The sequence below is a fragment of the Prunus dulcis genome, chromosome 1 (assembly GCF_902201215.1).
Source record: "Prunus dulcis chromosome 1, ALMONDv2, whole genome shotgun sequence".
NCBI lineage: Eukaryota > Viridiplantae > Streptophyta > Magnoliopsida > Rosales > Rosaceae > Prunus > Prunus dulcis.
The window spans coordinates 3502100-3567245 of NC_047650.1; the positions used below are offsets into that span (position 1 = coordinate 3502100).

At 37.0% G+C, this 65146-nt stretch overlaps 9 protein-coding genes and 1 pseudogene across 10 annotated transcripts; 6 read left to right on the forward strand and 4 right to left on the reverse strand.

The window, feature by feature from the left end:
* Window positions 1-1914: 1914 nt before the first annotated feature.
* Window positions 1915-4596, reverse strand: LOC117615793 (annotated as a pseudogene).
* Window positions 4597-5737: 1141 nt separating this feature from the next.
* Window positions 5738-6628, forward strand: LOC117614916 (MADS-box protein FLOWERING LOCUS C-like). The gene is given in 2 exon segments (XM_034343846.1): window positions 5738-6092; window positions 6094-6628. Coding segments are annotated over 2 exon segments (555 nt in total). The 5' UTR covers window positions 5738-5961; the 3' UTR covers window positions 6518-6628.
* A 324-nt stretch (window positions 6629-6952) lies between these two features.
* Window positions 6953-9129, reverse strand: LOC117615251 (pentatricopeptide repeat-containing protein At4g02750-like). Its single transcript, XM_034344304.1, has one exon. The coding sequence runs from the start codon at window positions 9101-9103 to the stop codon at window positions 7073-7075; it is 2031 nt and encodes a 676-aa protein (XP_034200195.1). The 5' UTR covers window positions 9104-9129; the 3' UTR covers window positions 6953-7072.
* Window positions 9130-9872: 743 nt separating this feature from the next.
* On the forward strand, window positions 9873-12589 carry LOC117616633 (28 kDa ribonucleoprotein, chloroplastic-like). Its single transcript, XM_034346011.1, has 4 exons — window positions 9873-10599; window positions 11365-11466; window positions 11728-12000; window positions 12295-12589. The coding sequence occupies exons 1-4, from the start codon at window positions 10087-10089 to the stop codon at window positions 12346-12348; spliced, it is 942 nt and encodes a 313-aa protein (XP_034201902.1). The 5' UTR covers window positions 9873-10086; the 3' UTR covers window positions 12349-12589.
* Window positions 12590-14209: 1620 nt separating this feature from the next.
* Window positions 14210-19823, forward strand: LOC117615196 (nuclear transport factor 2-like). Its single transcript, XM_034344237.1, has 10 exons — window positions 14210-14420; window positions 14583-14689; window positions 14784-14918; window positions 16768-17074; window positions 17562-17824; window positions 17942-18131; window positions 18301-18425; window positions 18533-18598; window positions 18722-18803; window positions 19403-19823. Exons 2-10 carry the CDS (start codon window positions 14651-14653, stop codon window positions 19618-19620), a joined length of 1425 nt encoding a protein of 474 aa, XP_034200128.1. The 5' UTR covers window positions 14210-14420; window positions 14583-14650; the 3' UTR covers window positions 19621-19823.
* A 643-nt stretch (window positions 19824-20466) lies between these two features.
* On the reverse strand, window positions 20467-24538 carry LOC117614160. Its single transcript, XM_034342874.1, has 6 exons — window positions 24326-24538; window positions 22998-23778; window positions 22085-22257; window positions 21579-21867; window positions 21269-21441; window positions 20467-20980 (listed from the first exon to the last, which is right to left on the reverse strand). The coding sequence occupies exons 2-6, from the start codon at window positions 23736-23738 to the stop codon at window positions 20857-20859; spliced, it is 1500 nt and encodes a 499-aa protein (XP_034198765.1). The 5' UTR covers window positions 23739-23778; window positions 24326-24538; the 3' UTR covers window positions 20467-20856.
* Window positions 24539-26051: 1513 nt separating this feature from the next.
* On the forward strand, window positions 26052-28275 carry LOC117616604. The gene has a single exon (XM_034345974.1). It carries the CDS (start codon window positions 26305-26307, stop codon window positions 27922-27924), a length of 1620 nt encoding a protein of 539 aa, XP_034201865.1. The 5' UTR covers window positions 26052-26304; the 3' UTR covers window positions 27925-28275.
* A 7668-nt stretch (window positions 28276-35943) lies between these two features.
* On the forward strand, window positions 35944-38691 carry LOC117637609 (auxin-responsive protein IAA13-like). Of its 2 annotated transcripts, none has more exons than XM_034372541.1 (5): window positions 35944-36664; window positions 37280-37581; window positions 37759-37876; window positions 38054-38115; window positions 38235-38691. In XM_034372541.1, the coding sequence occupies exons 1-5, from the start codon at window positions 36261-36263 to the stop codon at window positions 38282-38284; spliced, it is 936 nt and encodes a 311-aa protein (XP_034228432.1). In that variant the 5' UTR covers window positions 35944-36260; the 3' UTR covers window positions 38285-38691. The 2 variants fall into 2 exon arrangements, with proteins under 2 accessions (XP_034228432.1, XP_034228440.1); XM_034372549.1 differs by having other exon boundaries at window positions 37283-37581.
* Window positions 38692-41809: 3118 nt separating this feature from the next.
* On the reverse strand, window positions 41810-48675 carry LOC117637316 (3-isopropylmalate dehydratase large subunit, chloroplastic). Its single transcript, XM_034372182.1, has 15 exons — window positions 48466-48675; window positions 48213-48344; window positions 47939-48109; window positions 46545-46697; window positions 46395-46463; window positions 46194-46310; window positions 44837-44911; window positions 44586-44663; window positions 44392-44487; window positions 44014-44063; window positions 43416-43470; window positions 43176-43307; window positions 42712-42759; window positions 42439-42597; window positions 41810-42196 (listed from the first exon to the last, which is right to left on the reverse strand). The coding sequence occupies exons 1-15, from the start codon at window positions 48517-48519 to the stop codon at window positions 42056-42058; spliced, it is 1530 nt and encodes a 509-aa protein (XP_034228073.1). The 5' UTR covers window positions 48520-48675; the 3' UTR covers window positions 41810-42055.
* Window positions 48676-53698: 5023 nt separating this feature from the next.
* On the forward strand, window positions 53699-58424 carry LOC117614989 (mediator of RNA polymerase II transcription subunit 8). The gene is made up of 10 exons (XM_034343949.1): window positions 53699-54272; window positions 54359-54542; window positions 54825-54932; window positions 55036-55100; window positions 56013-56294; window positions 56466-56516; window positions 57078-57284; window positions 57527-57580; window positions 57800-57860; window positions 57968-58424. The coding sequence occupies exons 1-10, from the start codon at window positions 53733-53735 to the stop codon at window positions 58177-58179; spliced, it is 1764 nt and encodes a 587-aa protein (XP_034199840.1). The 5' UTR covers window positions 53699-53732; the 3' UTR covers window positions 58180-58424.
* Window positions 58425-65146: the final 6722 nt, after the last annotated feature.

A 65146-nucleotide genomic window follows, 5' to 3' on the forward strand; every position in this document is an offset into this window, starting at 1 on the left:
GTCTCACAAAGATAAAATCGTATCATATGGCACATGGGACCAAGTTGGGAATGCTAACAGTGAAATAAACAAAGGCATCGTGCCATGCCCACAAGCTCAAATATTCAAAATTGAAAGCAGACACGAAAGAGGAATACAAATACAATAATTTCAGTTGTGTAATATAAATGTACTGTTGGACAACCACTAGACCCAAAAGCTTGTAATGAACTTTAAACTACTTGACCACATCTTTGCTCCTCTTGATTTCACAGAGCATTTCTTTCTTCTCCAGGTAAGTTTAGCTTCGCACAGGCTCCCTCTGCTGCAGAGCTTCAACATATACTTTCTCCATATCAGTTCCTACATGTAGCTAGCTACCATAACACAAATTCAGCAGTTTACTTGTCAAAACTTGCATTCCAAAATGAATATAGTAGTAATATCATCGTACTACATTTTAAAAATAAAAACCCTCATTTCAATCTAGTACTCTTCTACGTAATAGTTTATCCAGTATGCCAAAAATGAGAGTATATATTTGACATGCCTTGATATATTATTATAAGATTTTGGAATGTGATAGAATTATCATATTGTGCTCTCGGTGTCGGTGCTTCATTTTATAAGTAATAAAATAAGGAAATTTAACCTGTTGGCTTTTAGATTAAAGTTTCTCACAAGCACAAGCAAAAAAGCAATCAAAATGGACAAAGAAACATATAAGTAATAAAATATTTGGAAACTGGAAAATGACAAGGCTTAGGAGACAGGACTCACAAGCAAAAATGGGCGAAGAAAACAAATCAAATATTCTTATAAGATATATGGTCTGAAAATAAGGAAATTTAACCTGTTGGCTTTTAAGCTTCTCACTCACAACACAAGTCACAAGCACAAGCAAAAAGCAATAAAAATGGAGAAAGAAAACGTAGCTAAGCCCATATTCTGTTGGCTTTTCTACTTTAATATTCTCTCGCTGCTTCATTTTTTAACTAATAAACACAAACCAAACCACCCATTTCGCTTTAATTAAAAAAAAAGAAAGAAATTACCTTGCCATCATTGCATCGGTGGTTTAAAGTGTGGTCTCCAATTACAAGGGAAGGTACATGTTGAATTTTATAGAAATCCTCTCCATCTTCCTCAATCCGACGGTGGAGTTCTCTACACATCCCTAATGGTTAATTCCCTGAGATTAGTAAGATATCTCAGCCCATCTGGAAGTGTAGTCAATCCCGAAGCAAAATTGGACACAATCGACAGAGACGAGGCATGGCTCCTTCCTCTACCCTCAGCTCTGTTATTTGGACCATACCAGAAACATGAAGAAATTGAAGAGAAGGAAAGCCTTCTTTGGAGAAAACCAGTATCTTTGTATTCTCCTCGAAAGCTTTTTCAAAAAGCTTCAAATTTGTTAGGTTTGGCAGCTTCTCTAGTATTCCCATTTGGTCCTCCTTGAGACCACAACTCCAAATACTAACTTGGTGAGGTTTGGATAGTTGTGGAGCTCTTTCGGTAATTCTGCGATTGGCCCTCCAACGCAATTTGTATATACCCCGACAGCTTGATACTATTTGCATAGCTTGCTCTTCACAGCTATTGTGTCTTTTCCACAATTAGAGACCGGATACGGTTAAGCGTGCTGCCGGTAGATTTTAAGATTTCCTCCAGATTTTGCAAAGACTTAACACTCTTATTCTCAGTTTTCTAAGATTGGTTAATCTACCAACATCTTTCAAATCACAATACTCACTTGAAAGGTTATTAAGGTCTGTAGATGGCCAAGAGTAGACAGCTCCAGCTTACCCTTTGCTCTGTAATTCCAAGGGTAAATATAAATGTCTTAATTGTTTCATCTTCTTTATCACATTTGGGATGACCATGTCAATATAACTTGAAACACGAAAATCAAGAGTTTGCAAGCATACTAAATTACCTAGGGATGGCGGAAACGTTTTTATTTGCTCCCCTCACACTTAGAAACCTTAAGTGTACCATATTTCCAATTTCACTTGGCAACTCTACTCTTCTTGCCCAAAGACCTTCAACCTTCAAAACTCTAAGCACTTTGAAATCCTTCAACGGAGATAGTAATCCTTTTTCACTTTTTGGCCTCCATTCTCTTGGCCAAAGAATAATAGAGACCTTACGTGACCATTTGTTTCATCTCTTGAAGAAACCAACCTATCTGCGTTCTCATCCAAGTAAATTGCAAGTCTTCGAATTTTCCCCAATTGTGTTGCCTTGGCTGCCATAGAAGAAGTTAATGGATTAGCTACCTCATTTCTTGCAAAGAATTGTTAATCTGGAGAAAGCTTTCCTCTTTTGCCTTTAACAAACACATGTCTCGTACAAGATCATGGATTCGACAACCTTTAATTGTTCCAGTTGAACCACTTGTTCCCACTTGAACCAAACACCTTTCTACCAACTCACTTAACCAATCACGTGCTATATCCTCCATTGTTTCCCTCGAACCATGTCTTTGTTGTCTCAAGGAGATAAGACCTTCTGCCACCCATAACTTAGTCAATTTGCTCACCAAAAACTCTGAGTCTTCAGGATAATGACCTAAATATAAAAAACATGGTTTTAAGTAGTAAGGTAGGTCATCATAACTCAACGCCAACACTCGTGATACACCTCCATATTCTTCTTCATGACCTATGCCTCTGCTTATGTATTCATGAACATTCTCATACACTCTCTCCCATTCTCTAATGGAGTTTTTTCTGGCTAGAATTCCGGCAAGCACAATAATAGCTAATGGCAAACCTTTACAATATTGAAGCATCTTCCTTCCTAAGTCTCTATACATTCCCAAGTCTGAAAAATAGGAAAGGAAAAAAAAATTAAATACGGACTTGTAGTATGAGCAATTGTAGTGGATATTCCTTGCTCGAATGATTTAAAATTAAAATTGTGAAATCCTGAAATTTACTGATATTCTTTATCTTATTATAAGTTTGGATTTTATAATACATGCCAAATGGAAAACATATAAAAATTAAATCTGCACCAACACATAAAACGTATGGGATATTGTTGGATTGAAGAGGAGGCTGCGAGAAAATTATGAATTAGCTAAAATTATCCCGATTATTATTTGCAATTGCATAAGATAAACTACCTAACAAATGTGTGACCAAGCTATGAAATTGCTACGTGTTAATTTTTTTTTCCTCCCAAAAATTGCCTACATGTTGGACAATATTCAAAAATTGTAAAGGGTAATCCCAACAATGACTGAAAAAACACTACATAAGTTGTGTCATATGCAATATAATGGTTTCTGTGTGGCTCGCTATTTAACTAAGTGACTGGAAAAGAAAAGATGAAGGGTGAGAAAATACCGATTTCAGCCTTCGCAGGTATTGCTTTCTTCACTAGTAGTTCCCAACTCTCATTCTCATTGAGTGGCTGAAGTTCGTGGAGAAAAACATTTCTATATGGGAGCAAAGCTACTGCGTGATTCCGTGTAGTAAGTAGTATTGTGCTCTCTGTTTTCACATTTGGAAATGCAACCTTCAAAAGATTCCATGTCCCGATGCTCCAAATGTCATCAAGAATCACCAAACATCTCATTTCTTCCATGACACGAAAAAGCTTCTTTGCTATTTCATCATAAGTCATTTCCTTAATTTCTTGTTTTTGTTCCTTGGTAGCAGAAATCAGTTTAAACAGAATTCCTTCCCAAACATTTCTTACTTGACACCGTTGAGATACACAGACCCAAGCAAAACCACGAAAGTGGTGCCTTACTTTTTTGTGATGATAAAGCTGTCTTGCAAGGGTGGTCTTCCCTAAACCGCCCATCCCCCAAATAGATACAACTTGATGAAGATTTTCATCTTTCACTAAATTCATTACCAAGCCTTCTACGTTGTTCTCTAACCCAACAACATCACGTTCAACAACATGAGAATAACTTCGCCTGAGTAGTCCTTGCCTCTCATGCAATTGCAAGGAAGATTCACCACCACTGCTGTCCCTATCCCTTATTTCCTTTATGTTATAACTCTGCAAACTCGATCTCAACGCCGAAATTTTGGTGGTGATATTCTCAATTTCTGCCCCAATCTGGTGAAGATGAACCCCTTCCTTGAAGATGCAGGCAAATCTTTTGAGAACATTCCTGAGGCCTCTTTTCTTCTTCTTGGAAACCACTTTCAAGCCATAAGTTTGGATGACATCCTCCAAATCATAAGCAGCATCTCTAATCTTGGCAACCCAAATACGAACTGTTTCATCTTGTCCTTGTCTTGCATCTGCATCTTTTAGGAAGCCCTGCATCAATTGCAGTTCATTTTGTGCAACCTCAACTTGACGGCTGACTCCAGACAAGAACTTGGCTTGCTGATTGGTGAAGTCTCTGACACTTTCGAGCACAAAGGAAACAACTGCCTCAGCCATTCTCTCTACTACTTACTCTCTCTTGGCCAAAACGAAAACAAGTAAACCAGATCTAGTTTTTAGATCGATTGATGAGAAAATCTCTTTATCAGTAGAGCAATTTCTTTCTTTCTATGTATGAAGTCCAATTCCACCCAACAAAAAGTAGTAAACTTTGGCGTTTTCGTTCTAACTTTTTTGACAGCACACAGCACACGCTACCACAACATCCAATGCAAGTTGTATAATTGAAGAAAAAGAAAAAGAAAACCTTATCTTAAGCTGATGTGACGACCTGGATCATTGTAGCTGGATGCCCCATTTTTTATATTTTTTATTTTAAAGATAACCTCCACAGTACCCAAAAAAAAAAAATCCTCCAACAAACGCAGGGCCACCTCCGTGTAGATCATAATTGTGATACTCTACGAGCAGCCCTATCTGCATATCTAAAAGTAGCATGAACTGATAAACGTTTTGAGTCCGATAAGTAGTACTTGAAACAGCAGCATGTTCCTAATCCTAGGTTGCATGGAAGTTTCAGCAGCATTTGTTTATCTAGTTGAAAATATGATCAGCACCTTGTACAGTCTATTTGCTTACCTTTGTGTTTGGTCATTTTGTGTCATAAAATGATATGGTGATTGGAAATAAATACAGGATCAAAGCAGAAAGACCATCAGCTCTGAAGAATTATAACTTGGTTAAGAACAAACACACACACACACACAATGTGTCCCATGCCATATTACTGAAATTTCTACAAGACCAGAAAGTCCAAGGATGAGAACTCTCTTCAGGAAAGGAGAAGATCAGAGATAACACTATTAAGCCAGAGACGACCCCCTAGAACTCGAACACCAACCTAGAATGCAAATGACACTTATATTTGGCACGCTGAAATGGCAATTTGGGACAACACTGCTAACTGAAGTGTGTTGCTCATCTCTGCGTTCCATCATTACGACGAAGCTTCCCTTCCCAGCAGAGAGGAAGACAATGATGAAATGGATCTCTATTCTCAGAATTTGAAAGTCAGCTATGAATCTATGCTCAACACATGAATGTCAAATTTGCACCCACGAGCGTTCCACGTGCAAATTTCAATTTGATAACCGGTAACCGAAAAATGCCATTAACCATTTACTTTTTATTATTGTACTATTCATTGAAATTTGCCCATACAGTGTATGCTCAACACTTGTATGCACAGAGACCGTTACTCGTGGGTAGTTGCAGCAGTCCCACATCGACTCCAAACAAAAGCTTCAAATTTTTTTAGTTTATAAAAATATCTTCACCCAACTATTTTCCCAGGTCCAGTTGAATTACTTGCTAAAGTCCTAGCTGGGCCACTTGTTAAAGTCTAGTTGGGCTTTAAGTTGCTTTAAGTCGTGATTTTGTTTTTTAAATGCTTAATTCGGCATATAAGTTTCTAAATAGTTAGGCTTCTTAAGAAATTGGGATTCTGATGAAACCCTAGGAAAGAATTCAAAACTCCGAATTCGAAACTTCAATATGATTTGCACCGTATATTCAAAGGCCATTTGCTAAGTCCTGTACCGTATAGTTTTTTAGAGGAACGAGATGGGAAAGAAGAAGATTGCCATTGAGAAGATTGAAAATAAGCAGTCTCGCGCTGTGACTTTTTCAAGGAGAAGGAATGGGCTCTTCAAGAAAGCCAAGGAATGGGCTCTTCAAGAAAGCCAAGGAATGGGCTCTTGTAATCTCTCCAGCGGGCCGCCGTTACACTTATGCCTCTCCTTCCTTTGACTCAGTGGTCGACCAATTCCTCTCCGAAACCATTGATGGCTCTTCCACTGTGACTGCCGGTTCTTCTTCATTTGACTATGTGGATGACCAATTTCTCCCAACCACCAGTGCTGGATCAACTTCCGTTGATTCTATGGTGGATCAATTCATCTCCACCACGGCTGCCTCTCCTTCGGTTGACTCCACTGCCGATCAAATCGTGCCCATTGCAACTGTGGGCTCTTCCACCGCCACTACTTCTGGCTCTTTCCAAGACACATTGAAGGCTTTGTCGGACATCAACATTGAAGCTTGTAATGATTTGGAAGAGTTGATGACTTTGAAAAATAACTTGGAGCAAATCATCAGAGAGACGACGAGGCTGATATAATAATTTCCACGGCAGTCTTTTATCTTGTTAATCTCCACTTAACTTGTTTATACATCTGGTGAGAGTTAGCTTTATTGTTAGGTCAAATAGTATATATGTGGAGTGAAACACACTGATTTGTTGTAGACCAAGCTCTGAGATAATCTGTACATTTTTTGTACTAGCCTCTAGGTCAGTGCTTGTACTTCTAATGCAACAGAACATGATGTGCTTTGTTTGTAATTGTATCTAACATAATGAAGAAAATTTTGCATATGTCTATCCTCTATTAATGCACCTTCTTTTCTTTTACAAATGTTATCTGAAAAATCTGCCTCAACATCCTTATATGCCTTGGGAAATTTTTCAGAACCTTGAACACATTTGACCATCGACAATCGCATCTGGTACTTAACATTCATCCCATGATTATATGGACAATGATGACCATCCAACTTTCCCAAGTCCTCATTATCCGATTAGAAAATTACACTGAGATCTTCTTTTGCTTTTGTTCAACCCCTAAATACGTATATAAAAGCATGTGCAACAAAACCTCAGCCATAATACCCTAACCTATGCAACTTTTACATGCTGAAATGATGCAGCATTTGATTCTGCAATTTCAGTCTCGATCTCTGTATGCAGTATCTCTAATACAGAATAGATCCCACAAAATTTGGGGTGGGATTTGTCCCCTGAAAGAAATACATGCCCAATGTTGTTAACCTCAATCCAACTGCACCCAGGTTGCTTCTTGACTCCTTTCTCTTTCATTCTTGTCCAAATCCTCCCCGCATCTTCTTTTCTTCCAATACTTAAATACATTTCTGCCAAAATCAAATATATACCAGAATTACCGGGCTCTATGTCCAAAACCTTCTCCCCTGCAATCTCACCCACCTCAACATTCTTGTGGATTCTACAGGCTCCAAGTAATGCCCCCCATACACTTGCAGGAATTTCAAATCCATCTGCTCTCATTTGATCTAAAAAACTCATTGCCTCATCTATAAGTCCAAATCTCCCCAACAAATCAACAACACATGTATAATGCTCAGTTGTAGGTTCAATGAAATACTTGCATCTCATCATATGAAAGTAGTATCTGCCTTGGTCCACCAACCCCGCATGGCTACAAGCAGACAGAACACCAACAAAAGTTATGTGATTGGGTTGAACATCTGTTGATCTCATTTGTTCGAACATCTCCAAAGCTACTTCACCATTCCCATGGTGAGCGAATCCGCAGATTATAGAATTCCAAGAAATGACATCATGACTTTTCATGCAAGAGAATTCCAACAAAGCAAAATCCATATTCCCACATCTTGAGTACATGGTAACCATAGCATTGGACACTGCAACGCAGTGATCAAATCCCGCTTTTACTGTGAGTGCATGAGTTTGCCTACCAAGGTGTAAGGTTGGTAAGTCTGAACAGATTGTCAAAACACTAGTAAACGTATTTTTGTCTGGGGATGGCCCTGATTCTTTCATTCTAATGAAAAGCTTCAAACCTTCTTCACCAAGATCATTTTCACTTAATCCAAATATTGTGGCGTTCCATGCCGCTGTATCTCGAGTTAGCATTGATTCAAAGAGTTCAATTGCACTGCCAACCTCTCCAATTCCCAAATACCCAACAATCATATTTGTCCATGATACAACATCTTTGTAAGGGTTTTTCTCAAGAAAAGCATGAGCTTCTCTAGTGAGCCCATTTCTTACTAATTTAAAAATAATCGAGTTCCAGGTTTTTGGACATTTCTCTGGCATCTCCATGAAAAGCTCCAAGGCATCATTAATTCTTTGAACCTTGACCAACCCATTCACCATTAGAGTCCAAGATTCCAAATCCCGCTTGGGCATTTTCTGGAACAACCCCTCAGCAATTGCAACATCCCCGTTTTCTATATACCCAAGGATCATAGCATTCCAAGCCTGAACATCTCTCACAAGCATGCCATCAAAGAGTTCTCGGGCTTCAACAACACGTCCTGCACTAGAAAACCCCGAAATCATTATAGTCCAAGAGGCCAAATCTCGAATATTCATTCGCTTAAAATACTTTTCAGCCAAATCAAACTCTCCAGAATTCACAAGACCCCCAACCACTAAGTTCCATGAAATCACATCCTTCAATGGCATCCCATCAAACACGTGTACCGCTTCACCAATCATCCCATTACGAATATACCCGGAAACCATTGAATTCCAAGTGACAACATCTCTATAAATCATCCTGTCAAAGACTTGCCTTGCACCATCCACATCCCCACATTGCATCAACCCGGTAATCATGGTGTTATACGAGAAAACATCACGCTCAGTCATCCGACTAAATAAATTAATCGCATCTTGGAACTGCCCATTTAGAAAGTAGCCGCGAATCATGGCATTCCACGTGACGGTGTTTCTACGAGGCATTTTGTCGAACAGCTTCTGGGCTTCTTCCACAAAGCCATCCCTCATTAAAGTTGAGATTTTCGAGTTGAGGGGCTTTAGATTGGTGTCTGGAGTTGCAGTTTGGTTTTGTATAAATGGTTTTGCGGTCGCCGTGCAGAGTAATCTGGTGAGTCGTAGAGAGAGGTTTCGAGTGAGCATACTCCATTAGTTCAACTGTGACGAACTACGCGGGATCGGAAATAAGCAAAAATGCAATGGTGACTTGACCCGTTGTAACTTGGGCTTTGCCCTTGACCCGTTAATGAAGGATTATAATCTTATAACCAACATACATGACTAGCCTGCATAGGCCCGAACATTTTGATTTTGAACCAATCAATACGTGATCGGCATATCAACCCAGGAGTATATCCATCTTCACACATATGTTTGATCCCCCCAGCATCAAACGTTCTGAATTTAAATTATTACGGGCGCAAAAATATTGATTTATTTATTTTATACCTATCATTTTTAGGTGAATAATGCATATGTATTTTTTACCTTGAAGTCTTGTACTCTATGAAGAATGTGTCATGAAGGATTTTTCATTAAAAAAATCTTTAAAATGACGCGACAAATGATCAAATAGGAGAAAGAACTATGTAGAAATTGAAAATAGTAAATGCATTTCTAAGTATGGAGTATGGGCCTGAATTTGTAATAGTTATTATTCACTATCTTGCTGGATTTATTTTTCTTGATTTATTGTATACAAGAACCTCCATTTCGGGTGTGTTCTTCTTGTACGTCATATTTACTTATTTATTAATGAAATTATACTTGTTCTCTGAAAAAATAATAATAATAATGGATTATGGACCACAGAAAATGGTAAATTAGAGCTCCGATGTTTGATCCAAATTGAACTTTTTTCTTCTTTTAGAATTTTTATTTGGGCAGAACTAGATTGGAGATTGGAGATTTGACATGGGCATACCTTATCCCCCCAATATATATCTATTTCTACTCTCACTGGCCACAATCTGCCCACATCAGCCAAGATATAGCCTACACCATCAGTCTCTCTTTCTCTTACCCCGTACCTCATCATCGATCACACCCCTTTTTAACTGTAAAAACTACCATAACCACCACCTCCTCTGCCTCACTCACAACCCCACAACCCCACATCTGTCACCATGGCTGCCTCTGCAGCTGCAGCCATGAGCTCATATTTCTCACCCTCCATCTACACCGTCAAATGCCTACGATCATCCAATCAAATGTCCCCACTTGATCATCTCCACCTTAAAATGGCCCCTACCCGGATGCTTTCATCATCATCTCTATCAAACCCTTGTGCCATAGAACCCCTACTTTCGATCAATGCCGGTTCGAACAAGTTTCGGGTGCTGAGGGTCAGTACTGCCGTGGCTCAAGAAGAGGTGGCGGTGACTGATGAGATTGAGCAAGTGGCGTCATTGGCTGAGGAGGAGCACCAGGAAGAAAAGAAAGCAGAGGAGCAGGTGGTGTCCGTAGGTGATGAAGAGTTGGGAGGAGAAGCGGCAGCTGAAGTTTCAGGTGGAGGAGATGAGGGTGAGGAGGCTGTTGCTGTGAACACCAAGCTTTACTTTGGGAACCTTCCTTATAGCGTTGACAGTGCACAGCTTGCTGGGATAATTCAGGACTATGGAAGTCCAGAGCTGATTGAGGTGAGGATTAATTTCCTTGTGATTAATTAGTTTATTTAGTAGGTGATGTGGTATTGTTATTAATTTATTGTCTGATCAAACACTTTTAGCCCTTAGATTGACGGGTTCATCATTCTCTATTAGAATATGGATTAGTCACAATTTATTAGATCGGGTTACTATCAAATAGGATTTTGCACTAAAGATGCACCCTAGCTAATACCATATTGTCATTTTAGATTAATTAAGTGAATTTTCCACATTGATAATCTAACAACATAACATGTTAAATATTTAACGAGACAACACTACCCTTAATATATAACAGGATGTATTTGCCCAGAGTTTAAGCTTTTTATGTGACATGGCATCAAAATGGGGAAAGTGCTTTTCCTAAATCCTAGTCCTAGCTTCTACTTCCCTTCATCCTCTCACATTTAATGTCAGCAATTATAAGTTCTAATTGAAGAACCTACTCCATAATTTTCAATTGATTTATAGTTATGTAGCAGACAACTAAAAAATGACTTAAACATTTAGGTGGTGGTTAGGTTTTGGGGTTATTAAAAACTGAACCACTAACTTTAGACATTTACCTCTCAATGAACTTTGTTCATCTACTACTTTCTCATCACTTAATGATGTGCCTCTGAGAACTGTAAATGGAACATATATTTGTAAAAGTTGTATGGATTAACCAGATACTGTAACCAGACAAAGTTTTTCCCTTCTTTTGGGGAAAGTTTGAATTCTGCTATTTGTTACTGATGACGCCTTTCATCAAAGGTTCTCTATCATAGGGACACTGGAAAAAGCAGAGGATTCGCATTCGTTACAATGAGCACTGTTGAAGATTGTAATGCTGTCATTGAAAATCTTGATGGACGTGTAAGAGTCTCTCTCTCTCTCTCTCTCTCTCTCTCTCTCTCTCTCTCTCTCTCTCTCTCTCTTATGCTTACATAAGAGCCTTTCACTTAAAACCCTATCGATAAAACTATTTGTGCCACATTTACTCGTTACAACTCTCATGGCAATAGAAAATGCATCTCACTTGTAACGCGTGAATTATATATCTATGAGAGATGTCAGTAAATGTGGTACATGTATCGTTACTCGAATCTTAATGCTAAAAGCATTCTGATATTTCAGGAATTCATGGGGCGAACCTTGAGGGTGAACTTAGCAGACAAGCCAAGACCGAAAGTACCTCTATATCCTGAAACTGAGTTCAAGCTTTTTGTAGGGAATTTATCCTGGTCAGTCACATCTGAAAGCTTGACGAAAGCTTTTCAAGAATATGGAAATGTGGTTGGAGCCAGGGTGCTATATGATGGGGAGACAGGAAGGTCCCGTGGCTATGGATTTGTATGCTACTCAACGAAGTCAGAGATGGACACTGCCTTAGAATCTCTTGATGGAGCGGTACTATTAGTCTCATCCACCTCTATACATAAAAGTTATCTGCACTTACGACAAATCACAAATTTGACATTTGTTCCCTTATAAGGAGAGAGAACTCGTATGAACTTGTAACACCGCGTCGTCTTACCCTCACATACAATAATTCCTCCAGTATAGAAAAAGAAAAAGAAGAATGAGTGGACATGTTTCAAATTGTAGTTTGCTTGTAAGAAAGCATGGCTTGTTGCGGCGAGCATTTTCTATGTATTGGGTAGGCAACTGACTATACCTTGTTTTGTTTTCTTGGCTTCTCAGGAACTAGAAGGAAGAGCACTGCGTGTAAGCTTGGCTGAAGGGAAACGTTCATAAACATTAACAGTGTAAATTTGGAAAAAGGGTTAATTGGAAATGTTGGCTGAGGTATTCACGTAAGTGACTTGATTGGAGCTCCCCTTCCATCTCTTGTTGCTTTTTGTAACTCTCTTTTTTTTCATCCCACGACTCTTCCGGAAATTCCTGGAGGATATGACTGTTTTTGGCAATGATAAGGATGATTTTGCTGCCTAATCGATCTGCTAAATTATTACAAAGAAGTTTTTGTGTTCAGCAAGTCAATGGCATTTGTTAAACTACATTGCAAAAACTATCAAATTTGATCATTTATAAAAGTGTATAGCTATTTGATCATTTTGGTTGCCCACGGTAGTCGAAATAGAGTATTGCTTAGCTCCTTAAAACTAAGGATTAAAACTAAGGAGGAGCTCCTTCTTAAAATCATGAAACACCTAAAACCCAAAAGTGTAATTTGTTAAAGAAGATGTTAAAAAGAAAATTAATATAATATAAAGGTGTGGAAACCCGTATCTTAGAGGCTAGTTCTTGTTAAATATATCAATTAATTAGCAAGTTAAGTGGTTAGGTTATCCATTTGGATCACAAATTTAAACAACCACCTAGATTATAAATCATCCAAATTGACAATAATATAACTCCGTGGAATGAACGTCTTGATAGTTTAGTACTAAGGGCTCGTTTGGTCTACGGACTTAACTTCTTGTGAATGAAACTCCCATGTCTAATCCAACTAGATAGTAATGGAATATGTTCATTCCCATGTTTGGAAACACTATGAAATGAGGACCAAGAAATGCCACTTTTTCTCATTCCTATGTTTGATTTGTGCAATATTAATGGAAAGTTGAGTTTTCCAATTAATACCCTTTTTTAAAAAAAATAAAAATAAAAATAAAAATTGATATTTTATTTAAAATTTAGAATATGAGTAATTTAGTTCCCAAAAAAAGTGGATTAAATGCTTTCCCAAGTGGGGAGAAAAAGATTGTCAAGGAGAGTCAATGGTATGAAATTCTCCCTTACATGGGAAGTTTATAACCATGAGTTAGGTATTGCATTCCTAAGAGTGCACTTACCAAACATGAAGATGCAATTTTATACCAATTCCTAAACTTCTAAATCTTCAACCAAAACAACCCTAAGTATCTGATTAAAGGATATATATATATATATATGTTTCAGAGTAATGTCATACCATGTCATACTAATAATCCACCTGATTAATGATTAGGACTAACAATGTGGCATTATAGCATGGAAGAGTGTTGGAAAATGACCGTATTGAGTGTGTCTCTATGGCAATAGAATATATTAACATGAGTATTGTCAATTTAACAACATAACAAGTATAAGACGATAGTATATATCAACATAAGAGTAACATATAAGTATATGGCCATAGCATTTACACATGGTCTTACTTAGATATATGAAATATAATGTCGCTAATTTGCCAATATAATTCATTCATTCAAATAAGAATATACTTGATTAGTGATTTGAATTGACAATGTGATATTATAATATGACAAATTGTCTTGTTATATAAAACAACAATCCAAAGCGTTATATGATTTAGATTGACAATGGGGCACCATAACATATTAGACTATTAGTAGACAAACATTTCCATGATGTGTGTTATATTGCTATAATAGCAGTTAGGATGAATATTTATGAGATTGCTTGCTAATTGTCTCTTACCTTTTTGCATGATCTTACTAATTATGTTGGTTCCTATCTTCACTATGCTTTTAGATAATCATGAGAACAATTGGTAAACACATATTATTTCACCCAATTCAACTAAATCATACAATTCAATTCAAACTCTTAGTTTTTGTAGCACCTTTGCAAAGAATATTTTCCTTTTTAAGAAAAAGATTGCAACCCAATATCACAAGCGTAAGTTAGCAAGGAGTGACGAAGGGGAAAGGGTCCTTTTGTGATGCAATTCCAGGTTAAAGTGCGCCGCGTGGAGTGTGTCACCAATTTCTGTGGTGACGGCTACCAACAAAAGCCGCAAGCAGCAAAAACTAAACCCACTGAGTGAAGAGATCGATCCTCTCCCCCAAATCTATCTCAAGGTCTCCTTCTCTCTCTCTGTCTCCATATACATTTTCTCTCTCTAAGACTAAAGCCTCCACCATTTCTCAGCCCCCCTTTCTTCTCTCTCTTTGTTTACATGTGTAAATGTCTGTATGTATTTGGCATTTGTGCTTAATCTTATCTTTTGGGTTTTGGTGCAGATTTGAGGGGGCGTTTGCAGATCTAGGGTTTTTGATTTTGCTGTTGTAGGGTTTTAGAGGTTTCGAATATGGCCACGCCCTTTGCCATTCCCGTCACTGCTGCTCAGGTTCTCTCTCTCTCTCTCTCTCTCTCTCTCTCTCTCTCTCTCTCTCTCTCTCTAGCGCTGAGAGTGAAATCTTCGTTGTGTTTGTGTGGTTTAGGTTGGGACGTACTTTGTGGGGCAGTACTACCAAGTGCTTCAGCAACAGCCAGACCTTGTTCATCAGTTCTACTCCGACGCCAGCACTATGCTTCGTATTGACGGCAACACCAGAGAGACCGCCACTGCAATGCTGGTATTTTCGTCTTTTTTTCTTCATTAGTTTTATGATTAAGTTCCTTCAAACGTTTTCAACTATATCTGACAAATAAATATGAGTTGCTATGGGTGAATAAAGCTGTATGGATGTGTATTTCAACTTTCAAGTAACCTGCTTGATGGGTTTATGGGTTTTTGTTTATTTATTTTTTTAGGTTCCTATATGTACTGGGTCGGTGAATAATTTATTTAGTTTCCCTGCGTATATACACTTGTTATCAGTGTATATTAGCTGATTGTACTGGTTGCAAAGAGGGTTATTTGTGCATCTAGCTGTGAGAAGTGTTTGTATTTTTTTTTTTTTTTCATGCTTGAAATATTTACCTCATTGTATTGCGTGTTGGAGGCCTCATTTTCTTTTATTTTCTTTGTTACCCCTTATTTGTGGATCAGCGAAATTGAAAAAAAGAAGTATGCTAATTTGGTATAGGGATATTGGCTGCATTAGCCTTCACATTTTTGTTTTCTTTTTCCAACATAAGGTCAAGTACGTTATTAGGTACAGGTTTAACTGGTTTAAACCATTATCCGAACTTAGTAGGTTGAATATGGATTCCATCTTGTCATTCAGCCATATATAAAGGCCATAATCTCTTTTAGATCCCTGATTTCTGTACAAAACAGTGTCAATTTTCTGTTTTCATTAATCTGATCAATTCACTCTCCTCTGACTTGTAAATTCATGGACCGCTGTTGTACGTGGCAACCATTTGAGGTAAGTGGTCCTACTCTCATTAGGTGTTATCCCTAATGAGGAAAATCAGGAAGCGGTACTTCTAACAAGCAATCATATGATGGTACTGGATAATTGGAGTTAGTTACAGTTTAAACAATGGTTCCGAGATGATTAATAATTGATTGCATTTGTATAGCATCTCTCTGATTTTGTTACTTGTTTAGGAATCATGTCTAGTATACCATAAATATTTGTTTTAATTTGTTAATAACTCTGTGTGTGCTATTATGAATATAAGATACCTGGCTATCCTTGAAGCGCCCCTTGTTGCAGTTCATTGTATACTGCTGGGTTCTAGATTCTTTCTTTTTGGCCATGAATTTTTATGTTCAATTTTTGTAGGAAACATACTAATAGTATCATTAAGAACAAGCCATGGAATGCTTTTATAAATCTGCGGTTTTTTGTAGTGCATGCCCATCATATATTGATGGGCAATTACTGCTAGAAAGTTATCGATAAGAATTGAATTTAAGCGATACAAAACATGAATCTCCCACATTGATATAGTTATTAATCACAGCCTGTCCCAGTCAGTTGAACCAGTATTTGGGTTGCTCCAACCTGGATTCTCTTAGGTTCATTCAAAGGACTCAATCAGCAAGAAACCCGTCTGTGATCAGAGTCCAGCCAATATATATATATATATATATTTGCTGTCTTTTCTATTTTCTTCTCTTAAGAAAAACAGTATGAATTGTTCTAAATGACAAAAATATTAAATACTATTTTAACTTGTCTTGCACATTTGCAGTTTTATTGATTGACCTGCTGTTGGAGCAATGACCCATGGCCTTTTTCTTAATACAACTTTTTTTGGTTTTATAACTATGAATATATTTATTTTAACCAGATGTACATTGTCATGTTTTGCACACTCTTAGCACTCACGGTCACATTGACCCAATTATTGCTTGGAATGTTCAGTCATTTTTGCCTAAGTTAGAAGCAATTAATTTGATGCCACATGTCAGCATAGTTTATATATGCTGTTGTATGCTACTTGTTCTTTCTGTATAAGGTGTAGCCCATTTGGTGTACCCCTCTTTTGAATACTCAAGTTAATCCTTTCTTTGTGTGTATGCAACAGCAAATCCATGCGCTTGTTATGTCGCTCAATTATACTGGATATGAAATCAACACAGCACATTCCTTGGAATCTTGGAATGGAGGTGTTCTTGTGATGGTTTCAGGCTCCCTGCAAACACAAAATTTCACTGGAAGGAAGAAATTTGTTCAAACTTTTTTCCTTGCACCTCAGGAAAAAGGTTATTTTGTACTTAACGATATATTTCACTTCATTGATGAGGAACTAATGCACCACCATCCATCGGTCATATTAGCCCAGAGCAATCTTGACGCCAAGCTAAGTGTTCCTACTACGATCCCTGAGCCAGGTATTGTAATGCATCGTAATTTACGTTGATTTGAAGAATTTCATTTTCAGTAGGAATTATCAAGTCTGTTATTTTAGTGGTGGATAGAAGATATGATTTTTTACTAGAAAAGTATAGAAAGGATATATATTTGCATTTATGTACAAGAATCTATTCCTTGAAAAGAAAGAATTTTATGTATGACGACAAAACAAATTCTATAATTAGCAATGGCAATTGTGTTGTTATTGGTTTCTACTTTTTGTGCAATTGTTGAATAGTGATGTTAACTTGATTTGAAACCATGTTTATGCATGATTACGATCTGATAAGAAAATGCCTTCAATGTCATTTTTAATAATATGTTTAAATTGTTGTGGCTAAAAGTGCCTTTTGTGTAGTTCTTAGTAACTTGATTTGATTTGGTAGTTAGATAAGTTTCATTTCAACGTATAATTTTTTTTTTTTTTCTTTAGTAGTTTAATTGATGAAACTGGTGATTTTGCAGTGGCTAGCTATTTGCTGGGTGGAGAAATTCAGACAAGAGACTTCGCGGCTCCTGCTGTCAAAGAAAATGGTCCAGTTGAAAGTTATGGTTTTGCAGAGCAACGGTTGCAGCAAGTTGTTGAAACTGAGAATTTGTTGGATGATAGTGTTGTAGAACAGTCAAATGGTTCACTTCATAGTACAGTGAATACTGTACAAGATCACCTGTCTGCTTCCGTGGAGGAACCTATTGGAGAGCCCCAAAAGCAGACCTATGCTTCTATAGTACGCACTGAACCTTTGACTAACTAATTATGTTCACAGAAACACATACTTATGGATACATAAAATCTTATGCTCATTATATGTGACCAATTTTGTCTGCTTGGTTCTTTTTGGAAGTTACGTGTTGCTAAAGGACAACCTGCGCCTTCTGTAGCTCCCCAGCATTCAGCTAACAGGAGTGCACTACCGGCTTCAGAGTGGAATCACCATCCTCAGTCCTCTGCTCAGCAGCCCATTTCATCATCAAATACATACGAAAGGCCTGTTGCAGAGACAGCAGATGAGGCAGCTACTCTAGAGGATGAAGGTGAGCTTTTGGGCTTTCATTTGTAACCCATTAAATTTTGCTCATAAGTTTTTTTTTTAAACTCAGTTTTGTTCACTTTTTTCCTGTAAATCAACATATGGGCTGTTTGATATGGACTTCAACGGTTTTATTTAATAATCTTCTTATTATTTTTGGTGAATGCTTTTAGGCGAAATAAAGTCTGTTTATGTAAGAAACTTGCCGCCTACTGTATCTCCATCTGAAGTTGAGGAGGAATTTGTGAACTTTGGAAAACTCAAGCAGCCTGAAGGAGTGGTCATTAGGAGTCGCAAGGTTCATGCTCTTCTTTCTTATTCTTTTGTTCTCTCAGGTCCCACTCCAGATGTGTCATTGTATATCAGTCTGAAATTATTAAGCTAAAATATTTCATTGTTGTGCAGGATGTTGGTGTTTGCTATGCGTTTGTTGAATTTGAAGATATTACTGGTGTTCAGAATGCCGTCAAGGTCCACTCTTGAAAACATCAATGCTTGAGTGCTGTTTGCAAAATTTGAATTCTGACTTTCTTTCCTCCTACAAATCTGCTCACTGAATCTTTTATTGATTTTTTCTTGTCCTATTTTCTATAGGCTGGTAGTGTTGAGATTGCTGGACGACAAGTGTACATTGAAGAGCGGAGACCAAACAGCAACATCCCATCTCGAGTGGGAAGTATGTTTCCTTTATTAATATTCTGTGATCTTATTAACATGTAAAATAAGTGTCATAAATTCTCTAGTGAAAAAATTACAACATTTAACAATGCCTCGCCATTTACATAGCAGTAACATGATGGCCTCCTACGTGTGCTCACTGTGACTGGTTGGAAGATCAAGCCACCCTTAGCTATATTTGGCGACAGCGGTTGGATCTGTTATTGTTCGGTCGTACTAGTGTCATGATAATTGTCTACTCCCATATTCTAATAGTTCTTGCATGTGATGGTGTGATTATTTTGTGCAGCAATTTTAGAATGACTTCATAACTGTTTCATCCTACAATCTATGCTGCTGTATTTAGTATGTGGCCACTATCAACGTTCTTAGTTTCATCCACTTTCTTGTGCTAGTTTTCTAATGAAAGAAACCCTCGTCAATATGACTGCTTAGTATGATAGATTGTAACTGCAACTGGCATTAGACATATTGGAGCTTTGTTTCTGATTGAATTGTTATGGCAGCCAACTCTTGCTATGCTTCTCTCTATGTTCCAGGCTTTACATAAAGATACGCTCTTCTTGCAATTTTATTTTGATGAATTGTTGTGAACAGGAAGGGGTAGAGGAAGGGGCAGCTACCAAGCAGAGGCACCGAGGGGTCGTTTTGTCTCTCGGGGTTTTGGGAGGGGAGGTGGCTATGACGGTGGTGACCAGGATTACAGCCGACCAAGGGGAAATGGCTACTATCGTCCAAGTCCCCGACAAGAAAAAGCAAACCCAGGTTATCAATCATCAAGAGGCGGGCAAAATTCATCAGAGTTCACTAATTAGGATTATTTTACAATGAGGAAAGGAAATTTTTGGGTCAGCAGATAACCTTTATTGGTTGCATAAACTACATACTGGTATTTCATAGAGGCAGTTTAGCTTAGATATGTTGGGCATGTGAATCATATTTTTCTAAGGGGTTGCTTGATACTGGAATTCTTAATTCAAGAGGTGATGGGTTTGCAATTTTGACCTCAGTTGTTCTTTGCGAAATCTTTGCATGGTCTCTCCTAACCTGTCTAATCTGTTAGACTTTCGCTTTCACCATCTTCCAATTTGTGGAGCAAACAATTTAAATGTGAAATGAACATGGTTATCTGCTTCATTTTCATTACTTCCAGGGAAAAAAATTTGTCATAAGAACACGAAACGAAAAGGGAAAATAAAAAGGTAAAATTAACAAAATCACTCACAATGTCATCTCTAGAAGATTGAATTGTTGAAAATTGAAATCATCAATATTTACTAGTTTTCTTTTAAGTTGGTTTTGTTCTTTTGTTTTTCCTCTCATTTCATATGGCTTGCATCAATGCAAGCTCTTATTCGATACTGGAAGTTTTAACGAGGATGAATGCCAAGGACCCTTAAATATTTCTGCCAATCATTTTCTTTTTGAGTTTTTACAGTGATGAAAGCATGTAGAAGTGGCACAAGGTCTCATTGCAGTCTTTGCAGATGAGGATAAATGAAATAAATACAATAAAACCACTTTAATAAATTATATAAAAAATTTCCCCTTGGAGACAAATCATACAAAAATAAACTAAAAATCTAAGCCCATTTCAGCATTTCTTATAATGAATCTGTATGGTATGGCAGTTCTGGCAAAAAGGAAAAAAAAAAAAATGGTATGGCAGTTTTATTTTGATAGTTGGTACCATAGATAAATCAGCAAGACAAATTATAGACATAAATTATGAAGCATGAGGAAATGAGCAACTGATCATATTACGATCCATTCTGAACTATCGAGCGACAATTATTTATTACAAGTTTACCGCTTCTATTAGAAACATTGTAGCAGAAACATATAGAACATAAACCTGGTGGCATGGCATCTAAAACAGATTAAAAGTACAACAATTTTCTCTAGAAAATGTTCACTTAACTTCCTTCTAAGGCCACCAAGTTTCTCAGTTTAAAACTTTGATAGTGATGGTGTATCTCTATGTACAGCTTCAGACCCTATGCAGCATTAGAACCTGATTTAGTAGTTCTGCAATCTGCTGTGTCAGGAATTCAGGCATTCACAGCGCTCACGGTTCCTCCTTGTACAAGAGGCACTTGAATGTGGCCTTGCATTACCGTATCTTCCTCGTCTTCAGCTTCCCAAAGGAAATGAGCATATGCTGCAAGAACATGGCTAAACACAAAGGAACAAAATGTTGAAGAGGTCATTTTAATCAGTTATATTATCTTTTCTATGATTAGATCTTTACTACTAGTCAAATATTTTGAAACATCTCCAATCATTCGGACCAACAAATGGTGATCTAGTGGATTGGGAAACAGGATTTGTTCAAAGTAAGAAAGTTCAATAACCAATTCAAGGTCCTGCATATCATTGTCTATGTTCCAGATTGAAGATAATATAGAAAATATTCATGAACATGTTCAAGTAGAAATTCTGAGATCATGTAAGAGTATGTACCTGTCCTCAGGATTTGCTTGAACAGCTCTCTGAAAGTAAGACAATGCCTTCTCACTGTCATGACGAAGTTCCCAAACCAGTTTAGCATATTGCGCCATGATTTCACTGTCCCCAGGATCAGCTTGCATGGCCCGCAAATAGTATTGTTCTGCTCCTTGAAGGTCTCCCTTGGACTGTAGGCAATCACGATAAGTTACACAAGTGTGACTAGAAATCCAACTTAATATATTTATATAAAAAAATAGGTGTTCTATAATAAAAAGAAGTCAGATGTATAGAGAAAATAGAGATCAAAATGTGCATCTCTCACCTGACACAAGAACTGAGCATAATTTCTTAGCAACAAAGCATTGTTGGGATTCTCTTCAATCATCATCTTGTAATTCTCCTCAGCATTACCACCTCTTCTGGAGCCAGCTTCGGCAGTATCGAGCATGTCAATCCCATTTGCTGCTGCAATGTGCGAGGATGGACTAAATTTTTTAGTTTCTTCTTTGGAATTGGTGTTTTCAAGTTCATTCATACTATCTCCCTTGTCAGCTTCTTCCTGGTCATCCTCTATTTCCCATAGAAAACTAGCATATGCCCCAAGAACACGGCTGCAACAAGAAGACAAATAATTAACTTCCAAATGCACTAAATGCAATCTGCCATGTTGTTTGTACTGGGCATCAACTTTTAGACTACTTGATTTTTTGTAAACAAACCAACCTGGAACTTAACCCCAACTTAATATGTACGATAATCTAAATTTTCTGCTGTGAAATTAGATTTAAAATTTTCTTTGGAGATGGATTTATGCAGGAAATTAATCACCTGTCTTCAGGAGTAGCTTGAGCTGCACGTTCAAAGTAACTCAAGGCTCTATCTTGATCATGATGGAGCTGCCAAACCAGCTTAGCATACTCAAGTAAAGACTCACCATCTTGAGGATTCGCTAGTGTAGCACGCAAATAGTAATCTTCAGCTCCATGGAAATCTCCCTTGGACTGCCATGTAAGGATAGAAGTACATTGCACAAAAATTAGAAATCAAGATTTATTCTGTATAGAAGGGAGGTATGAATTTAGCTTCTTCCCAAGTCACTTAATCCGGAAGAAGTTTAGTCAGAACGATCAGGCTATTCAGTTGTTTTAACTCAAGTCACATATAACTAAGGTTAAAAGGCAACATTTTGTTCTCCCTCATAGAGACGAGAAGAAGACTTGTTCAATTCGAATAACAACCTTCACAATAATTAAGCCTAATAGCAGGACCTGAACAAATCTGTAGCTGAAGCAACTAGAGCTACAAGTCCACCAAAATGAAAAGAACAATAGCAGCAACAGTTGCAAGCACACTCTTTGAGTCTTAGGCAGGGTATTTGTCTGCAGCCCAGCCAATGGTCGACAAAAAGATTGGATAGCAGAAACAGAAACTAGAAAAGGCTTACATCTTGCCTTACACAACCACTATTGTGATGCAGATTTGAACTCACAGTTTAGCTCTGGAATAATGGAGATTAGAAAATCAGGCACAAAAAATTGTTGGGATTGCTCATTCATTGGACACAAAACATAAACTCTTCATATTCCAGAATCAAGAATCGAAAATTGGATATCTGCATCAGTTTCTTAACTATATAGCTCTTTCAGTTTTATGTGATAATCATTATAAATTGAACAACCAAAATTGGAGAAAAAAAGAAGATATTAGCAAAAAAAACACATGCTTCAACAAAAAATCTTACTTGTAAAGCTTGAGCATAATTTCTAAGGAACAAAGGGTGGCAGGGATATTCATCAACCATCCTCTTATAATACTCCTCTCCATTGCCGCTCTCATCGATATTCACCATAGATAATTCATCATCCCAAGCATCCCAACCAAAACCAGCAGCCTGAACCCCAAGCCCCGCTGCAAGATACATGGGAGGACTTGCAGGACGTACTTGTTCTTCAACACGCAAACTCTGGATCCCATCCAAACCTTCTTCCTCTTCACCCTTCTCCTCAATCAATCCCATACTCTTCTTCCCAAAACAGAAGTCCCCACCTCCCATCACCGATTCTATGTTCTCTCCTATTGTAATGGTCCTCTCCAGTGGTTCTTGATCTGAACCTTGAAAGTCAACAATGCCCGAGTGAAATATCGAAAAAGACGGTGCTGTTTCCAGCATTGAATTGTTATCTTGATAGGAAGAAGACGTTCTTGGTGCAACCGAATTTCGAAACTCTTCCATGTCACAAGAACTATCAACTAACCCTTCCAAGTTTCCATCAGACCAAGCTCGCCGAATCGCTTTGAGGCCTAAACTCTTGGATTCTGGATTGAACTCTATGAACCCAGAAGCAGAATGAGAGTTTGGAGAAGAAGAGTTGCATGAAAATGATGTCAAGTTGAAATGGTGATGATGAGAACTATTGGGACTGTCTGAGAAGGATGAGAGGAGTGTTCCAATGACTGGGGTTGATGAGCTTCTGAGCAGCATTTTAATAAGCTTTTTATACAACTACTAGTCTTTGGCTTGCCTGTAAATGGAAACAATAGTGAATTTTTTTTTTATATATAGAAAAAAATATCAGATTGAATCAGAACCTCTCATTTCAGTACCAGATCATGTTCATGTTGCCAAACCAAAGGAATATGTAGGCTCAAGTTGCATCACAGATAGTAGGTAAGTTGGAAATTTAGCTAAAAACTTATCAATTATGCACATGGCTTTAAATGTACAACACATGGAAGAACTGCCATTCATTCATTCATCCAAAGAAAGAAAGAAGAACATGTATCTTTAGGTACATAGAAAGCGATAACATGTTGGTTTGGTTGCAATATTAATCAAAGCCAAATAAGTAACAAGATGCACGAAATTCCATGAATAAAGAAAAATACGACACGAAAATCACAAGAAAGAATGTGAGGAAGCTTGTGACCAAATTAATCTTTTCTGGTAAAAATAATTTGTGGGTTATGAGCATTGGGATCTAATTAATTCATACAAGGTTTAGTTTAGGTGAGTGTTTATGTATTCATCAAGAACCACGAATAGTATAAGATTAGTGTTCGAAGGCATACCTCTCTCCCTTCACTTTTGTTGTATGCAGCAAACCCTTCTTCCCTTTCTTATTGTAAGGAAAGAAGGTTTGTGCTAATTGTATTGTAAGGAAGAAATGAGAAGGTGAAAGGAACTTGATGTGGTTTAAGGCATCTATTCTATTGCAGTGGCAGAGTACTTTTTTGTTTTTTTGTTGTTGTTTTATTTATTTATACAAAGTTGAATTTGTCATTAATGTGAGAGATATGTAAGCTCGGCCATAAAGTAGTATTTTTATTATGAATTTTCTTTATTGGCTGCTCGGAGAGACAGCAACCTCTGGCACACGTGTAACTTTCATTGAAAGGTGTCATGCATTCTTTCTTGATCTTTTCGGTACAGTTTTTTTAAGCAACATTCCAAAACAACACCACTTGATTTTGATTTTTTCTAATTTTATATAAGCGATATTAGGTTTGGGGAGTCCAACTTAGGAATTCGGAGTGCAGGGATAAGGATAACACTTGAGGCTGAGTTACAGCACTTCTTTTTGATTCAGAGGTCAAGAAAAGTGGCATGGGCTTACACAAATTTTGCCCATTTCAAAAGGCCTTGAGTCATGACTTAAGGGCCTGTATGTCTCAGTGGAATAGCTGTTTTGGACTGATGGACTACTTGGTTAGAATTTGAACAAAGGCCGTGTTTCAATTGGGTTACATAATATGAGTCATTTTACAGTAAGCGTCTTGTATATAGTCTTTAGGTGAGATTTTATTTCTTAATTATTGGATCATGTTAACCAATTTGATATAACGGTTAAAGTATAAGGCCTCACCTAAAGGTCATATACAAGGCCCTCGCTCACTATAGATTTCTGATACATAGCAGAGGCACTTTATGAGTAATGACTTTATTTGCATTACTGATGAATAGGTCACACTTTTTTGTGTCATGTCATTGTCATATAAGTTTGATTGTGTTCACCTAACTAATCGATAGATACTGTTATACTTAAAATAAAAAATAAAACCAACATGACTCTATCTGCCACATTAAAATAGGTGGTTGTGTTTAATGCAATGATGTAGTGTACACGTCAAATAGCATGTAAATTAATACACGAAAACTAAAACAAAAACAGTTTGCTATTAAGCATTTTCCTTAATTGTTTGTATTGTTTAAAAAAAGTTTCAGATGTGATATCAATCAAGCATAACAAGTTAGTTTGATTTAGGATCTTCTTCAGTTGTATATCTATGACTAGGGTACATCAAATTGTTGTTAGCCAGGCTTGTTTTTACTAAATACAAGATAGGTAGAACCACTTTTGATTTTGCAAGTGAAAATGGTACTTGGAATATACAGTGTGCCAGCCAAAGCCAAAGCCAAGCATCAGAATTTCCCAGTTTGATGCTAACCAAATATAGTTATTAGTTAAGGAGTTAAGGTGATACTGTAAACCCCTCTGGCTGACCAAATTAGAAATTACTGTTATGTTAGCTGCTTAAGTCAATGACATGATTGAAAATTTGAAAGGACCATAAATCTCACCCTGAAATTACCCTAATTTTAGCTCAGGGACTGTGCATGTAATTAAGCCAAATCAACAACCTCCTCCTTCAACTCCCCCACACCTTCCAAAATTAAACCTCAGTGTAACCAAAAACCGTGGGGTCAAACTCTCCCACATTGACATTTGTCTTCCTCACATAACCAACCCTCCATTATTCTACGCTGTTTTCGCACAATTCCACCTTGCAGGTGCCCTCATTCTCTCTCTCCCCTCCTCCCTTTTTTCAACCATACCTCCCTTCCCTCTTGATGCATGCCCTTGCCTCTCGTCGTCCAAGAAGAGGACGACGAGCGGAACCATCTCCATCTTCGCCACTACCACCATCACTTTTTTAAAAACACGTTTACGTCCATCTCTTTGATCCTTAGCTAGCCTCTATTGAATATTCATCGATTGTAAAACCTTAAGGAAGGCGCGATTTGAATTTATTATTCAATCGCGGCGACAATGTCTCAATCAATCTTAGCTCCGTTCCAACTCCTGGAACTCAACGTCATATCGGCCCAGGACCTTGCGCCGATATCACGCTCCATGCGCACGTACGCCATTGCATGGGTGCACCCAGATCGAAAGCTATCGACGCGGGTGGACACTCAGGGCCACAACAATCCGACATGGAACGACAAGTTTGTGTTCCGGGTGGACGAGGATTTTTTACACGAGGACACCTCCGCCGTGATGATTGAGATCTACGCTCTCCATTGGTTCAAGGACGTCCATGTGGGCACGGTTCGTGTCCTGGTGGGTAACCTTATCCCCACCCCCGCAAAGCCCCACCACCACAACCCTCATCTAGGCATGCGGTTCGTAGCTCTCCAGGTGCGCCGCCCCTCTGGCCGGCCGCAGGGGATTCTAAACATCGGCGTGGCGCTACTTCACAGCTCCATGAGGAGCATGCCCTTGTATTCCCAACTCAGCACATCAGCCGTCGGATACAAAACCTTGATGGGCGAGGAAGACCCACATCGCAGTAGTCAAACCCATCATGCAGGCAGTCAAGCGACGACGTATTCGAAGCCGGAGCTACGGCGCAGCAAGAGCGACTCCAGCTCCATGTTCGGGTCGGAGCTGAGAGCCACAGAATTTAAAAACAAGGGCAAAAATGGAAAAGCGGGCTCAATGGTCAACGGGTCAGAAGTCAGCATAAAAAAGAACAAAAAAGGTCGTCTGTCCAAAGCCAGCTCGATCATTGGTGGTTCAGAAATAATTATCAGGAAGAGCAAGGACAAAAAAGGAAAATCAAGCTCCCTGCTTAGCGCCTCAGATATGAGCTACAAAAAAGGGAAGCCGAGCTCCATACTCGGCGCCTCAGACGTGAACAGCTCGGTGGCCCCACCAAAGTACGGAAAAGACAGAAAAGGGAAGCCGAGCTCCGTTCTCAGCGCCTCCGAAGTCAGCGTGCAGGACCCACAGAAAAAAGGTAATAGTAGTAACGGTAAACCCGCAAGCTCCATGCCCAGCGCATCCGAACCGGAAGACAGGCCCAGAAGAAATCCCGCCAGTCACAAACCATCGCCGAAATTCAACCTGGCAGAAAATTACGGTTCTACCCCCGGACGGAAGTCGGCCCCGCGAGCTGGCAAATCGCCGTTCTACAAGCTGCAGTCGCCGTACGAGCAGTACGCGACGCCGAGGAAATCGAACATCATGCCGGTGCCGTTCATAACGGAGTCGGAGCTGGGGCCGTCGCCGTCGGAGGTGGCGGCGGCGATCGCGAAGGAGCGCTTGGATCAGGACGCGGAGAGCTCGGTGGTGGTGGGAGCGTGGAACGAGGAAGACAGCGTGGAGGGCTTGCAGTCCAAGCTCGAGCGGTGGCGCACGGAGCTGCCGCCGGTTTATGATCGCGGAGAGTTCTCGAGCTTTCCTTCCAGCGACGAGCGCCACGAGCGGCGGCACAGCGACGGCGGAAGCGGGCTCTTCTCGTGCTTTAGTAATATTTGTGGAATCGAGTGCTCCATTGTATGCGGGTCGGGCGATTCGGATAGTAAGACCCGGAAGAAGAATGGTAGCAAGAGTGGCGGAAAGGTCCCACGGAGCCCCTCAGCCGGAAATCTAAGCTACATGTGAAAGGACCCGGATGGAGATGGGTAAATGCGCAGGGTTTTTTTGTTTTCCATAATTTGGCAGGCAACGGTCGCGAAAGAAGATGGAAGTTGAAATCAACTGCTTAGCTCATGCTTACTTGCGCCAAGGGTGATACTATTAACGAAGAAAGAACAAGCGAAACGTAAGGGCAGGGCATGGGCGCAGGATAAGCAAGTGCACCAAAGGGCGTTGATGATAGTGAATTGCACTTGGTTGGGCCATTCTCTTCCTCTTCCCAATTTTTAATTTTGTATTTATCGAATTTCTACTGTGTAATTTATTGTTTCCCCAAAAAACAGAAAAACAAAATACAAAGGACCGTCCAAATTCAAATTTGTGTTTATTTATATTATTGTTGATGTAGAATATAAATCTTATATGAACAATTTTTTCATGTATCGAATTATCAGTAATGTGGCGTGGGATATTATATCTTTAGTTTGTTTGTTTTTTTTAAATTTGTTTTGGTCGAATAAGATAATGGTTCCTCATATCCCTTTAATTGAAAAAGCATCCAAAAAAATATATATAACAAGAAAAAAAAAAAACGTCGAATATAATGGGATTTGAGAGCGAAGAAGTGGGGGAAGGAGTTTGATGGTTCTGAGAGGGAAGGTGAATGGAGTTTGACATCTGTGTTTCAAGGCTAATGTGCTCAGTAGAAATTTTTGCATGTTTTGGATAAACCATCCAATATACATAAGACATATGGAAATATTTTATTTTTATTTTAAAAAAGCAGTGCAGTAAATTGGAGAGTTCAAACCACATGTCTTATGTATATTGGTGTAACCGAAACATGCAAAAGTAATGTGTAGAGAGATTATATTTTAGAACCTGTAAGGGCCTTTTTCTTCTGGCAGCTACAAATGAGCTGGACCGCCGTAAGGAGCAAACTGAAGAAAATATCCCTTGTGTCTGAGTTCAAAGATCAAACCCCAAAATGTTTATAAAGGATTGTAAAGCCTTATGAAGCACCTTGGTTATCTTCACCAACAAAAATAATGGCTGTTTACAAATAAATTCTTAGTGCTTACAGGTAGAATCTTAGCTTGGCATGAGAAGCTTGTGGCATGAGAGCAAAGTTTCCATGAGTTTAGCGCTAAAGAGAAAATTAAGTGTTCCTAGGGGAAAGATGGGGTATTAAGGTGGGAGAAGATAGGGTTTTGCATAAAGGTTTGATTGAGAATGAGGGAAAGATAGAGAATATGTGGTTTACGTGTATTTCCGGCAACTTGACAAAGGCTTTATCAATCTGCCATAAGAGGAAAAATGGGGAAAAAGATGAACAGAGCACGAATTTTGCTAGTTTTGAAAGTAAGAGAGGAAGCTTGCTCTCTGGTTGTGGATTGATTTTATTGGGTAGAAGAGGCCTTATTTATACATTTGGAAGCCATCTTTTTCCAAGAAACACTAATAGCTTCTATCCCATTTTGCCAGGTCTTTCACTTCCTTTCTCCCATCATCCCTTCAATCATCCTATTTTTGTGAAATCTACTCTGCTCTTTTGCACAAAATCAGAGATTTTGGGAGCTAAATGTCCTTTTCCTGTAGCTGCCCAAGTGAAGAATTCCTATTTTCAGATATCTCCTTTTCTCTCTTTCTTTTCCTCCTTCATGTTCAGATCTGATGAAGGAAAGAATTTGGTATGCATGCTGATTCGAAGGGTGGCTCCTTGCGCGCCAATATCTTTTGGTCCTTTAGATGTTTCGCTTGGCAACTTGTTCCTTCCCTCCTAGCAGCCAGTGTGGTCTTCCAAGCTCCTCCCGTGGCTTTTTCTTTTAGCCAAATGTTGGAGCCTTTGCTGCTTCTTACCTCTAATTGTATGGGCTTTTTAGGATGGCAAGTCAACCTATCAAACAAATGGGTTGATCTCATCAAGTTTTGGGGCCATATTGGTTAATTTCAATGGACCATTTTGGTTGGGTTATTTTGGTTGATATATTTTTCCTTTTGTGCTCACCCACATGTTTGAGTCTAAGAAATAGGCTTGGGTTTCAAGGCTCCCAAGCAGCTCGGAACTTTCATTTCTCGGCCCGTCAATGGGTCTCATGACAACTTATTACCATTCATACCGCAACCTACTCAAGCAAGCCCCGTGCATTTGAGTGACTTGGGCCCACTTAGGCTTGTAGCATGATTGGGTGTGACATAATGATTTCCTGCTTGACATGGCATGTTGCTTGACATATTTTTTTAATTATGATGCTTGACAGGATAATTAACATGGATTTGTAGAGCTAACGCATTTTATAATCTTAATCTCGATTCCTAGCATGAAGGATTATTTATTTGGCATGGCACGCGGAGTGTGACTCATGCATGGCAGATCTTTGTGTGCTCTCATATATCGCTTTGGGCCATGAATTTATTTGGGCCCAACCGTGAATTTTTTGGGCCTCAACAAAACCATATGAATTAAATTAAGGGATTATATTTATACATACATAAATTGATTACACGATCCAGTTGGTGTGTTAATTAATAGCATCAAAATATCTCATGTTGGGTATTTATAATCCTTGTTGTCGATCCTTTTAAAGATGTTTTAGAGATATACAATTTGGTATTAGTGATCAGTATAATGTTCGTTACAATTTAGTTATGCTTATTCTCTTATCAAATGGTTAATTTGAATTTACATATTCAAAATAAATAAATAAAAATTACTTTTAATCAGTAGTTCAGATGAACACCTATCAAACAGATCTTTTCCTCTCATCTATCTAACTCTTATATCAATGTACATACACCTGAGGAGGTAGAAAGGGGAAGATCATAGAAGAAGTATACTTGACCAAGAAAAGAGGAAGAAATGAAGAGGGAAAAGTTTGGCGGCCAAAAGGGTACCGTGTGTGGAGACACAAAATGATACCAAACCGTATCCTAAAAGCCACATTTCAGCTGTCTAAGATCTAAATCTGATTATGGAGGAATATACACCCAATCTTTTGCGGGCCACACCAATCTACACTTCTGTACTATACTTTCACCAGACAACCAAGAAGTTTCCTCCACCATACGCGCCAATTTTCCAACAACAAATTGGGCGAAAGTTATTTATAATGCTTATGTTCTTAAAAATTAAGTGGAAATACATGTTGTGTTTTAGATCACATACCACTCATCCTTTCACTCCGTTATCTACGTTTTTCTCCATCAAGACAAGTAGCAATGGTTTTTTTAATTTGTTCTCATTGCGTCAATTTATTACATCACACATGTATGTTGAACGAACATATGTTTACAACTAGAGTTATATTCAACAATTAAGAAATTTGAAACTGTTTTACATGCTATTGGTATTCAACTTTTAAAAAAATTAATGTTTGGATTACACACATTTTTTAAGAAGTTAATTATGTATGTGGCCTCTTACTTAGCGTCCCTTGGTTAAGAGTGCTAGACAACTACAATTTGAATACCACCATGGTGTGAATTGCATTAGTTTATAAGGTTATACGGGCTTCAGTCGTAAATATTTCGTTCTTCATAAATGTTTTGTTTTTTTAAAAAACACTTATCAAATAAAATTTACTCACTAACAATCTAATGATATTTCTCTCTAATATCTAAAGAAATGCATTTTTTTTTGGTTGACAATGACGATATTTTAAATTACTCAAATATATGAGGAGGAAATTTGAACTCAAAAGAAATTATAAATTCGAATTTGTCATCAAACAAAAGAAAAATAAAGAAAAATAAATATATTTGTCTAGAAGAAAAGAGGCTGTAGCGCGTGGGCAAGAAAGTAAACGTACAGAAAGTGTGGAGCTGTCTCAGACTAAAAATGTATGTTTATTGTCTAGTCGTCCCCACAGGTCCTCCGGTCAGCCGCGGACTCTGTCGGCTTACCTGGCGGTGAGCCAAAATGCCCTAGAGTAGCCGAGGCACGTGACTTGGCTCCCACTTTGTCGACTTGTCCCTTCAACCCACAACCTCTTCTTACCTTTGGATAGTCCCACTTCTTTTTTATTATTATTATTTATTTCGCCACAGGCTTTAAAACTTGCTATTTGTCTGTTTTATATTTTCTTTTTCTTTTTATACCCTGCTATTTCTTTTTCTTTATATATATAAAACTTGCTACTTGTCTGTTTTAAAACTTGCTCATTAGAATATATATATATATATATATATATATATATATATATTGTACAAGACAGTTTGGCTTTCGGCATGGAGAATATATTTTAAAATATAATATTTGAGTAGAGCTATAAAACTCAATCCAAGATGCAAGATGATGAAGTTCACAATTTTCTCAAGGGAAAATAAGAAAATTTCTATAAACATAAATTACATACATACTTAATAATTAATATCAAATGAATAAAGATATATGTGTGTAAAGCGATCCATGGGTGAGTTGTTAGTCTAGAAGAAATAGTCTTCCCTTCCTAATATTTTTTTGCACGTTAAATTTTTACGTTGATGTATATATTAAAATAAGTGTATGTGCACTTTTATAGGTAAAAAGTCATTTTTTGTTCCTGTAATATGGCGGTTTTATCATTTTAGTCCGCGTAGTTTAATTTTGTCAATTTTATCTATGTAGTTTTGAATCAGAACAATTTAAGAATAAGTTACAAATTTTGTCAAAATTATTCCAATTTCGTTATAAATTATGTCAAATCCTATACTCAAAACGTAATGGAATTGGAAGGAATTTGACATAATTTGTAATGTGTCATTGAAATGCTTGAATTTAAAATTATGAGGATAAAATTGAAACTACGAATATCAAAATAGTAAAATCGGCCAACTACAAAAACTAAATGTGACTTTCTCTGTTAGTTTGATCAATATGAACCCCATGAACATGACCATAATCAGTTAAGTTGTGATTTATGGTACTGATCAAGAATATATGCTATTACTGATTTATCACCCAAAAAACTACACCACCAATTAATGAGATAACCATAATCATGTGTCGAACCCATTACAAAATTGCATTGTCTTTGCATTCACATGAGTCGAAATGAGAGACTTATTCCAACCAAATGAAAACAGCTCCCACTAAAACTTGTTGTGAGTTAATTGAATTCATAGAGAGAGAAACCTAAGAGAGAACCCCTAGCCACCACCCCCATGCTTTTTGTCCTTTCTTCTTCTCTTTTTCCTTCCCTTTCCACATCCTCCCCTTCCCATCCTCTTTGCTTTCCTCTCCCGCATCGTCTCCCTCTTTGTTTCGTTAGCTCGTTTATGACATAATTCTATAATAGATATATGCAAATTTATCATTTTTGGGTGTATCTTCTGTATTTGAAGAGGAGGAAAGTTAATTAGTGCATATCTTTTCTCTCTGGGTGCTTTCAGACAATGGGTTGGGTTTGTGACAACAGAGGTTGCAATTCGGCTGATTTAGTTTCTTTATTTTTGAAATAATTCCCATAAACTGTCTTTGGATTTTGTGTGTGTCTAGTTTTCACCTCTCTTGTTCTGGCTTGGTTTTTCTAATTTTTTATTTTTATTGTTATGAGTATACAATCTTATGTATGAGTTTCTTCAATCATGCGTGATCGTTAGTAGAAGAGCACTGGATTATTTTAATATTGATGTTCAATTTCTTCGTAATTATAATGACTATTTATAATTAGTGCATTTTTGTTATGAATATAATTTTAGAATTTCTATAATTAAAAATAAAAAATAAAAAATAAAAAAAAAACCTTCTTGTGAGTTACAATGACTCTACGTTTTCCTTTTGATGAGCAGTGTGACCTTTTCTTGTAGTAAGTGAAGTATTCTTTTGTTAGAAAAAAAACAAACAATATTAAATCCTTCTATAATAGAATGCTACAATTTAAAATTGGGAAATGTTATTCCTTCCTATTATCGAAATTGTTGGAGTCGAAACAAGTATAGGAGAATTTTTGTCATGCATGGAATAAATAATTCCTCCATTTTCACATAAGACAAACATTTTTCTTGGAAAATCTTATAGAAATATTGATTTCACACAACGTATTGGAGTTTTAAATCCACTAGCGCATATGTGTTTAATTGTTTTGTGCACACCTCTCTAAATCTAAGAGCATATTCTTTTCATTTTTCCTCCCTGAAGTGTTTACCATGAACTCCATAAGAAATTGAAACCAATTTCAGATCTCACTCTTCCTGAAAAAAAATACTAATTTAGAAGAAAAGGACAATGCAATTCAACGGCTAATATTAAAAGTATGTAATCAATCTTTAACATAAAATACTTATTCAAAAATAAAATAAAAAATAATGAATAAGCCAGAAAGGTTATTTATATGGTAAATAAACTTGGTTTTTAACTTTTTACAGTGCAAAGTAAGTAACCCAACAATTGTTAGTTAATTGTAAGAAAATTACACATAGGGGCAAACTATAAATTGCAACATTGACTTATTTGTACCTTTCTTTCCTAAACAATCAATTGATTAGACCATCTCTACCAAAAACAAATTCTTGAGAAGTGGTCCCCCTAATTCCATAATTTTTAATGATAATTAAGTTGTTCTATTATAATAATCAATATGCTTTCCCTTTCTTGTTATTTTTCTCAGCTTTACTGGGAAGGCCCACCATCCACTGTCAGTGCATCTCTCTTTAGGTCTCACCTTTCTAAAACAAGGTTTTGTGCCCTTTGTCTTCCCAATAGTAGACAGCACATAAGGAGAAATAAGAACAGAATAATGCTTTTTGCTTGTAAAAAGACTCAACCTTTAGTTTTTAACCTTTGCTTTTTATACTTTAAGCAAAGCTAAGAGACACCTAAGCTCAAATTAATTGAGCAGAATAATTGTAATTTAGGTCTAGGATTATGCAGCAATTTCAATTGAAAAAAAGAAGTGGTATTTGCTAACCACAGATTTGAATCTTTGCCCATTACCTAAACAGACACTCTGAGAATGGTATTTCTCAATCTTACTTTCCTTACTCAAACTGCATTTTCTTAATGAAAAAAGGAAATGTCGCGTTAATAACCATACAACTTAAAATTAATGAAAAAAGAGAAGAAAAGTGTTATTCTCATTTTTAATCCGTCATCTTACGTTATATCTGTATATTTAAAATTACAAATCATTAAATTTAAATTGCAGAATGAAAAACTAGGACTGCGAATAACAGCTCAAAAACAAAAAAAATTGAGTAAATAATTTGTTTGATTAGATTAAAAAAAAAAGGGGGGTACGTACTTATGAGACCTATGCTGCCTATAATAATAATACTTAATCAGTAAAAGCAATTGACATCCCAAGAAGTAGCATAATTTTTCTGTAAATGCAACTAGAATCCCAATTTTGCTCATTGTCCAAATTAAAAGGCCCGACAAGCCAAAGTTTAATATTATCATTAGCCATCATACCAAGACCAAAAAGTTAAAAATACCATCATACTTGCTAGGAACTTGTATCATTTCCAACCTCTAATCATACCACCGCACTATTATTTTAATTATTCCCATTAATTCTTTCTTCTAAACCTTATCATGCCCACACAAATGACCATCAAAGCAAAAGATAATCTTTGTAATTAGAGGAACACGGCATCGTAACAGCTCCAATTTGTATATGCTTCGACATCAAATTTTATAATATGATTCTCTTCATCTATACTTTTTGTATTATAAAAAAGGTAATCTTTATATTTTTTTTTTATACTACTTTTATCTTTATATCTCTCTTTTATACGAATCACAGTTTGACACATATGTAAAAATAATTCATTTCAAAAACATAAAAAGAAATTTTTTTGCACACATATCACACTGAGCTTGTACAAAAAAAATTTCCTCACATACACTATTAAAGTGTCATGAAATTCGAAGGTAATATTACTGATTTGTAAGTTTTTTTAGAGGACTAGACTGGTTGGCTCTTTATAAAAGACTGGTTGGCTCTTTATAAAATATAAATAAAAAAGCCAAATTAGAAAACAATCAATTTTGTTTCTTTTAGTACAACATGAAGACCCAACAGAGAGAAACAGATTCTTGAAAGATATGAATCATGTCAAGGAAAAATGAGGGTGGGTGGTGAGAGTGCAAGGCGCACTAGCAGACATATGGGCCCCATCATCATCACTCTCTCCACCACCTCTTCAACCTACCCCTCTCTCCCTTCCGTCCTTGCTCTGCTTTTGCCTTTGCATTCTTCCCCTTCTTCCTTTGTGGTCCATCTATTATACCCAACTCTCAAACAAACAAACAAACAAACAAATTCCCACAACTCTCAAACTCCCAGTCTTTTCTCTCTCAAACCCACAATTTCTTCAACCTTAATTTCTTTGACCTCTTCAAAATCTTCAACCTTTTCTCCTGTCTCTCTCTTGATCAATTCATGGAAGGCACACTTGGGTTACTTGGTGGTGGTGGTGGGTCTTCCGGGGGCTCATCAAATGAGTCAGCAATGTCAAAGGTGGAGGTGGTGGAGCAAGACTACGTGGGGATGTCATCTGAGGCAACCTCATACCCAGCTGAGGCAGAGCTTGAGCTGGGCCTGGGCCTTGGCCTGAGCCTTGGTGGTGGTGGAGGTGGTGGTGCAGGGAAGCAGCCAAAGCCATGTGCATGGGGTGAGCGTGGTAGAATCTTGACTGCTAAAGACTTCCCTTCCATGGTGGGCTCTGCAGTTCCTTCTTCTAGGTTCTCTCACAGACCCAATGCTTCTTCTGCTGTTGCTGTTTCTGGGACTAAGAGAGCTGCTGACTCTGTTTCTCAAGAGGGTGGCTCTCCCACTGCTGTAAGGTGAGGCTATTCATGGAAAGCATGCTCTTTTTTTTATTTTTTATATATATTTATTCATAAAAAAAGTATAAATTTTTACTATATTCTTGTGTTTGACTGCTGAGAAAACTGAGAAATTGCACGTTCTCTTCTTGTTTTTGTGTCCAGTCCAGGAAAATAGAAAACTTAAGAAAAACCGAGTAGCTGTGTTTGCTTGGCTTATTTTATGCCCTCTTAAGAAAAATTTAAAAGAAATTTTTTTTAATAACAATTTTCTGTTTCATATATTTATTTTCTTTTTTCTTGATTAATATTGGTCTATTATTATCAGTCTGTAATCTTTTTCGTATTGCATCTAGTTCTTAATCTGTTTTTGACTATTGAATTATAGAAAAAAGAACTATAATCTTTCACTCTCTTTATCTAGTCCTAAATATTTTATTTAAATTTATTGTGTTTTATATGTCATTAAATTGTAGTATTATACTCTGTTGAATGCCCGCTATGTATTTTATCAAAAAGTTCTGGAAAAAAACGGAGAATGTGTTGTTTATTCTGACAATTAAGGTTATGAATGCTCTGTAGCTCTGGTTTTGTATTTTGGATCATTGATGGTTGTATTTTGTGTTATGAAAGCAGTCAAGTTGTGGGATGGCCACCTATTAGTGCTGCAAGGTTGAATAGCTTGGTTAACCAAGCAAAGACTGCAAGGGCTGAAGATGACAAGGAAGACGGGGAAAAATCTAAGGACACTTCTAAGAAGAAGATTAACATGGGTAATAAGACTACTGCTAAAGAGAAAGGGCGTCTCGGATTTGTGAAGGTGAACATGGATGGAATTCCTATAGGGAGGAAAGTGGATATGAATGCTCACTCTTGCTATGAGACTTTAGCTCAAACACTGGAGGACATGTTTTTTAGCCCCACTACAGCTATTGGTTAGTTCTCTTTCTTTGCTTTTGGTACCTTTGGCACAATAGAAACGAGGACTTTAACTCAAAAGAATGGAGGCTCTTTGTTTTGGTTCATGTTATTATCATCAATTGGTCAGTTTTGATGCACTGTGTATGTGATGTTACTACTATTGTATGACAATGGTTTTGTGCTCGTGTCAGGTGGAGACAAGGAACAAGCAACAAAACCCTCTAAGCTTCTGGATGGATCCTCTGAGTTTGTACTCACTTATGAAGATAAAGAAGGAGATTGGATGCTTGTAGGAGATGTTCCTTGGGGGTATGCTTCTATCTCTAATCATTAGTTTTGTTAAAAAAAGAAAATGGGATGGTGAACCTAAAAAAATAAAGAGAGCAATGTACTTAGTAACATCTAATTTGACATTCCCGGAGTTTCCTTCTGTTACTTTCTAGTAAATAATGCTGACAGTGTGTTTGCTATTTTTATGGTATATAGGATGTTCATCAGCTCAGTGAAAAGGCTTCGTATCATGAGGACCTCTGAGGCTAATGGACTTGGTATGCGTTTAAAATCTTCAAGCCTATTTATGGCTTTCCAATTTCAGTTTGTTAGTTTATCGCATTGGTACGAGATTATGAGGACCTCTGTCTAATCCCGATTAATCATTTATTTACAGCTCCAAGATTTCAAGAAAGCAGTGAGAGACAAAGAAACAAACCTATCTAGAATAGGTGCTGCTGCCCGATTATTTTTAAGTCTGGTAAGATGAAGGAAACCTACAGTTTGACAACAGAAGGAAGTAGAAATTTGATGAGACAGAGTGTGAAGATCGGCTTCCACTGGGCTTTGCTTGCTTTTCTTTCAAAACCATTCTCTGGTTCTTGCTGGTTTTTTTTCTTTTTTTCTTCTGGTAGGCCATATTGTTTTTTAGGTTTTACAGCCTCTTACATAGTGCTAGCATACAGGCCTGCATACTCGGCTACATATGCTGCTTTCTCATACTGTAAATATGGGAGCACTTCATATCTAGAGTGTTGAGTTTGCTTCAATCTAGTGGACTCGTTTTTCTTGGTGATAGAAGAAAAGCTTGTATGGTTTTTGTTATTTATTAATTATTTTGGTTGTGTTGATTAGCAATTTATTTATTTATTTATACTTCAGCCTCGTTTTAACTTGACTTTTGAATCATGGTACAACAATTATACTGAATTGGTAGCATAATAATTCAATTCTGAAAATATGTATGCATTTCCTATTGGTGGTAGCTGTGGTTTTGTATTCACAACAATTGCCTGCTCTTGCTAACTGGTACAACTGACAACAATGAAGGGGACCCCAATCTTCTGCGTCTTCATAATAATTTTTTCTTCTGGGTCCAAACTGTCATAATTCTGAGAGCTCTAGCCTGTAGAAGAAATTGTCATCATTTTGATGGTCTGATTTCTTTGTTTCCTCTTTCTGCTCTTACCTTAGTCAATTGGATTAAAGCTTGCGTCTCCAGACCTTCTTGTGACTGCTATGAAACTTTTATCTAACGTCATGATGGTAAAATCAGATATTACTTAGCAGAAACTCTCAAGACTTGTACAATTGATAATAAGTTCATAACTAAACAATTCTCCAAAGTCCCAAGTGGTGAAGATGCGCTAAACTTGTTATAATGGGTGTACACTGTCATGTCTTGTTATAATTGGTGTACACTGTGATGTCATGTGGTGTTGTCGTCGGAAACAAAATTTCTCTAGATAAGCCTCCAAACTTTTATTTGTCTTGTTCTGTATTTTTCTCAACCAAGTTGTTCTTTGTAGAGGGTAAAAATTATGTAATCATTTAGTTTTTGACCTCAGATTACTACCCAGTGAGTTGATGGATACTGGACAGTGGCGGTCCTACTCTACCATATTTACCTTCTTTTAATTAATTTGTGGGACAACTGTATCTTATTAATGCTCGCAGTCATGCTAGTCTCTGTTCAACTTTCTGATCTGACTTGCATGCTTTTTCTTGCTGGTTTCCATTCCATATCTTTGATGAAGGAAAAACTCAAAGACATTGGCAGAAAGTTACAACTGAAAATGGCTAATTGACTCTGCCAATTTCAACCTTTTCTCAATTTGAACAGTAATTGAATGACTGAGCCATCATTAAAGCTCTTCTTGAATTTTTACTTTTTGTTTGGGTCTGAATTTAAAGCTCTTCTTCACTTTCACCAAAACTTGCTGAGCATGCAGCCTCAAGAAAAACACTTATAATTGCTTTGGAACCCAACAGCTGGAAAGCTTTAAGTTATTACCATTTCCCCTTTCTGGGTTGCACTGTAAAGTGATCCTAGGAAGCCCTTAATGGGTGGAGAAAAAAGACAGTCACAAGTGATGAGCTTTAATGCCATACAGGGCACACAGTGGCCAATTTTAGATCAAGACTGTGACCCAGCAAGAGTTTGTGGTGGGGTTTGGTATATTGATTATGGCTGAGAGACTTCTGTTTGATTGTGACAATTGTTTGGTTTTTGGATTCATTTGTGCAGACATTTTGGCATGTGTTCTGCTAATTGATTACTGTGTTGTGGAATTAGGCAAAAAATTAAAAAAACTTTTAACTTTTATAAAATGTTCTTCATTTTTTGCAATTATATTTGAGAGAGATGTTTTAAACTTGGTATTTCCTCAGGACCCTCCCACAAGTATTGTACGTTTATTATGCAGGAAGTGATCTTCACCATGATGCATAAAAGTTACTGAAAATAGAAATAGCAACAATAGTGTTTGTTTGGGGCATTTCAAAATTCAATGAGAGAATAAATGTTTTGGTCTAGTAAAAACAAGTTCAAGATAAATAGTTTTAATAAAAGAAAACAGAACAAAGTCAACGGGGTCTAGCTCAGTGAAAGAGGGCCTTGCCTTGACTTGCATACTACAAGTCTCAGGTTTGAATCCCCACAACATCGTAATTGTGTCTGTGTGTGTGTGAGAAATCCCCCTCCTTTCTAGTTTAGATTATGAAGAAAACAAAATAACTTTGAGAAATGAAAAGCATGTGCAACCAAAGTTCAGATTTATGACGCTTTCCAAGTCCTCTGAAGTATATGGAGAAGCAAGATTCGACCTGGGAATTGAAGTTGCTGTCTGTTGTTGAGACACAGACCTGCAACGACAATCCCTTTCCAAGAGTAACATAAGAAGAACAAAGGAACAGACAAAAGTTTGGTCTTCCAAGTTATAAGTAATATATATGTCAAAAGTGATGGGGGTTACCCAAGTTGGAGCTCTATTTTTCAGGTTTCTTTTTGTTTTCCTGGAGAAAATTATGGACATTGTCATACCAATTTGTCTGAAAACTCTTAAACCAGTGTAAATATATAATGCAGACCACAAAAATAAAGTGTAGCATTCTTTTATGACGGCTGAGACACCAACTTCTATGCTCAACAGCAAAATGCACAAAAGAGTTTGTTTAAACCAAAATTTCTATCCTCTGAATTTGAATGAAAACATTTAATGTTGAAACAAATAGATTAAATGCTGCAATAAGCTTTTAACATTTAATGTTGAAACAAACAGATTAAATGCGGCAATAAGCTTGTAAGGTTTTTTTTTTTTTTTGGTGCAACAATAAGCTTTTAAGTAAGTGTCATTTCTCCTAATTTAGAAAACAGAGGTCCATGGTTCAAGTTCAACCTGTATTATTCAAGTGCAGATACCCTTCGGGAAAGTGCAGGGAGAAAGTTGCTAGCATTCCCCTAAGCTTTTAAGCCAAGCCTCATAATCATTGATTTTAGCTGAAAAATTAGGATTTCCCAGCTGAACCAAGCAATCGGAAATCCCCATGGGCAGAAACCCCCCACATTGGATCTGGTTTTGCAATTTTTATGTTACAGCACGAAGAAATAGCAAATTGCTTATTAAGACGGGTTGAACCCGCAATCACACTCAACCTGTTAAGCACCCTTCTTTTGCTGAAAGTTAAGAACTTGAACGAAGAAAAAAAAAACCCACATGATTTCGGTCTTCGAATTGAGAAACTTTCACTATTATGTTGTATCTTGCACTTCTATGTAACATACAATAAATTCTTGAATAGAACAGATATATACAATGCCTCTCTTACAATAACTGGTCCAACCAGCACACGAGGGATGGATGTGAGATGGATGTTGTATACATTCGTTGTATGTGAGCATTTTCCTTACAACTTAGCTTAACTTCTAAAATCAGGATAAGGTCAAATTAGAACAAATTTCATGCAAGCAGAGGTCACCAAAAGTTGTGCAGTGATGTTCACTGAGACACCCCCTTTATTTTCTGGTCATAAAACATTCTAGCATTCTTACTAACAATTACACACATAAATACATATGGCACTGACCTGTTAATCACACAGCATACAAAACCTTTGGGAATGGTTTCCCATTATTCCTTAATCTCCGCTACCTAATAACTTATACTGGCAAGAATACAAAGCAAACACACTGATCAAATTTATGATGATATCAATTGCCTACTGCAAAAACTCTCTTGGGTCGGTGACATAGCCAGTCAAAGCAGATGCAGCAGCTGTGTAGGGGGAAGCAAGATATATCTCGCCTTCCTTGTGGCCCATTCTGCCAGGGAAGTTCCTGTTTGTTGTTGAGACACATACCTGCAAAGACAAAATGGTATAATGTACCACAGAAATAAAGAACAAAAATAGTTATCAAAACGAAGATATTTTCCTTGTTCATATAAAGTGGCACCCAATAATAGTAGGCTAGTAGCACTGAGAAGTGGATGTTCCAATATCCAAAAACATATTTTTTAGAGTTGCTTAATCCAAATTCATTTTTCCTTAAACATGAGGGCATGACCATTGCGAATGTGTTGCAGGTTAAGGAATAGACTTGCCTTAGGTTCATTCAAGCGAGCATAGGTGTCTTTAGGACCACCTAAGCAAGCACCGCAACTGGGACTCGCAGGCGTGTCACATCCAGCTTCCTCAAATATCTGTGAGCAAGTCTTGCCACCAGATCCTGGTACTGGAAGACTATACACGTCCATCCAAACCTACAGATTTTAGCATATGCAAAATATAAGTATCATCATGTATTTCATAGATTCCTTCATAAATTTATACTACAGACGTTGTCGCCTAAGACTTAATTCTGTAGCATGACAAACCTTTTGGGTAGCAGGCACAAGAAATGTTGGCACTTTGACCTTTTTGCCCTGCAGTAAAGCAATTAGATCTTTAAAGCTAAAACCAAGAAATGAGAAAATTTCCCAGAAAATCAAATATAAACCCGGATGTGAAACAGTAGAAGGATCTACAATACAAACATGCACTCATTACCAAAAGCAAGTGCTAAAAACGACAAATAAAAACATTGAATTAAAAAAATCCAAACTGTACCAGCATACCATAACCCACATAATTGTGAAATTTAATAATGATAAAGAAAATACAGGTTGACTGCATTAATTTTGATTAGCAAAACGCATGTGATTTACAAATTGCAAATCATCATCAATACATAACTACACTTATATGCATTTATTTGATAATAAAACATTCGGATGCTTATCAAAGTCAGCACACGCTAACAATATTAAAATTCTTGAGCCATAGAGATTCGACTCCTTACTGATGCCAGAAAAACTTTAGCTGCAGCCATAAAATCCTCTGTTTTTCCACCAGTACAAGAACCAATATATACTCTGTCAATTTTCACATCTTTGCATTCTCTTGCCAAAGCACGATTATCAGGAGAATGAGGCTGCAAAAAAAAAAACAACATTAGTAGGACAAGAGAGGAAAAATTGGCAACCTTTGAAGATCTAAAACAGAGACTAAACATTATGAGATTAATCCATGTGCTACTCACCTTTGCCACCAATGGCTCTAGTTTTGAGATATCAAATCTGTACTCAGACAGAAATCTAGATGCAAACAAAACAAACTTATTAATACAAATGAATTTGCAAATATCATGATTATTAAGGACCAAAATAAAGTAGGTCAATACAAGGGATACAAAAGGCCAGCATGAATTATTCATTTTAACATTCAATTCTCTTAAATCTGACAAAAATTTACAAATGATAAGGTTACTAGCCAGTGATACAATCTGAACTAAGCTACAATGGTAAATGACCACATAGTACTTAAATATGGCACTTAAATATGTATATTTTCAAAAAGAAGACTGCAGAATGATATCTGGTTATTCTAGCTTAGAATTAGAACCTCAAAATCCCAGTAAAATCATATTCTGAAAAGCTGACTTCATAATACTGGTAAATCTTGAAGGTACTTAAAAATGCATTAACCATAAAACTAAACAGAAAATTTTAGAGTGCATGTTTACATTGAATGCAAATACATGCTTCAGATTTCAAAGTTATTAACAACAGAAGTATCACATTATAAGCTGGATCATGAAACGGAATAATAAAATGTGGGTATTTAATAGCAAAAACTACCTTGCTTTGTCATCACTGTATACAGGTTCATAGGGCACAGAAGTCTTATCCTGCAATTCAACATATAATATTATACAGGTGGTGCTAGACAACACAAATGTATGTGACAGGTAAAAAAAGAACAAGATCTGTTGCAAAACTACCACGAAAAAGTAATGTCTGTACCAAGATAAAAGCAAAACCCTATGCATGGCTCTAAGGTAAGGCTTGCTCCCAACCCCATTCTACTGATTCTAAACTCAGCCTTGGGCCTGCTGCCATAAGGCATACCATTGTGTGCATGTGAGTGAGAGAGAGAGAGAGAGAGAGAGAGAGAGAGAGAGAGAGAGAGAGAGAGAGAGAGAGCTATCATAGCATTTGATGATTTGTAGCACTAACCTCAAGGTACTTATATGTGGTGCTATCAGCAGGAACAATACCATTTTTACCCCCAGCCTCAACAACCATGTTGCATAATGTCATCCTTTCTTCCATCTGTCCAGCACAGGTTCATTAAAGAGTAATTAACAACTGCAACCAGATGAATCATGTCATCATACATGCATTCAGTGAGACCTTTAAATTTCACTTACAGATAAGCTTTCAACAGTGCTGCCAACAAACTCCATAGCTTTATATGTTGCACCAGAAACAGATATTTCACCAATAATCTGCCAGATGAAAATCATTTATCAGGGCAACAACGGAAAGACTGGTTGTGTTCGTCAAGTTATAGATCAAACAACTGAAAATCATAAGCTCTATCGAACTGATATATTATAACTTTTCAGTATGTCATGAACAATGAACGGAAACAAATGCCTTTAGACTTGGTTAAACTTACTTGCAGAATCAAATCTTTGGCAAGCAAATAGTCAGGCATTTCACCATCCATCACAAATCTCAATGTTGGAGGTACCTGCAATTTAAAGAAGGCAATCAGAAAAGTAAAAAAACACAACACAAATTTATTGACCACAACAGAAATTATGAGTTTAAAGATTTAACTACCTAGATCACACACAGCTCATACAGGAATGACAAACACATTTAGCTTCTATTGTGTGTTTTTGACTTTTTGAAAATTGAGAAACCCAGGCGAGGAGTATACCCCATCCTTAAATATTAGAAACTGAACATGCCTACGATAACAGAAATAATATTCTAAGAAGTCCACCTAGAATATTTAATCTAGGGTTTATGGCACAAGTGTGGTACTAGTGCTTAATTGACATGAATTTAGCATAATAAACACATGCTACTAGAGTCAGTTCTTTGATACTGCATGTATGTACCCGGCTCAGGCAATTTTAGTTACTTCTAGCCAAACACAACCATCCAAAAATGTCTAAATCAAATCCTTTCAAGTGCCCTATCATCACCTTCATGGCCACAAATAAAAAAAAGCAGAATGATGGCATAATAGTTCTGAAAACTTATAGATACACACCTTTGGACGTCAGCCCACACACCATTCATTTAAATAACATGCAGCTTATTCAATCCTATTGTTTGTCACCACCTACTATCCGAAGCACATTTTATATTGCTTTCTTATCACTTATTATGACATAATTTAGTAAAATTACGAATGTGTACAACTACATACATAGTACCTGATGTTTCAAGTCAAATACTAGTTGTCAAAAATTGATGTTTCTATCAATACATGTAACATTAACACATGGGGCATCACCTAGATGACATGTTCATATCCAGAACAGAAATGTTTATGCATATACCAATGTCGATCATTAACTGAATCACTACCCCCTCAAACAATTTGTACATGTCATTATTCATACCAAAACCAAAGACATAATCCAACGTACAAGCCGAAATAATGTTGATGATTCATTATAACAATGTTGATGATTCATTATCCCTTCATTTATTACACAAACTCAGACACTAATTATATATTACTCTAAAATCATCACCAATTGCACAGAAGGTAAGAAATAACTCCCAAACCATTAGTGTCACAAGATCAGCAAATAATATCAATGCCTCAGAAAATTTTGATAGGTGTGAAACACAATATGAAAGCTAAACAGGGAGAATGGGAGCCGTATAATCTTATATTAATGGAAGTCAAAATATCCGTGGAATTACACCATTTGCATGACATCTTTTGGTCAGTGATAATTATATGTGATTGGGAAAGTAGAAATGAAAACAAATCTGAAACATTTGCAAACCTTGAGCAGGAGCTTCCCAGTGCCCAACACAAAACCTGCATCAGTGTTCCCGATTCCAGTAGCAAATTGTCCAAAAGCTCCCGCAGTACAGGTGTGAGAATCTGTACCCAGTAGGACCTGAAGGCAATATAAAGTGTTTGATTGCTGTTTTTTGGATTCTAAAGCCATAAAATAGTAGTGAACTCTGCAAAATGAAAGTACCTCTCCAGGCCTGCAATGGCCTTCTTGAGCAAGAGCAACATGGCACACACCCTTATAATCTGGGTTAGCCTGCAAAAATGTGAGTTAAACTCAATATCTGAAAATAAAAGCAAATAAACCATAAGAAACAATACGACTTCAGAGCCAAACCTTAAAATTACTCAGATCCTTGATATCATAGAAGTACTTGATGTTTTGTTCTGTGCAGAAATCCCTCAAAATATCCACATTACGATTCGCACGTTCATCACTTGTAAATATATAATGGTCAGGTATAATTACAATCTTTTCACGGTCCCAAACCTGTAATGTCAAAACGATGATGCAATATTTATCCCCCAAGAAAACATAAATAATGCAGCGATTACAAATTTCAAATATGGAAAATAGACATTTTTAACAGTAAAAATACACACAGCAAGACAGAGCTGAAGATGTAAGCTTAAAAAAACCAAATCTACGCCATCAAGCTATGAGTCAGGCAAATATTATCCATCAACCAATTATCGGGGCATTTGGATCCCTAACACTCAATTCTGCTCCTGAAGGAAGCACCACAAGGATTTAGCCAACTCTACTCTATCTCTTTGTATATAGTTTCCGATAGTTCACCCTCCCCTTTCTTTTGATGTTTGAATAATATCTGAACTTATTAATCATCAATTTTTTTTCCCTCCACGCCTCCCACAGGAAACTCCTTAATTTATCAACTTTCCTAGCCACCCTATTGGACAATCTTAAAAGGGACATGAAATACATAGGGAGACTACTCAGTATAGGTTGAGTCAAGATAAGTCTCCACATCTAGCAACACAGCCTTCTTCCACTACCTATGTCACATGCCACTCCCTTTGCTAGAGACCTCTGGATCTATCCTTCGCATTGATTGCTACCAGCACAACCTTGGGTGTGTTAATCTTTCGGCCTGACATCACTTAAAAGAGTGATAATCTGAACAAAATTGGCAAATTTCTCCACCCTAACTGTCAAGAAAAGAAATGTCATTCGCAAATTGAAGGTGAGACACTTGTTTTCACTCCTTCCCCACTGTGAAACCCTCTATGAAATAACAATTTCTAGCTCTCAACAACAACCTCCTAAAGATCTCAACAAATGATATAAACAAAACGGGGTAGAGCAACTCCCACCTGTTGTAGCCCCGAAGAAGCTCTAAATCTTCCTTTCGACCTCCCATCTATAATCATTGAAAAGCTAAAGAAGCTCGGGCAATGAATAATTCACAGCACCCACTTCCTGCCAAAACCTATTCTATGCATTTCTGAATGTGATCATTACCATTGCTAGATAAAGAGAGTCACCCTGACTTGATCAATGAACCTATTACGTCTCACTTAAAATTTATGCCAACTCCTTTTCGTTTTTGGTTTGTAAAGCATGTTTAGATAACCTAAGAATATGGCTTCGATTGTGCTGCTTCAGGGGCCATCCCGATTTCCTCGCCCTAGTTCAGCTCTTAAAGTTTAAGAGGGAGTTGGGCTGGTGGGTGTTTAATACACTGATGTTTTTGGCAAAAAATGAAGTACCTTGGCGTTCTGGCCGAACTCTTTCTTGAAGATCCCAAAGGAACCAGGGCCACAAACATCATGTGTCATCAAAACATCGACGTTAACCCAAACATTCTCACCAGGGCTCAACTGGGTTTTCTCAGAAGCTCTAGCAAATATCTTCTCAGTCATCGTCATTCCCGTCTTGACCTGAGAATGAATCAAAACCCAATGTAAAAAACCATGAGCTGGAGATTCCCATGAATTATAACCGCACAAAACAATGAAGAAAAAGGGAAATAAAGATCCTAACCGAGCCAGTAGTGGCAGGTTTGCGCTCTGATTGTTTTGGTGCAGGGACCGAACAGATTGTCTTGGATGTTCTCTTGCATTTCTGACTGGAAAGCGGCGACGCGGAAGAGAAAGCAGAGAGACCCAAATCTTTCTGCGGTTCAAATCAAATTTCAGAAGACATGGTTTAGTGAAACAGGAAAACAAAAGGAAAAAAAAGAGTTAAAGACTTAAATGTGAGAACTTTATACGGGTATTGAACAAAAAGAGAACACCTTGTTGCTGATGAAAGAGGTGGATGGTGGAGCAACAGTGGAGCAAGCCGCCATGGGCGTGAAACGTGTGGTTATTCAGCAAAACACAGTTTTCCTAATGAAAAGCAAGTTGGGGTTTTGGTTTTGTGTTTGTTTGTGTTATTGAAACTGAGGGGCGGCGGCTGAGGGCGTGAATTGGGGCACAGTACAGATGACAAGTGGAGGCGTGTGTGCTTTATTTAAAATTAGCTACAAAATTTTAACCTGTTAAAAGTGAATATGTGGAAAAAGCAGGCTACATTCCGGATTTTTCTTTCTTTTATTTATCTATTTTATTTTAATTGGTTTTTTTTGTTCTTTTTAATCTTATTCAAGGGGTAAAATTAAGTTTGGCGTTGTAAAAAATATTCACCCTGTCTATCTATCCGGATTATCACTTTTGTTCGTTCTATTTTGGAAAGGCTTAATATCACAAAACATTCTTAAGGTTTACGAAATTATCATATTACATCTTTAATATTTTTTTTATGTCATTCGTGATCTTTAAAGTTAGTATATGTGATCACAAAAGGTCTCTGCCGTTAGGTTCAGTAAAAAACTCCGTTAATTTGTTGACGTGACATATATAGTAAAATATTCATGAGATTCACGCACCTATCACAAATAGTTCATGCGAAATTTCTTAATTTTTTTCATTTAAAATTCATAAAATTTTGGTTTTCTTTTTTAAATTTTATGAATTTTGAATTATTTTTAAAAATTAATTTTTCATCTCCAATAATATAGTGTCATGTGTATTTAAAATACAACATATATTTTTAAATAATTTAAAATTCACGAGGCACATGCCTGTTGGATTCTATCAAGGCTGACGTCAGCGCGTGGAAATCAAATTTTTTTTACCGTTGGCGCATGTAATTCACGCGCCAACGGTAAAAAAAATTTGATTTACCATGCGCTGAAGTCACAAAACCCAGGCTGAAGCCTAGGCGGAACTTGCCTTTGGGCCTGCCCAGGCTAGTGGGACCCAGCAGTTGCCCGAGCTTCTTCTCTTTTGCTGGAGCGCTTTTGAGCTTGCCAGGGGGGCCTTTCCCCCCGGTTTTGGGTGAGCGCTGGAGATGCTCTTACTGAGCAGCAAGGCTGCTGTATCCACCATGACACAAAATCAGGTAATTAACACTAATTATTCATATGAAAAATGTGATTCTACAAATGGAAAAAATTACTTATAACACGTGTTATGTGATTATACTAAAGTAATTTTATAATTTCTTTTTATTTTCGGACGTGGCATTTGAGGGCCAAATTCTCCCTTAAACAAAGTATAATAATCAAAACGATCCCTCTTAATAAGTTAAGTTATATATAATATGTGTGTACATATATGATCTCACAGTACAATATAGTTTTGAGAATATAAATTCTTTTTTTTTTTTTTTTTTTTCCGTCAAATAATTATCTTGTGTTGCACTGACGCTATTTGTTGATACGCATGCAGCCAAGCTCGTCCCATGATGAAGATTCTGATGTAAGTTATCTTATTTCTTTTTTACAAATGCAATCTTTTTTGCCTTCATAATCACTCAGCAGTAATACCATGTTGCCACAATTTTGGCTTCAACTCAAGGTATCGTTGGAGGATTTTGTTCTGGATCAACAATGAGTTGTGGTTTCGATTTTGAAATTCTCAAAGAATTAATGTAGACTAATTATGGTAGCCACACAGAATGTTCTTTAGTTTTAACCCATAAAAAACTTAACTAATTTGGAAGAAAGATAATTAATTTTGCTTAATTAATATAAAACCAAAGCCACCTAATTTTACCAAAAGGACATCCAACAACCCTAAAATTACTACATGTGCCATTGTAGAATTGTACCAGAAGGGTAGAATTGTCTTATCAAAAGGGTAGAATTGTCTTATCAGTTGTTATTTTTTATCTGGCCCAACGAATCTGGGCCTCTCTTTGGGCTAATCCAAAATAGTAGTTTTTTCCTCGGTATTAAAACTAAAACCAAAATATCCAATATCTTACAAACTAATTAATAAAGTTAATTATGTCTAAAACCTAATTTTTCTTTAATACTACACTTAAGAGTAGATACTGTATGTAGATATAAAATTAGGCTATTTGCTGATCTAGAATTTATATATAAAAAGCAAAGGCTCTTATGACTTATAAGGTAGTCATTCACTATATCCAGATGAGAGTAAAATAGTAAAATTCAGATAATTAAAAAAATAAGATGAGAAACTTAATTAAATTTATTCATCACAATCAAAATTTGCACGGCAAAGACTACCATGGAATTTATAAGGGTTTCGATAGTAGAATTAGATTAAAAGAGAAATTCAAATATTAAGCAAACAACAACTGAAATAAATTTAATAGTGAGAGCATTTTCAATGGTAAAACATTCAAAATACCAGAAAATGTCATTGATTAATACAAATATTAAGAATTGAAATTATTAATTAGATGAGGATAATATGGCAAATTCACATTTTTTTATATTTAAAAAAATTTAAATTAAAAGAAAAATAAGATAATGGATTCTATTTTTATGGAACACAACTACCAATTATCTTTTCTAATTCTAAAATAAATTTAAATTTTTGTAGAAAAAGTCTCTCGCAGATGCCTCATAGATGCGGAAGCGCGTGCTGAGAGGCTAGCGATTCAATAACGAAGCTGTTTATAGAGTCTTTGTCAATGGCAGCTAACTCCTTCCTTCTATAGTGTGGTTTGTAAGCAATTTTTCTTATAATTCTATGACACAATTTGTTCATTAATTAATCGCTATTATTTCTATATTAAGCATTAAAGAAAGTATAATAATATATAACCGAAAAAGATAATATAATAATGGCAACTCTCACTTTAACCGAGTACGTACGAACTCTCTTCCAAGAAGAAGTGCCCTGCTTGCAATTTTCTTTCTAATTTCTGTCGCACTTTGCACACACATGCCTACGCAGCATTATGTGATTAACAGCAGAGCAATTTTCATCAGACTAAATGTTAGTGTTTCCTTCGGAGAAGCTGTTGTTGAGAGAATGGTTAGTGCAGCATTATGTGACTGACAGCAGAGCAGTTTTCATCTTTCAATGAAAACAACCTTATTGACATTATGGTGGTTTTGCTGCTAGCTAGGTTGTTTTTGCGTATGAATTTTTTGTTTTCGGGTGCAAAACTCTTTTCATGGTCCTATATTAATATATTTTACTTTATATATAGGGTTTTTTTATCACAAAATGTCCTTGATGTTTGTGAAACTATCAGATTGCATTCTTAAAATTTTTTTGTATCACTCATGGTCCTTAACGTTAATATGGGTGATCTTAAATAGTTCATATGTCAAAAAAATTGTTAAATCCAGGGATATAATCGTCAAATCAATTCAAAATTAATATATATATATATAAATCTAAAAACTTGTAACCATAACCAGGATCAGGGAAATACAAAAAAAATTAGGAAACCACCATTACAGCCTTGGTTGTCATTGCCTATGGTACAGTCCAGAAGTTGTTGCTCGGACAGTGAGATCAGTTTCCCAATTTTGATTTGGATAATCCCTTCCACTGCTGCCACTGTAGAAAATGCCTAGCAACAGCCTACATACATAATACAAAAACAAAAACATCAATACTTAGTAAAGAATATGGATGAGTTAAGAAGGTAATTAATATAAGGAAGGTGGATCTCTTAATTACCATAGCTTCCTTGATTCTTTTTGGGGGTGACAACTGCTGTTTTGCCAAGAAATTTAAAGATTTTTCATCACCAAAAGTTTTTAGGGACAGATGTTCATTTGATTTTTCGTGGCTAAACATTTTCTGCGATGGTGTTCTTCAAATTTTTCGTCACTAAAAGTCAAATTTTCCGACAACTTCAGACTTATATATGCCTTGGGCTCTGGCCAATTACGACGAATGTTCCAAATTTCCTGATTTTTTGTATTTCCCCGATCTTGGTTGTGGTTACAGGTTTCTAGACTTATATATATATTTATAATTTTGGATTGATTTGACGATTATATCCCTGGATTTAACAGTTTTTTTGACATATGGACTATTTAAGAGCACCTATATTAATGTTAGGGACCATGAGTGATACAAAAAAACTTCAATGATGCAATCTGATAGTTTCGTGAACGTCAATGACGTTTTGTGATAAAAAGCCTTATATATATTGATTTGAATGTCGGTTAAGATTTATTATCTTCTTTAAATAACATTTATGCTTATCTCTTTTGGTGAGAGTTTGATAATCCAAATCTGTTTTTCAGTCTTAACAGAAGATTAATTTGTTACTTAACTAATATCTTGTCTTAATAGAGTATCTCTCACGCTTATCATTCGAAGATAGAGATTAAATTGTTACATGCTCCGAATTTGTGACGGATCTAAGAATCTTGTCTTTTGGGGTTATAGTGTAAAACAATATAATCAAGTCATAAATTCAATTTCAATTCAAGGGAGGGCACACACACAGCAGGTGGTGGACACGACGGCCGGCAGGCATGTAATGGAGGAGAGGAGATGGGGGTTAAGGTTTTTTTTTATTTATTTTTAGATGAGGAGGAGGAGGGGTGTTAGGGTTTGGAGGGTTTCCCATGTGGTCACACAATCGGTTTAGGTGGACCTCCAAACCTACTTCCATGGCTTTCATATGGTTGTTTGACTCCACTGACCCTATTGACCCCACTGTGGCTTTATCTCTACTCCGGACCATAAAATATGCAACATGTAAATACCCTTTTGCTTGGCTTGATTTTAATGGAACATAACACTAAACTAGTATTATATTGCACCTCTGAATACATGTGTTTGATGGCAAAAGGGTGGTTTTGCAAAATGGAATAAGGGGAGGGGAAAATTAGGTGAAAATTTTCAGATTTTTATAATTATAAAACTATTAAAAATGATGTGGAATATTGGTAAAGTTTGAGGGAGGTATGTGAAAATATGAATAAATTTCAAGGGATGTATGCACCATTTAATTTTTATTGTTAAATTTATCTTTGGAGAAATTTTTACAAAAACACAAAATATGAGAGGGGTGTCGATCTAATTAATCCTTAATTATGAGAAGAACTTGCATGAACGGGAATGCTATCGTAGCGGTATCCTAAGTCTGTCACTCATTGCTATGTCGAAAATTTAAAACCCAATACTAAGTGATTGGCTCGTAACTCATTATTTTTAAGGATGTGGGTGGCATTCTAGGAATGAAAACTTTGTATGTTACATTGGGCCTGAATGGCCCAATTGGCCCACCGAAATGAAAAATGCTTCATGGAGCAAATCAAATAGCGTCTTTCAATCTCTCTCACTCGCTCATGATTCTCAAGCAACAATGGCAGCCATGGAAGGCGTGGTACAGAACCAACCTCCTCAGCCCCAACAGCAACAACCACCGCAAGCCATGGCGGTAGAGAGGCTAAACGACGCCGTGCAGCAACAGCTGAACCTAGAGTCCGTCAAGACCCGAGCTATCAGTCTCTTCAAAGCTATCTCTCGCATTCTCGACGACCTCAACGCCTACGCTTACGCCAACACAACTCCCAAATGGCAAGACATTTTGAGCCAATACTCCATGGTCAATCTCGAGCTCTTCAATATCGTCGATGAAATCAAGAAGGTCTCCAAGGCCTTCGTGGTTCATCCCAAGAATGTGAACGCTGAAAACTCTACAGTGTTACCCGTGATGCTGTCCTCGAAGCTATTGCCTGAGATGGAGGTTGAAGACAATGCCAAGAGAGAGCAATTGCTTCATGGTTTGCAGAGCCTCCCCATAGGTTCGCAAATTGAGAAGCTGAAGGTGATTTAGGGTTCATTTTAGCATCTGGGTTTTGTTCCAATTTTGTATGTCTATTCAATTTCAGAAGCTCAGATAATTGTATGCAGGCAAGGATTGATATGATTGGAGCAGCTTGTGAAAGTGCTGAGAAAGTATTGGCTGATACTCGTAAAGCTTACTGCTTTGGAACTCGTCAAGGCATACCTATTGTTCCTACTCTGGACAAGGCTCAGGCTGCCAAAATTCAAGAGCAAGAAAATCTTCTCCGTGCTGCTGTTAATTTGGGCGACGGTAACAACTATTCATTGCCTTTCTGAAACACTTTCTGCTTCTCAATGTTGCAGTTTTTGTTAACGACTTGCTTGATTGATTTTGGTGATCTCTTCATTCATAAACTCTACTTTTTAGGTCCTTGCTCAGCTTTAGATTCTTTTTCTTAGTATTGCAATCGGGTTATTGCTTTAATTTTCAAATTTAGCGTCTCTATTTGTTTATGATCTAGTACTTGTCATTCAAACCGAGTATGGATACATGTGAATGGTTTCATATGGGTTTGTAAATGCATGCATGCAGGATTGAGGTTACCTGTAGACCAAAGACAGAATACAACTGCACTTCCAATGCATCTGGTAGATGTGCTCACTGTAGGTGATGGAGCTCAGCCTTTTGCCGAAACTTCTGGTAATAATCAGTTACTTGTTGTTCAACCATGATTTAACCTTGAGTTGATGTACTAGGTTGTACCCCATTGCTTTTCAGGTGACTTTAACTAAAGTTTTTTCAGGTATGTACTTAAAGAATACCCCTGTATCATCAAGTAACTTGGCCGCTCAGAGCCCTTTGATGCAGGTTAGATGATAGACTTCTTAAAGGGCCACTTTGTGAGTTTGAATTCTTAATTGAGGGGAATTGCTAATCCAGTTATGATGATAAAGTTATTTCGTTTTGTTGTCCATTGAAAGTACTGTTTTCATCATCATCTCTCCCTATACATAATCACATTTTTCAGAATATAAGCACACGGATCTCTGAATGTTTCCTCGCATTTCCTCTGCCATCACTCATTTTGGCCGCTTTTGTTGTTGTTGTTGTTGCATTTATTCCCATCTACTTTGATCACATCACCTGAAGTTGCAAGACCTACATCCTCAAAGTTTACACAGCTTAGATACTCTCTCCACAAAAGGACCGTTTCGTTTTCCATCTTGTTGAAACTCTTTGCTTCATTCTCTGCATTTGTGAGGTCAATTATACAGTTTTTAAATTTCTTATTTCTGTAGCTTTATTGTATTCACTTTGGTTTTTGGTTCTGGCCCTAACCAAAATGAGTGTTTGAGTAATGAGGGATCCCTTCCAGTTGTCTTGAGCTATTGTTTGTAAGTAGTGAGGGATCTCTTCCAGTTGTCTTGCGCTATTGTTTGGTAATCATGTTGGCAAGGCTATGTTCTTGGCATCCTTACCATTACCACTTATCAGTTCCTTCATCTAAACTTCTACTTTTATTATTCATAAGTTTATTTTGTAAAAATGTTGAGTTGGATCCACCTCAAACCCATTTAGTGGACTGATTTGGCCTGTAATTTGGATTTGAACTTTTTGTTTGAAAGAGAATAGGGTTTGGTTAGGGTCTCACATAACCTTGTTCAACCTTAGCTAACAACATAAAGTTGTTTTTCAAGTTTCCTTACTTTGATGAATGTTTAAATGATATAGATGGACTATGCATCTTCTGGCCCTCTTACTCAACAATGTCAAAACCAGGTTTCTGGATCACAACTAATGGGAAGACCGGCTGCATCTCCTGGTGGTACCAGTGTTTCAAACTTTGATAACACAACGACATCTCCACTGCCGTATGCCAACTCACCAAGGTCGAGCACAAACATGATGAATACGCCATCCCCTCAACAACAAAGCCAACAACAGAAGCAACAACAACAGCAGCAACAGCAGCAAAAATTGATGCAATTACCTCAGCATCAGCAGCAGCAACTCCTTGCTCAGCAACAATTTAGGCAATCTGCAATGCAAGGACTAGGGCAAGTAAGGTTTTATGCCAACAATCTATATGCTATTTTATGGCTTAGGAATTGTTGCCACATCATCCATTTCATTAAAGACTCAATGCGAGTTTCCAAATATTTATTTTCTAGATTAAGTCCATGGCCAGTCATCTAGAGAATGTAACTTTTGACTCTCTCATTCATTATGCAGAACCAACTGCAACAGCTGCATGATTTGCAGGGCACGCAGAAGTTTCAGTCGGTAACTTTGTTGCTAACTCCTTTTTTGCCTTTTTTCTTTTTTCTTGTCTCGTTTTCTGATTATCATCTCTTAGTAGTTCTCTTATGTTTTTCTAAGGTTCTAGACGCTGCTTTCATTGAATCTTTCACACTTTCAGGAATTAGATATGTACTTTAAGATATTAATGAAAAATCTATTTACTTGCGTTGTCATTTTGTTTAATAAGGTGGAAGTATTTGCATCCGCATATCCCCACAAATTACAAGCCTTGTGCATCTGCGCCTATAATCTGGGTGTTGGTTCTTAATACTTGGATAAGAGTTTGGGCTTCTGAATGGATGACTGTAGAGTCATGGGAAATGAATGTGTGCTTTTCCCTTGTGCTATGTTGGGTGGTTTGTAGCCTTGAGGAGTTCATCTTCATATTAGAGAATTGTGCAAAACTGTAGTATTTTAGGCGTTACTCTTTCTTTCTCTCCCTCTCTCATGTTATTGGCAAAACTATATGAGCTTTTGCATTAACAATGCAAAATAGACCCATTTTTGGGGTTACTTAACTAGTAATTATTATTCTTTCTCTAGTTACACGGACAACATCAAATGCAATTTTCTCAGCCTCTGGGGCACCAGCAATTTCAGGGTAGGCAGTTGCCTTCTGGACACGTTCAACATGGCATTGGTCAAAACCAACTTAATCCAGGAAATCAAATGAATCGTCATCTTGGCCAGTTTTCTGGCGCTGCAAATAGTGCACTATTTAATGCTGCTCAGACGACACCGAGTCAAATGGTTAGATTTTGTGTCTATTCATTATCACTTTATTATTTGCAAAGAGTGGGAAGATTCTATTCATTGCATGATTCAGAACATCAACTTGTATTGTTTGTGATATGCGTGTATTTTTATATTGTGTAAGTTTTGCATAACTCCACCTTTATGCCCTTCTATTTCATTTGATTCAAAGTGCTGCATTTTTTTCACTTCTTGATGATATTTATGCCATTACATCTTCATTTCTTTTCCTGTTCCAGATACCAAACATTTCGGCCACTATGCCCTCACAATCACTTCTGCCTCGAATGCAGGTACATTTCCTATGTGATTTGGTTTGTTGTGTTTCCTATGTTTATATTAGTTTCTTCATTTTATTAGTTTGTGCCTTTTCCTTTTTGCTTGTGGAGTTCTATATTCTCAAAGGCTAACTTATCTAAGGTGGATGCTGTATTTTGATGATATGAATTGTTTTGATATCATGTGACTGATAATGTGATGACTTAATCCCTTTTGCTCTTTTTGCTCCACAGTTTGAATTGTCTGGTAACAATCCCCAGAGAAGCCATGCTTCCCAAATGTTGAGTGATCAGAGTACGACATATGCCCGTTCTTGGTCTAATATTAACCTCATATATGAGTATTGCAATCAGGTTCTTCTTGTTCCTGGTTTGATTTAGTAGTTGGGTCTTTGCTTGCAGTGTTTAACATGGGAGCAGCAAATACTAGTGGTATGATGCCTATACAGCAGCAGCAGCAGCAGCAGCAGCAGCAACAGCAGCACGGTTCGCAAGGTGCATTCGGAAACATTCCACCAAATGCTCAGAATCTTCAGCCTAATATGGTAGCACTTCAGGGCACACCACAGAATCATCCCAATTTTGGCCAACAGAGACAGCAAAATCAGCAATAAGACTAATAATGTTTCTAGTTTGTCAACAGAAACTTCAGAACTTCTAAATTTTTGCTCTCTGAAAAACAGAGTTAGTGTCTATCTGTTTGGGTAAAATAGCTAAGAATTGGCAATTGGCACTAACCTGGTGTATGTAATTGTTGTTATTGACCTATATAAAAACTTGTACATGCTGTTTATTATCTAGTTTGTAAAAACACTTTCCAGTTCAGTGATAATCTCTTACACTCAATTCAGAAGCTAAATCAATAACTTTGCAGTCATCCATTCAGAATCCCATACTCTTGTCCAAGTATTAAGCCCTGACACCCAGATTATAGGCACAGATGCACAAGGTTTGTAATTTGTGGGGATACAGCAGCTAAATCAATAACTTTCCAGTTCTGTAAAGGAGCTTCTGAATGGTTCTTAACATATTTTGTTTTGATAAAAGTTAAATCAATAGAAATGAATTAGACTCTTATTATCTCTTCAAAATATAAATTAATTCATGCGGATCGAGTTCATTTTCATTCACAATTCACATAACAACCAAACCAAACAAAAAACTAACTGAATAATGGACTTCCTTTACGACCACTTATAGCAAATGTCATATTGTTGGTTGTCCCAGTTAAACATGCAAGGGCCACCATCACGTATAACCCAATAACACTCACTGCAATCTCTACCATCTCTCCAGTGATTATACACGTCGAACCAGTGAATCGATGCATCCGGCAACTGAAAACCGCAGTAGAATCGTGTTATTCCGATAAATGTCGGTTTAAAATGGAATTCAAATGAGTCTTGAGGTTGGAGCACTTGGATACCAATGTCATCATCCTCGGATCGGCAGTTAACGGTGAGGGTCGAACCTCCCTCCAATGCATTTGTGACTCTAACATGTCTTGTCTTCCGACCAAGCCCTGCCCACGTGAAGAAGAAAATGAACATGGTGAGCAGAGCTACACTTCCATAATTGAACCGAGCCATGCCAGCTATGGCTTGTGAAGAAACTAATTTTATGACACTGGATGGAACATGCTTTTATAGTTGCTATAGTACAATAAGATTATGGTAACCGATGTGGTTGATAAAACCTAGTAACAATTTGATGGGAATAATAATGTGGAAAGATAAGTAAGAAAAAAGAACAACAGTTGAAATTGGAATGGCTCAATATGAATTAATTTAACAAAAAAACGTAAAAGAGTTCATAATTGTCACATAACCGATATTGAAGATTTGTAAAAGGAATATTATAACGGACATTGAAGATTTCTTCAACTGAAAATCTTGCATTTGACCATCCTTGAGGAGTAGCTCCTCTCCTCAAAACAAATGGGATTTTGAAACTTTGTCATTTCACTGAACTTTTTATTTTATTTTTTGAAATTCTTTTAACTTTCTTTGTTTTGGAACAAGTTTCAAAATCTAAATTTTGAAGAGGAGATCCTCTTTAGTTTTAAGGAGCCAAACTTTGATCTCTTAAATATAATGAACATAGAGCAATATGACCCTGTTCCATTTGGAGTACTTTTTATTTATAAGAGACATAAATGAACATTAAATACATAACACGAGCCACCAAGGCTATAGCTTTCACAAGTTATCAATTATTCATTTTTTATTAGGCTTTTGTAGTACTAATAATATTAATAAGATCAATTAGCTTCTGGTCTAGTGGTATTTGTCTCATTTTCGTTTGACGAGGTTTTAGGTTCGACTCACATGGATAACAAGAACGATATATATATTTATTATGAGTTCTGATCAAAACGATTGCGGCTAGGAAAGAACAACTCTTGGCTGTAGGTTCCTCTTCCTCACGACATGAGGCTTTCTCCTTGTTAATCAACCAAAGAAGTTCGGCGATTAAGCTAGGAGGCTCTCCCAGAGTTATGATTGTCAAGATGGTGCTCCAAGAAAAAATAAATAAATACTTAGTTGATATATTTATGTGGAATCCTACATAAAAGAAAAGATAAAGGCGTTGTGTGACTTTGGATTTTGATTGTTGGTTTTTTTCTTTCTTTTTGTGTCCTTTGATTCTGAATAGTTCCTTCCTATTTATAGGAAGAAAACCACAGCCTTAATAAGAGCCTTGAGTAGAAACAAAATATATAAGCACTGCGTTTGGTTGATATGAAATGAGGCTGGGTGATAAATCAATTGTTTTCTCATGTTTGGTAAGTCAAGGTATGGAAAATGGTTGTCTAACACATGAGAAAATAGGAGGAAAAATGTAACCCTCCTTGGGTTTCATTTTCCCTTCTCATGAGAAACTTTGGGAAAATGAGCCAATGCACATTTGACCATTTTGTTCCCATTAACAATTTAGAATTACAATATAGCATTAAATGCATGTTTTTAAATTTGATTTCATATGATATAATTGAAAAATTAAACAAACTTTGTTTTACATTCATACTCAAACTAAACATAGGAAACGAAATAAAATGGTATTTCCTAGTTACTTGCCAAACATTACCAAACATGAGAAATAAATCTTCAATTTCCCATTATTGGGAAATTATTACCTATCAAATATTTTCTGCAAACCAAACGGGACCTAATAGGCTATGTGATGCAGTCAATACCAACCTTAATATGACATTGAAATTGGTACTTAGGTGACGAGGGGTAAATTTAAAAGATATTCAACCAAGAACGCAACAAACTTCACACACTCTAGACCTTGACCAAATACTCTTATGACTAGTCAACTGTTAGATATGAATTATACCAAACAATAACATACACAGAGCATACCAAGATGTACCTGCAAGCCTAGAGAATTACTAGTGACAACCTAGGCACTCAGAAGGACCCGTCAATCTAGGCATCCCCTGTGCTAGCAACAACTATGGTGAAAGTGTGTGAAGACAACATAATCAAGCAAACACCAAACAGCTGAAAAAGATGACTAGTCAACCGCACAAACCCAGATGACTAGTCAACTGCACAAACCCAGATGACTAGTCAACTGCACAAACCCAGATGACTAGTCAACCGCACAAACCCAGATGACTAGTCAACTGTACAAACCCAGATGACTAGTCAACCGCACAAATCCAGATGACTAGTCAACTATCAAGAACAGAAACCCAGAAAATTTACAGAGATGAAAACCAGAAATTGTTCACCCAGAAACCCACCATTGGGAAAAAACTGGGGGTCATCAACCGACCAGGCATTCCACTAAGTAGAAAAAGATTCTTACAAAGAACACTAGCAAGCTCAAGAAATTCCTAGGTCTATTTAGGAAGATGAGCTATACCTCCTTTGTGCAATCTTCTTCTCCAACTTAGCAAAGCTTGAAGCTCAGTTCTTCATGGCAATGGCAGCTCCTTCTCCAGCTCTTTCATCCCATGGCACTAGCTTGCAAGCTCTAACTCAAACCAAAACCAAAATTTGGATTCAAATGAGAATGACCAATTTCCTCAAGAAACCATTCTCTTGAAGAAATTAGTCTTGAATCTGACCTAGATATAAATGAGAGATTATTCTATGTAGCTAGATGCAGATTCAAAGTCAAATGCAGTTTTTCAAGAAGAAATCATTTTGGAAAAACTCATAGATGAAATATAGGATGGTTCTCTCGAAGAAGAAGAAGCAAAAGATGGCAAGCCAAACTTTCCAAAACTTCCACCCAAAAGAGACGACCCCAAAATAGGAAACAACTAGCCTATATAGACAGAAATTCCCTTAGGTCATAATGCCTACATGGCAGCTGAGAGAGAAAGGAGAATAGGACAAAAAGGTTTGTTATCCAGCTGGAATTCCTACAGAGCAAGGATGACTAGTCATACGAGAAACAGATGACTAGTCATCATTTTATGAAAACAGTTTTAATGCCATGATATGCAATGCATACTTACCTTTGTCAAATTGCTTGAACCTCCATAGGATAGATGTTAGTTTAAGAACACCTAGAGAAGCTATTCTTAAACTAATCTTGAGCTTGATAAAAACAATAAAAATCCTATTACAAAATTGTCAAGGGAAGCCAAAAGAAATAACTCAAAATGCATACATTAACAATCTCCCCCTTTTTGGCTTTCCTTGACAACACACTCTCTAAATACACTCAACCCAAAACCAAACCTATGGAGATGATGAAATGAAGTACCTGCAAAACAACAACCAAACTCCCAGGCACAAGACAAGCATATTATATCACAGAAATTTGAAGCAATATGCAATATGTGAATATGTGCAATATGGGGTTGAGAGTGTTCTCCCCCTTGTTGATAAGGAAAGAGCAAAAAGGCAAATATAGAGAAACAGTAATCAAGTGAATTAAACACAAGTCACATAATCAGATTTGAACAATATGCACATGACACAGTTTGATTACAAAGCACAAACAACATTTGTTCAAAACAATACAAGACAACTCCCCCCTATCAACCTACAGAGGGTTTAAAACCACTACACAAATAGAAACTCCCCCTAAAGCAAAACGCCCCCTTGGAAAACATACTCCCCCTGAGTATCATATAGCATAAAAGAATTAACCTTTGACGTACTGATTCAGCAAACTTTCCATAAATAGCCAACAAACACAAAAATACATCAGGCTAAAAAGAATAAGAAATGGAGCACAAGTTGCAAGGAATCATACCTAAAGTAATTAAAATCAAGTGGCTCAATGTGTACACATTACACATAAAGAAACTCCCCTAAAAAGACAGAGTTTAAGCAACATATTTATCAAAACAAGGGACAACCAATGAATTTTTCTTTACACACCATAGTGCAAAATCAAGACAAAGCACCAAAATATCAAAATTTAAGGCATCAATCAATGTCAAATTTGAAGAAAGCACCATGCAAGATGAACCCTAAATTTTTGCTCAAAATTGAGGACATGTGAGAAAGAATACAAGAAATAAGTCTCTAGGTTGTCCAAAAAAACACAACATAGCTTCCAACAAGCACAAGGAGAAGAGAGTGGACAATGAAATGCACTAGTCACGCATGTCTAAATTTGAGGTGGCATCAAAAGACCAACAACCTCATAGACACAGCCAAGAACAAAAGAGAGCAAATCAATCGAGATAAGGCTTAGGAAGGCAACATTGATGTATGAAAATGATAAAAACAACCAGCAAGAATGTTGCCAAAACACATGCATCTCAAAGAAACTCCCCCAACAAAATAAATTAGCCAACAATCCAAAACTCATATAGCACAACGGACTCATAAGGATTTCAAGATTATATTAGGCTAAATCATTGAATGTGGGAACACAACTTATTAAGATAGGGTCATAGACCAAAGTGGCATCATCCAAACACGACCACACATAAACACAGTACTAGTGTTGAAACAGAAGGTGTAAATGAGACAAGGAGAAGACAAGTGAACCTTTGTGTTTTGTGTCATAACCAATGGTCTTGGTTCTTAGAGAGTGAAAATTAATTTCACCAAAAGTCACAAGATCCCTATTAAGCAGACGACTAGTCAACCACAATCAGCATGAGCATATGTTGACTAGTGAACTCAAGCAATATCATAACAAGCAGCAATTTTAGTATCGACCCTGAAGAAGACATGATTTTGATTTTAAAAACACAAACATGAACTAGCAAATATATCAAGTGATCAACGATGTATTAGCTACTATAGCCTAGTCCAAGTCTTCAAGCACAGTAAGTAAGAGAGAGAGAAGATAACCACATGTGCAAACAAAACAATTGCAACTAACTCTGATAGATAGAATATGAATTAGATTTCATGCTCAGAGATAAGGCAAGATGGACAGAGGAGGTTCAGAGCCAAAAGAAAAACACAAGAGATGAAGAAATATCACTCTTGGAGAGACAAGTATATAATGAACCTTCAAGACAAACTCAAAGCATAGACTCAACCTATTTGATTTTCATCACTCAATCTGGCCATTTATTATGTTTGTTATTTGCACATCCCAGACTTAAGTGCATGAGTGGCCCAATTTTGCTGCTCTTGCTCTAGATTCTTCAATCATATCACCTTATACCTTCCTAGAGTCGTGACTACATTGGTCACACTTCCCTTTTTTTTTTTTTTTTTTTTTTTTTTAAATTTATAAACAAATTGCCTAAGAGAGTGAGATAAGATAGGAGATTATAACAATGATTGTCCACAATGGATCACAACACTTGTCTCACCAAGAGGACATAAAAACACCAAAAAAATTTCATCTAATGGCTCCAAACTAGAAGGGGGGAATTATGCACAAATCAGGCAAAGCATAAAATGATTCAAACTTCACACCATCAGAGATCAGAAGAAATAGATGTTTTTGACATTTGCACACCAAGTAAACAAAAATTTATATTTGACTAGTCAACTAAAACGAAGATGACTAGTCAACAGTTCTGCAATGTGCTGAAGATAAGGAACAGACAAGCTAATCAATCAATTGAGCAAAGGCCAATGGACTACCTAAGTGTGACATGTTTTTGAAAGTCCAAGGCCTTGGTGAGTATATCTGCTAGCTGTTTCTCAGAGGGAACAAATTCCAAAGATAGAATTTTGTCTTCCACAAGATCTCTAATAAAATGGTGCCTAATGTATATATGCTTAGTCCTAGAGTGTTGAACAGGATTTTAGAAATATCTATACCACTCATGTTGTCACAATAGATTAGAAAGCATGATTGAGCAAAACCATAGTCTTCCAACATTTGTCTCATCCAAAGGAGTTGAGTGCAGCAACTCCCAGCTGCAACATACTCTGCTTCAGCAATGGATAAAGAGATAGATTTCTGTTTTTTTTTTTTTGCTATGCCAAGCAACTAGGTTGTTGCTTACATAAAAGACCCTCCCGGAAGTGCTTTTCCTACCGTCACTACAACCTGCCCAATCAGCATCACTATACCCAACAAGATTGACACAAGTGTCATAAGTATACAACAACCCAAACTCAAAAGTTCTACTCACATATTTTATGATTATTTTGACAACAAACAAATGAGACTCTTTGGGATCACTTTGGA

What these genes read in the sequence shown, in the direction of transcription:
- LOC117615251 (XM_034344304.1), bottom strand. Translation starts at nt 9,103, where the DNA reads ATGCTCACTCGAAACCTCTCTCTACGACTCACCAGATTACTCTGCACG.
- LOC117616633 (XM_034346011.1), top strand. Translation starts at nt 10,087, where the DNA reads ATGGCTGCCTCTGCAGCTGCAGCCATGAGCTCATATTTCTCACCCTCC. An exon ending in GAAGTCCAGAGCTGATTGAG is followed by an intron (nt 10,600 to 11,364) that starts GTGAGGATTAAT and finishes CTTTCATCAAAG; the next exon opens with GTTCTCTATCATAGGGACAC. An exon ending in TAGAATCTCTTGATGGAGCG is followed by an intron (nt 12,001 to 12,294) that starts GTACTATTAGTC and finishes TTGGCTTCTCAG; the next exon opens with GAACTAGAAGGAAGAGCACT.
- LOC117615196 (XM_034344237.1), top strand. Translation starts at nt 14,651, where the DNA reads ATGGCCACGCCCTTTGCCATTCCCGTCACTGCTGCTCAG. An exon ending in TACTACGATCCCTGAGCCAG is followed by an intron (nt 17,075 to 17,561) that starts GTATTGTAATGC and finishes GTGATTTTGCAG; the next exon opens with TGGCTAGCTATTTGCTGGGT. An exon ending in TGGTCATTAGGAGTCGCAAG is followed by an intron (nt 18,426 to 18,532) that starts GTTCATGCTCTT and finishes ATTGTTGTGCAG; the next exon opens with GATGTTGGTGTTTGCTATGC.
- LOC117614160 (XM_034342874.1), bottom strand. Translation starts at nt 23,738, where the DNA reads ATGCTGCTCAGAAGCTCATCAACCCCAGTCATTGGAACACTCCTCTCA. An exon ending in ATTATGCTCAAGCTTTACAA is followed by an intron (nt 22,258 to 22,997) that starts GTAAGATTTTTT and finishes CTTACATGGCAG; the next exon opens with TCCAAGGGAGATTTCCATGG. An exon ending in ATGCTCAGTTCTTGTGTCAG is followed by an intron (nt 21,442 to 21,578) that starts GTGAGAGATGCA and finishes GATTGCCTACAG; the next exon opens with TCCAAGGGAGACCTTCAAGG.
- LOC117616604 (XM_034345974.1), top strand. Translation starts at nt 26,305, where the DNA reads ATGTCTCAATCAATCTTAGCTCCGTTCCAACTCCTGGAACTCAACGTC.
- LOC117637609 (XM_034372541.1), top strand. Translation starts at nt 36,261, where the DNA reads ATGGAAGGCACACTTGGGTTACTTGGTGGTGGTGGTGGGTCTTCCGGG. An exon ending in GTAGGAGATGTTCCTTGGGG is followed by an intron (nt 37,877 to 38,053) that starts GTATGCTTCTAT and finishes TATGGTATATAG; the next exon opens with GATGTTCATCAGCTCAGTGA. An exon ending in CTCTGAGGCTAATGGACTTG is followed by an intron (nt 38,116 to 38,234) that starts GTATGCGTTTAA and finishes ATTTATTTACAG; the next exon opens with CTCCAAGATTTCAAGAAAGC.
- LOC117637316 (XM_034372182.1), bottom strand. Translation starts at nt 48,519, where the DNA reads ATGGCGGCTTGCTCCACTGTTGCTCCACCATCCACCTCTTTCATCAGC. An exon ending in CCTCTTTCATCAGCAACAAG is followed by an intron (nt 48,345 to 48,465) that starts GTGTTCTCTTTT and finishes TTTGAACCGCAG; the next exon opens with AAAGATTTGGGTCTCTCTGC. An exon ending in AGGATCTGAGTAATTTTAAG is followed by an intron (nt 46,464 to 46,544) that starts GTTTGGCTCTGA and finishes ACATTTTTGCAG; the next exon opens with GCTAACCCAGATTATAAGGG.
- LOC117614989 (XM_034343949.1), top strand. Translation starts at nt 53,733, where the DNA reads ATGAAAAATGCTTCATGGAGCAAATCAAATAGCGTCTTTCAATCTCTC. An exon ending in CGCAAATTGAGAAGCTGAAG is followed by an intron (nt 54,273 to 54,358) that starts GTGATTTAGGGT and finishes AATTGTATGCAG; the next exon opens with GCAAGGATTGATATGATTGG. An exon ending in CTCAGAGCCCTTTGATGCAG is followed by an intron (nt 55,101 to 56,012) that starts GTTAGATGATAG and finishes TGTCAAAACCAG; the next exon opens with GTTTCTGGATCACAACTAAT.